Source organism: Miscanthus floridulus, chromosome 11, assembly GCF_019320115.1.
Source record: "Miscanthus floridulus cultivar M001 chromosome 11, ASM1932011v1, whole genome shotgun sequence".
In the NCBI taxonomy this organism is placed as follows: Eukaryota; Viridiplantae; Streptophyta; class Magnoliopsida; order Poales; family Poaceae; genus Miscanthus; species Miscanthus floridulus.
Genome location: NC_089590.1, coordinates 53908913 through 53980285, shown reverse-complemented (window position 1 = coordinate 53980285; position 71373 = coordinate 53908913). Strand labels below are relative to the sequence as shown.

Below are 71373 nucleotides of genomic sequence, written 5' to 3'. Positions count from 1 at the left end.
CTTAATAGGTAGCGTAAATGGAATAGTGATTTTTATCAGCTTCACACCAGAATCCAATTACATTTTAAGTATTTGATAGAGATCCAAAGAATCTGTTCCGAAGAAGCTAGGAGCAGAGCTATGCTAAACTAGTCCTAAGTTGTTTCTCTCTATGTTTCTGGAATGAATTGAAGCCGATGAAAGCAGAAAAATTGGCTTAAGCAACGTAGCATTGGTCAGAGCCAAGATAAGTTTTTTCAAACTACACGCAATCATAAACATGTAAGGGGGTCTTTAGCAGCATCTAAGGACATGTTTGGGACATCTTTAGTAGGTTTAGACAAAAAAAAAAGAACAATAACTCCAGATCCACTTTTTCCAGTCAAACACTTCTAAATCTACACAGATTTACCATGGAGTATATCCACGAAATCCATAGATCTATCCCTAGATCCCTGTATTTCATAGTGCATCTTAAGTGGTGCTATGTGAAGGACCGGAAACGGCGACCAGAGGGGGGTGAATGGGAGCCTCAAATTTCTTTCGAAATCTTCGACCACTGTCCCAATATCAATCCCCAAAAAGCATACACGATCGACTTGATGACCACGACCTTAGAGAAGGGTGGATGCTCCCTCAGAACACAGCGGGTCACCACAGAGCAAACGGAACACAGATCGGAGCCCAAACGAGCAAACTCCCAAAAGAAAACAGCACTGCCCCTGCAAATATCGGACACGTCCAGTATTTTCGGACACGTCCGGTATTTTCAGCAGCAAGCTAACCAAGGGAGAAAAATCCAAAACCCCGTCAAACGGTGTCCAAAAAACATGAAATTTTTAACCATAGCTCTTAGACACCAAGGGAAGGTCTCCACCAAATTTCAGCTCAAAACTCCATAGTTAGAAATATCGGACACGTCCTAGATCATATCGGACGCGTTCGGTATGAGCGAGCAGTTTCTCGGGAAAAATCAAATAAAGCCATAACTTGATCAAATCAACTCCAAATGACTTAAAACTTTGCACAAGGGTTCACAATGGAGTAGAAAGGCAACCTCTAAAGGATCATGGCCTGAGACAAACTCTAACTCCGTGAATCGAAGGAATTGAAGAATCCCCAAAAAATAGGTCAAGAACTAAAATTGCCTGGATCTGCGATCTCGTGAAGAATAAGTGGATTTCCTTCGGTGGAAAGCTTCCACTCATGTAATTGATCGATCCAAGGCAACAAGAACGAACCAAAACAATCTCAAAACGAAGAATCGAGAGGGGAAACAAGAGGGGACAAAAGAAGCTCGTGAAGAACACCAAAATTACATCAAGAACATAACTAAATCATGAATCCCGGAGGGCATACGGTGGTTACGGCCACCGGTTCCTTCAAAACCAAGTCACAATTTGAGTTGTGGACCTCTCTTATACATGGAAGCAAACTAGAGGAAGAAACCCTAAAGGAGAAAATGAAAACTAGAGGAGGTGAGGGAGATGGGGGCTCCCCCATCCTATTTAACAGGGCTATTATACATTCCCAGTTTTGCCCCTGGATATAAATGAGTTGAACCACTAAGCCCAAGGGCGTTGTTGTCCAACCCGGTGTAATCTTGATCCGACGACCACCGCGCCTTCTCACCGGTAGCTTCGCTTCGACGCGAACTCCCCGATGCCGCCACGTGCCATCCGTCCCTCCTCGGAACCTCCGCCTGGGTTTTGAGGCCCAAACCAGTAAACCGTCCATCCGATGGTTTTGAGACCCAAACCATCAAACCGTCCACGGGTAGCGTACTCCATACGCGTCCCCCGCCATCCGACGCGTGTCACCGCCGTCCTCGATCGGTCGGCCCGCCAAGTCCTCCTGAGCCTCACTCGACTCACGCGTCCGCCATCTTGATCCGGTCAACACCGTCACTCCATGTCTTCTTGCACTTGTCGATGTCCCAAGTGTCAGCCACCATGGCTAGTCACCCGGCCTCTGGGTCCCTTGGTCCAAGCCTCATGTCCGTCCTTCACCGCTCCCGGTCTGTCGGTACGGCACGTCCTCCTTGACCTTTACCTCGCCATCGACCACCGCATCCGAGCTCCACATCTACACAACACAAGCCAAAAGACATGTCGCACACATAGCTTTTGCCATGGTAGGGTTAGTCACCACTCAACCCATTTCGTGGATCACATTGACAATCACTCATCATAAAATAAACACACAAGGGTACTTGTCAACCTTGTGTTCGCAATCTCCCCCTTGATGAGTGCATTGTCAATACCAATACATGAACAGCTTGAGCAAAAGAAAAAGAAGAAGAAGAGAAAAGAAAGAACTCACCCAAATGACCAAAAGCCAAAGAAAAGCCAAGAACCGGGTCATTTGAAAATGAGCAAAAACTTGGTCCCCAAAGACATGGGCAACGGCTCGACGCAACCAAATAAAACAAAACTAGCCCTCAAGAAGAGGCAATGGGCTCAACACCACTAGCAAAGCTGGAAAAGCCGAAAACCTGCTAGACCCTCCAGAAGAGGCAAAGGCTCAACACATCTAGCAAAACACCTTAAATGCAACTCCCCCAGAACAAGTGCAATCTCTCTCAAATGAATGCATATCTCTCAACTTTAGGTGAAATTTGAAGTTTTCTCCCCCTTTTCTGAATATTTCTCCCCTTGTGTCCCCTTGTGACATTGTGAGTGCGGAAACTTCTCCCCCTTATTGACACATGCACTTATCAAGCTAGAGCCCAAGAATTGCAACTCCCCCTCAAAACAAGCTATGAATGTAGAAATGCACGAATGCAGAAGCTTCAAGATTATAGCAAGTAGATTGAAAGAATGCTCTAGTGGATGCTGTCATGTATATATAGCAACACATACAAGTGCTAGCAAATGCTCAAGGTGACCAAATGAGACGAAATATGGCATTTAAGCAAGTTTGATCAAGTTTGAGCAATTTTAAAAGAGGGTTCACCACCAAAGGAGCACATAGCAAAAATAGACAGGAGATCGACCTTGTGCTACACATGTATGCAAAGTGAACTACCCTAAACAAAGTTCACACATCATGTCAAGAGACAAACTGGTGGTTTGATCAAATTTGAGACACCAATTGAAATTTATCAGAGTTATGCAGCGTATTACCAAAGTTTGTTAGACAAGTGTGTGCGGGAGGTTATCTGTGCCATCAAAACCTGACTTAGTGACCATGTCAAGCCTATGCCAAAGGCATTCAGAAGCTTAATACAATGATCTCGGTATCCATTACAGAGCTCAAGTTCACCAATAAGTGCAATTTGGAGCTGCCTCGATACTCTGACATAGGATAGTACAGACCCATCCCGATCTTTTCAAATCACTTAGTTTGATTTTCAAGTTTTAGCATAAATTCAAGTTTCTCAAGCAAGTGTGTAACTCAAGGTATGAGCCGTAGCAACTAAGCATATATATGAAGCAAGAAAAAGAGCTCGACACATTCTACACATGCTAGTGCCACAAGTAGTGGTGAACACATTTCATGTTTCAACAAGTTTTAATCAAGTTCACAGTTTGGAAAACAAGCTTAGCTCATAACATGTATCAATTGATCAAAAGGAGCCTCAGCCAAAAGCACATCATGTATATCCATAACATCCCCAACAAGAGCATAGTGTCAATCTAGCTACTATAAGGATGAAGCTCAGGATGTAATATGATACATGATGATATGATATGCAAGAATGATATAAAAACAAAAACAAAGGCTAAACTACAAAGAAAAATAAAACTAGAATACAACAACCAAAGTTCCCCTTCTCTAAAAAGGGAAACAAACTCCAAGCTCCCCTCGCAAGCGAGCAAACTGGGCTTGGTCAAGTGGTTTCGTGAAGATATCTGCGAGCTGGTTTTGGGTATCAATGTGGTGCAGATCAATATCACCTTTCTCATAGTGGTCACGCAAGAAGTGAAAGCGAACTTCTATGTGCTTTGTCTTTGAGTGAAGGACTGGGTTTTTAGCTACACTTATGGCACTGGTGCTGTCACAAAACAAAGGCACTCACGTAAACTCTAACCCAAAGTCTCTCAGGGTAGCTATCATCTAAAGCAACTGGGAACAACAAGCAGCAGCAGCAACATACTCAGCTTCCGTGGTGGATTGGGCGATACTAGACTGCTTGCGAGAAGACCAAGACACAAGAGAAGATCCAAGAAACTAACAAGTCCCTGAAGTGGACTTCCTCTCAACACAACAACCAGCATAATCCGCATCAGAATACCCACAAAGAGAAAGAGAGGAGGAGGCTAAAAACTAAAGACCAAACTCGGGTGTGAAACGAAGGTACCTGAGGATCCGCTTGATGGCTTGACGATGAGACGTGTGCGGCGCAGACTGAAAGCGCACGCACAAGCAGACTGCGAACTGGATGTTCGGTCTCGTCGCCGTTAGGTACAGCAGGGACTCGATCATGCTTCGGTATTCCTTCTGGTCCACGGCTTCTCCCTCCTTGTCCTCATCTAGGGCCGTCGTGGTTGACATGGGCATCGAAAGAGGCTTGGCCTCAGCCATATCAAATTTCTTGAGCACGTCCTTGGTGTACTTGCCTTGGTGCACGAACGTCCCCTCACGAGTTTGCTTGATTTGCAGCCCGAGGAAGAAAGTCAATTCGCCCATCATGCTTATCTCAAATTCTCTGCTCATAGTATCTAAAAACTTGGCAACAAGAGCATGAGAAGAGCCACCAAAGATTATATCATCCACGTATATCTGAACCAAAAGGATGTCTATGCCTTGCTTGAGGAGGAACAAAGTCTTATCTACGGAACCCATCCTAAAACCCTTATCAAGCAAGAAAGCTTTTAAACGTTCATACCAGGCTCTCGGGGCTTGTTTCAAACCATACAAGGCTTTGTGGAGTTTAAAAACATGGTTGGGGTACTTTGGATTTTCAAAGCCAGGGGGTTGCCTCACATAAACCTCTTCCTCTATGTACCCATTCAAGAAGGCACTCTTTACATCCATCTGATACAGCTTGAACTCTTTCGAAGCTGCAAATGCTAAAAGAATCCTAATGGCTTCTAGACGGGCAACAGGAGCAAAGGTTTCTTCATAGTCTATTCCCTCTTTTTGGCAAAAACCCTGAGCCACTAATCTCGCCTTGTTTCTCACCACCACCCCATCCTCACTCTGCTTGTTCTTGTAAACCCACTTTGTACCTATGGGGTGGCACTCTGGTGGAGGTGGAACTAAAACCCACACTTGGTTCCGCTCAAAGTTCTCTAACTCCTCGTGCATAGCATTAACCCAATATGCATTAGATAGTGCGTGTCCAATATCTTGAGGCTCAAAAGAAGCTATGAAAGCAGAATGAGCGAAATGGGAAATATGATAAGACTTAGAACGCGTTACCCTTTCATCGATGTCGCCGATCATGGTCTGAGGAGGATGGCGTCGCTGGATATGTCGAGGTGCACCCAAAGACGAAGTCGCCTCCCCCTCATCCACAGCTGGGGCCTCCTCAGTCGATTGAGGAAGCGGCTCGCACGAACCCCATGAAGTAGAGGTGGAGGGCTCGGGGCCGTGAGCTGAAGTGGTCGAAGCTGGCTCGATCGGGGCAGTCAGTTGAGATGGCTTGGGATCATCCCAATCGACGTCATCGTCATCCTCAATGAAAATGCTGTCACCCATCTCTTCATCACCTGCACGTTCAAAGACAGAAACAGAAGAGGGCATGGTTTCATCGAAGGTGACTTCACAAGTCTCCACGACACGATTAGTCTCAAGATTAAGCACACGGTACGCATGTGAATGAGAAGCGTAATGGAGAAATATACCGTCCGAAGATCTAGATTCAAACTTGTCAAGATTACCTTGCTTAAGAATGAAGCACCTGCAACCAAAGACTCGAAAATGACTCACCTTGGGTGGACACCCAAACCGCAACTCGTAGGATGTCTTCTTCAAGAAAGCACGAAGAAAAATGCGGTTTGAAACATGGCAAACGGTGTTGATGGCTTTGGCCTAGTAACTCCTAGGAGTCCTATGCTCATCGAGCATCGTCCTGGCCATTTCAACCAAAGTCCGATTTTTGCGCTCAACAACACCATTCTGCTGAGGGACATAGGGTGAAGAAAACTGATGTTCAAGACCCAACGAAGCACAGAAGGTGTTAAACTGTGAGTTTTTGAACTCAGTGCCATTGTCACTGCGGATAGCTCGTATGGCATTCTTTGGTAACTCAGTTTGCAACCTCAAGATCAAGCCACGAGCATGAGAAAATGCTTCGTCCTTGCCCTCCATGAAAAACACCCAAGAATAGCGAGAAAAATCATCCACGATCACAAGAACGTACCACTTCCCTCCCTCTGACCGAACCCGAGCCGGACCAACAGTGTCCATATGGAGTAGCTCACCGGGTCTCGTGGTCATGACCTGAGTCACTAGAGGATGGGAAGCAACCACCATTTTCCCATGGCGACAGGGATGGCATACCAGATCCCTCTTAAACTTAAGTTTGGGCAATCCTTGGATCATGTCAAGAGAACTCAACCTCACTAGGAAATCGAAGCTCAAGTGACCAAGTCTCCTATGCCACTTCCACAAATTAGAAGAAGATTCGGCAACCAAACAGCGAGAAAAACCGAAAGACTGAGAGAAATCAGCTCTGAAAACTCAGCCGAAAGGAACGATTTGACAAACTAGATGTCCCTGAGAATCAAGCACACGAGAAAGTCCAGTCTTAAAGCGCACCTCAAACCCATCTTGAAGGAGTTGCGAAACAGAGAGCAAATTGAAATGTAGGCTTGAAACCAAAGCAATGTCCTTCAAGATAAAAGACTCGTTGACCCGAATGGTCCCACGAGACAGAACCTTACCTTTGCTATTGTCCCCAAATGTGATGTTGAAAGGTCCTTGTTTGGTTTTGGTAATTGAGTGACAACTTAGGTGGACTAATTGTGTTTATGTGAGATACACAGATGATTAGTCCACAGGTACATGTGTATGAGCAACATATGCCATGGAGGTGAAAATGGCTTGGAGATGTTGCAAAGCCCACACATGTGATGATGAAGGAGCTTAAATGCACATGAGACATGACATTGAGTCATGTGATCAAGGTGGAGAAGATCAAGACAAGACTTGGCTTGATGGATCGGTTGCAAGCGTGAAGGGCAAGTCGAAGGCTTTGGAGTGATGGACCGCGTGGCGGTGAAGCTTGAGCAAGACTTGGCGCCGATGGATGATGACAACGGTGAAGAGCAAGTAGAGTCAAGATCGATGAACCAATATGATCATGTGATGATATGAAGTGGATCATATCATTGTTGATCATGTTGGTGCATGTGTTGCATCGACATTGAAGGAGATGAAATGGAATGTGCAAGGCAAAGGTATAACCTAGGGCATTTCATTTCACCGGTCATAGGTGTGTAGAGAAGTTTATGACCAGGTTTAGGATAGATGGCCGTACTATCAAGAGGGGCAAACTTATTTGCATATCGGTCATCTAGTGCCACTCGAGTGATCTAACTTTGCATTGTCGCTAGGATCGAGTGGCGTGGCAAGTTGAGTAGCTAACATCCTTTGGGAAATGATTGTGAAAATGCTAACACACATACACATGGTGGTGTACACTTGGTGGTGTTGGCACATTTACAAAGGCGGTGGTGTTTGCAGGGTTGAGATGGGTTTCAGGAAAATGGAATGTCTATTTTCTATTGCGCCGGATGCAAAATTCTTGGTGGTTGGCACACTTAAGCAAGGGTGAAGAAGTTAGAAGTGAAAACGAGTTGGTCGCGAAGATGCTGGCGTCGGTCAACTGACCGGACACTGGATCTGAATGCACCGGACGCTGGCAAGCTGCGTCCGGTCGCACTGACGTGGAGTGTAGCAGTAGCTGGAGAGTGACCGGACGCTGGCTGCGTCTGATCGTGTTCGACCGGACGCATCCGGTCATGCTCGGGAGCTTACTAGAAACGACCAGACGCTGAGGGTCCAGCGTCCGGTCAGTTGAAGTTGCTGCATCCGGTCAGATCAAGTGACCGTTGGAATCGGGACACGTGGTCGTTTGTGGGCGACCGGATGCTGAGGTCCAGCGTCCGGTCAACACGACCGGAGCGTCCGGTTGGCCCGACCGTTGCCCAGTGAAGGGGTAACGGCTAGTTTAGCCCTTGGGGCTATAAATAGAAGTGGCCTTCGGCCATGGCTGGTGTGGAGCACCTCAAGGGACTTAGTGTCCATGCTTGTGAGTGCTTGGGAGCCCTCCATCACACATATACTTGATAGTGATCATTCGATTGTATGAGTGAGCGATTCTAGTGCGATTGCATCATGAGGTTGCATCGAGTGGCACTAGGTGATCGAGTTGCAAGCCAGTGGAGCTTGTTACTCTTGGAGGTTGCCACCTCCTAGACGGCTTGGTGGTGGTCTCCGTCGAAGCGCGCAAGAAGCTTGTGTGGCGCTCCGGAGAAGTGCTTGTGAGGGGCATTGTGCTCGCCCCGTGGGAGCCATGAAGAGCAACTCTAGTAAAGCGTGTCATTGAGCTACCCTCACTCAAGGGGTGGGTTCTTGCGGCGCCCGACGTGCGGGCTTAGCGGGTGATGCTAATTAGCCGCCGAACCACCAAGTAAGCGGTCGACACAACGGGGACTAGCGTGTTGGCAAACACGTGAACCTCAGGAGAAAAATCATCGTGTCAACCTTGTTCTTCCCGTTGGTTTGCATCCCCATTACACAAGCTTGCAATTACTTTTATACATATTAAGCTTGTGTAGTTGCTCTTGTAATTAGATAGCTTGTGTAGCTTGCTAATTACCTTCTTGCTTGTGTAGCATAGAAGTAGCTCCCTTGTGTGGCTAATTTGGTTTTAGTAACCTTGTTAGTCACATTGTTTAGTTTGTGTAACTAAGTATTTGCGCTCTCTAATTAGGCATTGGTTGCCTTGTTATTGAGCATTGCTAGTGAGCTTAGTTAGCTTTGTGCTTTTGCTTACTAGCATGTGTAGGAGCTCCCTTATTGCTTAAAGTACTAGTGGCATAGGTTTGTGTGACCTTGCTCCTAGAATTGTTTAGGAGAGCTCTAGCTAGCTCGGCACCTTTGTTGCATAATTGTTATCTTTGTAAGGTGCTAGTGGACATATATAGTGGGGTATAGTCTTGGCTAGACCGATAGTTTTAATTCCGCATTTATATCGGTTAGCCGACGTGATTAAGTTTTAGAAAAGACTATTCACCCCCCCTCTAGTCGCCATCTCGACCCTTCAGATGTACTCCTTGTATTGCATGGGGTCAAGGCTGGAGAACCATTTGGAACTTCCGGTCATGTGGCGCGAGCAGCCGAAATCAACAAGCCACGTGTTCTCTAGGGCTCCGCTCTTGTTTTCGTCATCGTCGACGTCGACGTCCTTTTTGAGCTTTGCTCCACCGTCAACCGCCATAGTGCAAAACCCACCACGGTTTGCACCAGTGACAAAGCAGAGACCGTTGAGCTTGTCCTCGCGCTTCTTCTCGGACTCATCGTCGGTCGACGGAGAAGAAGAGTGATCATCGTCGGAGTCATCGTCGAGGTCGCTGAGGGAGGCGAGGAAGGCGCGTTCTTGAGCTTTGGCCTTCCTGTGGTACGCCTTCTTGATCGCCTCCTTATCGAAGCCGCCCTTGGCCTTGTGCTTGCCGGAGATGTAGTCGCGCTTATCCTTGCGCTTGCCAGAGTCATACTTGTTGGTGAAGGGCTTCTTCTTGGGGCATTGCGCGACAAAGTGGTCTGGATCTCCACATCCATAGCATCCCTCCTTTGGGCCACCACTGCGTCGGCGGTTCAAACGGTTGTTGTGAAACCAAGAGAACAGACTGATGACGAGTGCCAACTCATCATCCCCAAGAGACTCCAGCTGCTCCTCTATGACTGACATCAAGCACGACAAAGAGAAGGAAGCTTGTGAAGGGTTAGTCAATGAACTTGAACCACTACCTGAGGCCAAAGCCATGGTTGGTGCAGAAGGATTCTTGAGCTTGGCTTGGGTTTGGTAGTCGATCTCTATGGACTTGAGCTTGCTGAAAAGCTCGTCGATGGTGAGGGTGTCGTAGTTCGCCGACTCGATGATCGCCGACACCTTCACATCCCATATCTTTCGATCAAGGGCATAGAGAAGCTTGAGCGCCCTCTCATGATCACTATAAGGTAGGTTGGCCTTGTTCGCTTTCATTTTGTTGACGATAGTCTGAAAGCGGAAAAACATGGCATCGATGGACTCGCCATCAAGCTGAGAGAAATTCTCGTACTCGCGCTTGTACGTCTCGTAGAGTCTGGTCTTGACCTGTGTGGTCCCCTCGTGATAGCTCTGAAGCCTCACCCAGATCTCTCGAGCTGTAGTACAATCGGAGACACGCTCGAACTCAGAAAGCAAAAGACTCGAGAAAAGCACACTGCGAGCTTTGCTATTTGCGTTGTGCCGATCCTTGTGATCCTGGGTGGTACGGGCCGCAACAGGGAGCACAACGTAAGTAGCATCCTCGCAAATTTCCCAAACGAGCCAATCAATCCTCTGGAGATGCGCAGATATGTGGATCTTCCAATAAGGATAGTTGGACCCATCAAAGTGCGGTGGTTTACCGGAACCACGCTCCATGTCGCCTTCGTGGATCACGGACCGATTAAGGTGGAATGATCCTTAACCGGCTCTGATACCAATTAAAGGGCCAGAAACGGCGACCAGAGGGGGGGGTGAATGGGAGCCTCAAATTTCTTTCGAAATCTTCGACCACTGTTCCAATATCAATCCCCAAAAAGCATACACGATAGACTTGATGACCACGACCCTAGAGAAGGGTGGATGCTCCCTCAGAACACAGCGGGTCACCATAGAGCAAACGGAACACAGATCGGAGCCCAAACGAGCAAACTCCCAAAAGAAAATAGCACTGCCCCTGCAAATATCGGACACGTCCGGTATTATGTCGGACACGTCCGGTATTTTCAGCAGCAAGCTGACCAAGGAAGAAAAATAAAATACCCCGTCAAACGGTGTCCAAAAAATATGAAATTTTTAACCATAGCTCTTAGACACCAAGGGAAGGTCTCCACCAAATTTCAGCTCAAAACTCCAAAGTTAGAAATATCGGACACGTCCTAGATCATATGGGACGCGTCCGGTATGAGCGAGCAGTTTCTCGGGAAAAATTAAATCAAGCCATAACTTGATCAAATCAACTCCAAATGACTTGAAACTTTGCACAAGGGTTCACAATAGAGTAGAAAGACAACCTCTAAAGGATCATGGCCTGAGACAAACTCTAACTCCATGAATCGAAGGAATTGAAGAATCCCCAAAAAATAGGTCAAGAACTAAAATTGCCCGGATCTACGATCTCGTGAGGAATTAGTGGATTTCCTTCGGTGGAAAGCTTCCACTCATGTAATTGATCGATCCAAGGCAACAAGAACGAACCAAAACAATCTCAAAACGAAGAATCGAGAGGGGAAACAAGAGGGGACAAAAGGAGCTCGTGAAGAACACCAAAATCACATCAAGAACACAACTAAATCATGAATCCCGGAGGGCATACGGTGGTTACGACCACCGGTTCCTTTAAAACCAAGTCACAATTTGAGTTGTGGACCTCTCTCATACATGAAAACAAACTAGAGGAAGAAACCCTAAAGGAGAAAATGAAAACTAGAGGAGGTGAGGGAGATGGGGGCTCCCTCATCCTATTTAACAGGGCTATTACACATTCCCAGTTTTGCCCCTGGATACAAATGAGTTGAACCGCTAAGTCCAAGGGCGTTGTTGTCCAACCCGGTGTAATCTTGATCCAACGACCACCGCGCCTTCTCACTGGTAGCTTCGCTTCGACGCGAACTCTCCGATGCCGCCACGTGCCATCCGTCCCTCCTCGGAACCTCCGCCCGGGTTTTGAGGCCTAAACCCGTAAACCGTCCATCTGATGGTTTTGAGACCCAAACCATCAAACCGTCCGCGGGTAGCGTACTCCATATGCGTCCCCCGCCATCCGACGCGTGTCACCGCCGTCCTCGACCTGCCGGCCCGCCAAGTCCTCCTGAGCCTCACTCGACTCACGCGTCCGCCGTCTTGATCCGGTCAACACCGTCACTCCATGCCTTCTTGCACTTGTCGATGTCCCAAGTGTCAGCCACCGCGGGTAGTCACCTGGCCTCTAGGTCCCTCGGTCCAAGCCTCACGTCCATCCTTCACCGCTCCCGGTTTGTCGGTACGGCACGTCCTCCTTGACCTTCACCTCGCCGTCGACCACCGCATCCGAGCTCCACACCTGCACAACATAAGCCAAAAGACATGTCGCACACATAGCTTTCGCCATGGTAGCGTTAGTCACCGCTCAACCCACTTCGTGAATCACATTGACAATCACTCATAACAAAACGAACACACAAGGGTACTTGTTCGCACTCTGGAAACTCTAAGTTTGAAGAAGTTGAGAAAAATTATCCACTACCGTCGGTCGAACCAATTTAAGTTTGATTAAATTTATAATAAATATCATTAGCATTTATGTCTCTAATAAAGTTTACTAGAAAAAAAATATTTTATAATAATTAGTCTAATGATACTTGCATCCTTCTTTTAGACAGAGGTGCGTACATACTTTTAGCCGGCTTAATTGGAATTCAGAGAACCCGGATTCCATAACGAGGTCACCACCCCTGCTCGTGAACCAGCTTTGGAGACAGCCCCCCGGTCATGGCCCGCCCCCCGCCCCTCGGCCGCCTGCCTCGCACGGTCCTTGTCCTCGGCAGTCGGCTCCTCCCGTCCCGTCCTCCGGGCGTGCCGTGCCCCTGCCCGCGCGCGCGTCTCGAGATGGCACGGGCACGGGGACGCGCGTGCCAGTGCCAGGCGCCAGGCGGCAGGCGCGACCTCTCTGATCAGCTTTCGCCCTCACCCTGGTCCCTGAGACAGGCAGTGGCCCGTGTACGTGCGTGGGCGTGACCGGGCCGTCCCGTCGGGACGCGCTGCGACGCGACAGCCCCATGCGCTGGCCGCAGAGATCGAGCGAGGAGAGGGGCTGAGGGGCAGCAGCGCAGAGGAGGGCCTTTGACCAACCCGTGCGCGCACCCGCACGAGGGCCGCATTCATTTCGTGTCGTCGCATCGGTCGGGGCAACGCCACCGCGCGCGTCAGCACGGCAGTCGGCCACCTTGCTTGTGCATGCATCCTCTGCTCGGTAGTCAATTAGCAAGTGTCTGACCCATCGCTCCTCTGCTCGGGAGTCGGGGAGGGACGCAGGGCACCTGTACTCTGCTTATCATTTCAACCAGTGGCAAGACGACAACGCGATCGATCTCTCTCATTCCTCGCGCACCCGGCCGTGCCTGCAGTGTACTAGATGCGTGTGCCTCCATACTCCTATAGTACAAGTATGTTTATCCAGTGATATGATACGATGTGTCCTCGGTTCATGCACTCCGTATGGAGAGCAGCTAATAATAATAATACAAGTACTGCACTATGGGTAATAAAAAAGAATTACTACTAATTAAGTACCTCAACACAAGGATGGCCTCAACTTTTTGAAGTGAACACATGTCTAGCTTCGCCTTCGTCCGTCCGCGCAAGTTCACAGACAGGTAGTGATCGATGTTTTCTTCCCATAACTCGCAGCGTTCGTGACCAACGCGTGTTAAGTTAAAGTTGCAACCGACCTGGCGACGACCACTCCATCACATCACATCGTCACTATCGTAGCTACACAAGGATCACTGTTACAACCTAGCAGGTTCCATGTCTTAGAGCTTAAGATTGTGTTTGGGATTGATTCAACTTTAAACCCTTTTATTAGGTTTTTGTTCCGATCAACAGAAAGCCAACGGCAGGTACTCCGTATGATTGAATTTTAGATGGTTAGATTAGATTTAAACAAAGGCGGTTCTCTTGATTGAGTTTTGGAGACGAGCACTACACCGTGCATATTACTACAATTGAGTCTAAACCTGGATCCGGTAGTGATGGGTGCCGGTTTTGTACTCGACAGCGATAGGTGATAAAAAAATATATGTCTTTTCAAGTTTCAAACTTAAGATCTCGTCGACGTTCTCTCGAGCGTCTATACTAGCTAAGCTACGCAACAATTGTGACTATCAATGCCGCCATGCCGGTTCTTGGGAGCCATGAACGCACAGTGATACACTCGCTATCTTTTGTGCTACCGGATTTTTAAAAAATAAAAAATAGCTAAAAAAAAAGTCAGCTTCGTTCCCTTGACCTGATCGGTAAGGACATTTGATTGCGCCCGAACTTTATTTGTACACAGTGATATGTCGCATTCCCATGAGCGGCCATACCCATACTCTCGTTCGTGCACGGATCGAAGCTCCGGTTGACTTGCACTAGGGGACGTGCGTGCTCGCTCTTGGTACTGTAAATTGCATGCAAGCGCGTACACGCCCCGGCCCCACACTACACGTGAACCCCTAGTTCCTACCCATACACGTTCGCTTGAACTTATCAACCATACTTATCAGTCGTGATACAGTGTTTTTCTCTCACAACGAAACAGCATCAGTCATCTTATCAGCCGCCGAAACGATCTAGCGAACAGGGTGAACACATGCGTGTGGCTGTAACAGCAATGCTCCAGCCGTCGAGCTAGCGTCCGGTGGTACTACGTACGTGCGTGCTAGCTAGTGTGTGTAGCCATGAGTACGCGTACGTATACGATCGAGCATGAGGATTAGCATCGTCGGTGCATGTGCAAGCATGCACGGCGGCTGCGCCGCGCCACGCCACGCGCGGGACCGGTCCATCCATCGATGATAGATGGTGAGCTAGCCGACGAGGGTGGTGCATGGGCTACACACGCACACACGCGCAGTGATGCAGACATGCATGCGCGCACGGATGTGAACAGGGCACAGCAGCGCAGCAGCCCCGCGCTTGTCATCTCGTGGGCTCGTGTGGCTCTAGCAACTAGCTCCTGCCTTGCACCTACACGTTGTTACTCCTGATTTTCCCCTCCACGCATCCATTTCTGCACATCGTGGCAAGGGAACATACGTGCTTCTGTACCTCTTGTTTCGTCTGCACCTAGCTTTCGACCGTACGTTCTGACTTGTGGCAACTATATATAAGCCCTTGTTTAGTTCCACCAAATTCCCAATTTTGACACTATGCAAAAAGAAGATTCCCCGTCACATCAAACTTGCGGTAGATGCATGGAGTACTAAATGTTGACGAAATCAAAAACTAATTGCGCAGTTTGGTTGTACTTTACGAGGCGAACGTTTTGAGTCTAATTAGTCAACGATTGCACAATTATTACCAAATAAAAACGAAACGCTACAGTGCGCTACAGTGTTACCAATTCCGGCGGCGCCAAATCTGCCCGCGAACTAAACGGGGCCTAACTAGTCCTTCGGGCGCGCCCATGCGCGCGGTGCACGGGCCCCACATATTTTTTTTTGAGAAAAGAAAAGAAATAATCAAAGGTGGACTGTTTTTCGATTTGAGAAAAATCAGAGGATGTTTTCGCAAAAAATGATGAGAGTGTCTATGGAGCGCGGGTTGAATTTCGATAAAGTGGAGGCCTTTTTTGCAAACAAACCAGTGCGCATCCGTTCTGGACTGCGCGTCGATTTGGAAATAACATGAGGCGTTTTTTGTAAAAAAATTCTGAGAGGACATCTGGAGCGCGGGTTTATTTCCAAAAACTGAAAGGGGTTTTTCGTAAAACGACCGCGGCTCGCCCGATCTGAACCGTCCGCGCGGCCGATCGAACGGCCATGAAATAACAGCGACGTGGACGTGCTGGCTGAGCGAGCTGGCCACAACGAATCATATCTTTAGATGAGCAGCAGCAAGCAAGCAAAATATGTTTATTTCACACAACCTACGTTGTTCATTCCGATCCATCATCCCTGATAATGCCAAAATAATAACGTGTCAGGCAAACCGACAAATAAATACTCAAAGAGCTAGCTAGGCCGGCCGGAGAGCAGCCACAGTCGTCGTCGATGATCTTGGGTCCAGTTTAGTTTAAAAAAAATTTGCAAAATTTTTCACATTCTCCGTCACATCGAATCTTTAGACGCATGCATTAAGCATTAAATATAAATAAAAAATAAAACTAATTACACAGTTTAGACGAAATCCACGAGACGAATCTTTTAAACCTAATTAGACTATGATTGGACACTATTTGTCAAATAACAACGAAAATGCTACGGTGCCCGTTTTGCCAAAAATTTTAAAATGGCCTTGCTTGTCCGGTTGTTCCGCTAGCTCTGTTGGTGAACTGCACGGCCGGCCGGGTTCCCCATTCGGGGGAGCTAGGAAGGCCGTACCGTACGCGGGTGTACGTACTCGATCGTACCGGCCGATTCTTGGCCATATTGTCCAATCAGGTCGTCAGGGACCAATCATGCATATATATAACATATATGTCCGTATACGTCCTCGCGCTTGCATAATTCGATGAAAGGGACGATGCATGCATGTGCACGTACTCCATCTATCTTGCGTACGTGCACGCACGACGGCACGAGGGTTAAGAACGATCATATATCATATACCACTATTGCGCGCTAGGTATCCACCTACATGGCTATATATTTGCTAACCACCTTGTCTCTATTCGTTGTAAATCAACTCCTACAGGCCACATATGTTGGTCTTAGCAAGGACCACGTCAGTACGAGACTAGCTAGCTAGCGTGAAGACGGTCTTGGGTAAAGATGGCAATGCCACGATACCCGATACCCGGCGGGTATTTGATCCATTAGGGGATGAGGATGGGATTATATCTTTACCCGCGGGCATCTAAATGGATAATAATCCATCCCCGACGGGTATAGCGGGTACGGGAACGTTCCCTATTTACCCGTCCCCGTTACCCGTTGGAGAACCCGACTATTTGAGCTGTCGTGCGAGTATTTGAGTTGTATGCAGTACCCGTCGGGTATCTGTTACTCGACCGATGCCCGACGGGTACGGGGATGGGCAAGAATCTATACACGGGGACAGGGACGAGATGAAATCTCCGTAGCGGGGAAGAGAATGTTCCGGCGATACCCGACGGGTACATCCCCGTTGTCATCCTTAGTCTTGGGGTTGTCCAGCAGCACGGGTATTTCAGTCTTTTGCCTCGTCCGTCCCTTTTAGCCTGCGTTTGGTTGAGCTTCTAAAAAGTGTTTCTGTCGTCAAAAAAAGTAGAAAGTCAACCAAACAAGTAAAAACCGAAGCTGTTTTTTCACAAGCAATTACTTGGGTGCCGTCAGGTATTGATGGGGGTATAACCCCAGGTACCCACGGCAAGGGACATGGGCTGCACGGTTAGGGACGGTCCAACCCACAAGATTCAAGACTTGCGGCGCACGACACTGCTCGACGTACACCGCAAGGCATCTAGAAGATCTGATCGGATACTAAAGATATTGTAATCTAATACTTGTCATGTAACCGATTAGGATACTTTCCTTGTAACCCTACCCCTCTAAAGTATATAAGAAGGGGCAGGGGTCCCCTAGACGGTTAATCCGATCACACGCAATATCATATCGATAGCCAATACAAACCAACAGACCACATGAGTACGATATTACGTCGTGCAGACGGCCCGAACTATCGAACTCTTGTGTCTCTGTTGCCTTCTTGTTCTTGATTACACGCACCTCGGCCGATCAATTTACCTGCGTGTGATACCCCTCGGAGGACTGCCGATGATATTCTGTCGACAGCTGGCGCGCCGAGTAGGGGTGTGCGTGCTGTTTCCATGACGAACAAGATGGACCTCAAGATCATCGCCATCCGTGGCAATTTGGCTTCAGGAGGCGACGTCCTTCACCTACGATGGAGTCGTCATCTCGAGGCTATTCGCGGCGGCTCAATGTCGCTATGCAATTCGTCATGGCACTTCCCCCGCTTTGGCCTCACGATTATGCGTCCCGTAGCAACGCGACAGTTCGGCACCGGGATCCTGTGCATCGTCATCACTGACTTCAACGACCAATCAAGAAGACCGGGCGTTGGTTCGATGTATAGAACCATGCACACAATCGGAGATTTCGATCTAGATGCATCTCTCGACAAGTCAAAATTATGGGCAGGCAAACTCCGGCATACGACCTTGAGCACGTCCTCACGCATTGAAGTTGTTGATGGCGGCGCACGGTTGCGACTTCGTGCGGTGTTGTTTCCCAGCCCGTAACGAATCTTGACTTCCTCAGATCACAAGATGGCTTGAATCGGTATCCGAGTCAGCAAGCAAGGCTACTTCCGAATCCTCTTAACCAACAAGCAAATAAGGAAGGAGGAGCTCGCGTACATCTTCAGAACCATGCAAATCAAAGCACCACATGCCAACAAACATCCATGACGTTGTTCTCCAGAGCCATACGGGCTAATTATAGAAAGCATGCATGTTTTCAAGCATATACATCTACAGAGCCACGACGCACACACGCACAACATACGTGTGCATGCATCGTGCCCAATCACCGCATCCAAGCCGAGCGCAGCGAGTCTTGAAGACGACTACTATTTTCATCTTGTGACAACAAGCTCTCCGATGCCGACATGATCGCCGAGATGAGCTTCCAAACATTGAACGAGCTGTCCGACCGCATAAAACAACTACGTCCGTTCAACTACGACTTCGCGTATCCGTCCAAGCTATCAAACAAATCATCCGAGCCATCAAGTGAGCCGCTAAGCGAGTTGCCTGCGTCGCCGACCAGTAACATAAGTACGACGTCGCTTGAACTACTTACACCGATCACCTGACGCGTCACAATGATGATCGCCGTAAAGAACGGTGCTGTGACAGCCACGACCGCCGCCATGATGACAGTTCGGAAAACTCGAGGGCCAGCCAATTTCGTCAACGCCGACCAGATAACGCCATACGCCACCGACCAGATGTTCTGTCTAAAGCTAAGTCATGCTTTATTATTTTTCTAAATATTTCGTATATTGCCATGATGTATCTCCGTGCTGTTTTCTCCAAGTTTATTCTCTAAACGATTTTTGTCCATGTATACCATCTTAAAGATGACATACGTTTTTACCTAAGGCAACTTCCCGAACAGTCATGTTAACGCTCGGATATCCCTAGATACGGCCCTGTCTCTGGCTCCTTCCTACACATGCACGAGCGTCCGCCCTCTGCTTTATAGGCGGTCGGTAGCGGCTCCTTAGCAACGCTTTGTTCTTTCTACACGCACACGGGCCTCGCGCTCCGCGTTGTGGTTAACAGGCTAGCTAGGGCTGGAGATTCAGCTACACACTAACTGGTCGGACGGTTTATATTAAATATAAAAAAACCTTTAAAATAACACTAAGTGTTCACACTAACTGATCGCCGAGCTGCATACACTATTTCATCACCATTTCTGATTCTTCTCCGGAGTTCATATTTTTTTACATCATGTACTACCCATTCTACACATTTGTTTCGCAGGGGCACGGTTCGGTCAACGAGCTTACGCTCAGGGACTGGACAAGATGATCATCGTCTGGGTGGTGGGACCACCTATTGGGCGGACTTCATCGCCAACCAACTGGTTAGACTGCTCGGCACTCACTCTTGCTCGGCGTTCACTTCGCTGCCGACCAGTTGGTTGGACTACTCATCGCATTGGCTTCATCGTCAGCTACGCTGGGGACTCCTCGGTGTTTGGATTCTTCAACTCAACGCTCACTTCGCCGCCGACCAGTTGGTTGGGCTGCTCGGTGCTTGTTTCTTCGTCAACCAACTGGTCGGATTGTTCGTCGCTTCATAGTTAGCTACGTTGGGGGCTTACCAGCTAAGCTAGGGACTCCCTTGGTGGTCAGATCTTGCTACGTCTCATCGATGTGCTATCAAGCTGCTCCATACTGTTCGGATCAGGGTGCTGATCTTGAGCAGCACGTCTGGGGTCTTGATACACGCATGTCAGATAACGTCGGCAAGCTTTCATTAAAAATTCTTTGACCCTGCTACAAGATGTCTTCAAAATTTTTCGGCGGGCTCGGGGACTACGTGTGTACGCGCCATCTCGTGATGATTGTATTTATTTCTACACTGGTTTCTAGCGACATTGGGGACTGGGCCAACACCTGAATACTACTACTTTGGACCCTGGCACCACGTGACTACTTCACCTACTACCAGGCTCGGGGACCAAATGGCTACACTTCACCTGGCGGTGAATGTAGTGCTTATTTCTTGATTTACCCTCTTTATTGACGGAGTCTAAGTGGCTACACTTCTCCTAAGGGGATTTTTTTTAATTTTATCTTAAGCCCCTTATATCCTTCTGGCAAGCCTTACTTGGCTCAGTCCGAGGTCTCCTAACCAGTTAAACTGGTCGGTATTGACTTTCACCGTCCAGGTCACCAGTTAAACTGGTCAGCTTTGATTTTCACCACCCAGGTCACCAGTTAAACTGGTCGGCTTCGATTTCCACTGCTCGGATCACCAGTTAAACTAGTCGGCTTCACGTCAAACTGGTCGGACTTGTTCAAGACGATGTTGCTCAAAGGATACAATGCGCTCAGGGACTAGCTGTGGAGGGTATAACCCTAGTTACCCACGGCAAGGGACATGGGCCGCACGGTTAGGGATGGTCCAGCCCACAAGATTCAAGACTTGCGGCGCACGGCACTGCTCGGCGTACACTGCAAGGCATCTAGAAGATCTGATCGGATATTACAGATATTGTAATCTAATACTTGCCATGTAACTGACTAGAATACTTTTCTTGTACCCTACCTCTCCAGAGTATATAAGGAGGGCAGGGGTTCCCTAGACGGCAGATCTGATCACACGCAATATCATACGATAGCCAATACAAACTAACAGACCACAGGTGTAGAGTATTAGACAGCCCAAACCTGTCTAACTCTTGTGTCTCTGTTATCTTCCTGTTCTTGATTACGCGCTCCTCTACCGATCAATCTATCTTCGTGAGATATCCCTCGGAGGACTATCGACGATATTCTGTGGATATGATCCAGTTGCATATACATATATACAAAGTGCTGCATATCTAGATATGATCCACACACATGCTGGTCGTTGTGGGTAGCCAGGTTCAAGACAAGCAACCAGCCAACCACCCATGCGCCGACACGTAAAAGAGTTAGCATAGACCGAGCTGGCGGACATGTCACCAACCGTGCTGTCCGTCAGATTTGCAACAACACACGGCGACCAGTAAATTATGCAACGCGCGTGTCTCTCGATCTGTTGCATGACATAATTAACTTCGTCTATAGGGTGCCATATCGCTGTTCATTAAGCTTTTTTATATATCTCCCTATCTTTCTCAAAGGATAACTTTTCTCTGATCGCTCAGCAGGCTTCAAAAGGTCAAGGACCGCCAAAAACAATGTACATGGATCGGGTATGATGGATTGATGGGCCGTTCAAGTTGCCATCTTATAATCCGCTAGCTAGCCACTTGCTAATGGAATAGTGCAGTGTGTACGTGCAACTGTGCATGTTACGTTGTCCGTCCTCTGGAACCTCCCAAAAGACGTGCCGATTTGACATATACAGAGAGAGCCAAATCATGCTCATGCATGTCCTGTGGCCATCATCCATCGCCTATTAGCAGCAACAACCGCCGGATGGAGCAATGGTCCATTTTTTGCTACCATGACTATCACAAGTAATCCCAATCATATGTGTATGGTGGTGGTGGTGGTGGTGGTCATTCTTGCTTTTATATAGTTTATTGTTGCATGATGCAAACTACTAATTCAGTCCACACAGCTGATGGCCATGTAGTTCTATTTGCTCGATCGATCCAGTAATCCTTGGTGCACGTGCGAGCTGGTGGCCCTGCCGTAGCCCCGTCTGCCTAGCAAAAGCGAGCATATGCACATGTTCCGGTCACTATAAGAAAAATAGTTTGTAGCAATGGTTTTTTTTAAGGTAGTATAACAGTAAGCCGTCCCTACAAATATGTCAATTTGTAGGGGCGGCTATTACCAGCCGCCCCACTGTGTTTGGCCCATGATCTTGACCGTTGATTTTGTGATCGGACGGTCATCAATACTCGCATCCCTTAGTAGAAACCCTAGCTGGATCCCGCCCTCTCCCGACTGGACGCCGCCCCTCTCTCCGTCCTTACTCCTCTCTAGTGCCACGGCCTAGGCCAACTGAGGCGACGGTGTGGCCATGGCCGGCTGAGGCGGCGACGCATGGAACAAGTGTCCTAGGGAGGCGTGGCGGCGGGGACTCGAGCAGAGCCACTGTCGATGCTGGAGAAGGGCCGTCTCACCTCGATTCGACCAAGGGCGGCGCGGGGGAGGGCCGCCCGACCTCGCTCCAGCCAGCCTGTCCTCAATCCGTCCTCGATCCGTCCAAGGTCGATGCGTAGGATGCCACCTGGCCTCGATCTGGCCGAGGGCGGCGCAGAGGATGGCGCGGAGGAGAGCCATCTGGGCTCGATCCGTCCAACGTTGACGCGGAGGAGGGTCGCCTTGCCTCGATCTAGCCAAGGGCGGCGCGGAGGAGAGCCGTCTTCTTCGAGTGCATCTGCAGCGACTTGACAAGGTTGGCCCGTCCAGATCGCGGCGGCGGCTTGGGCGGGGCATCCAGATCGTGTGCATCTGTGCTCCATTCGGGTACCCCTACTCCTCCCCATTCGTCCTTTGGATGGTTTGCTCTATGTCCCGCAATCACGTGCTTGATCTGTCTCATCAAACTACGCTGCAGGTGTGTGCCGCCCATGGCGTGTAGTGCTGCCGGGGGCTTGCGGATTAAGGTTTGCATCAAAATCTTGCTAATTAGTCGGCAATTCGGAAGCAATATTTTCAGTGTAATACTTGTCTGCTACTGGAAGTTAATTTTCTCTAGATTCTCAATACACTAGTCTGCATGTGGGGTGGGAGTTGGACCACAATTTTAATGGCATCACATAATTTGTTCCCATTCATTTTTGTTATGTGTTGTACTGGAGTAGTGGAGACACCACTTTGGAGAACATTCTTAGTTATGTGGCTTTTGCTTTTAGCACTTAGAATATGTAGTGTTGTGCAATTCACGTATGGAGATATTAAGAACTCAGAATTCAATAACTGCAAATTATTCAAGATGGCAAATTAATAGCTGCAAATAATTCCTTCAGTGATTGCAGACAGTCAAGAGTGACAAGGTGATTTTCCTGAAGCTGACGCCTCAGTCCAGGCCCTTTAAAGGCTCCAGCAACATCGCCTCCTATGTGATAGAATCTGTTGTTGCTGCTTTGAAAACTAACATTGCAGCAGGGCAGTGTTTATTTCTTTCACAAGGCTAATCATTAGATCAATATATATATTTTTAGATTGGACCTGTTAATCACTTGTAGCTTGCACGAACTGGATCTCTAATTGATTTGATTTCATTCCTTCAGGAAACTAGCCGCTGCTGTAAATACTAAAGATCACACTGGTTTTGTCGGACACTGTCCTGTCACCAGGTTTGCAAGCTAACACCTCACTACTAGTTACTACTTACCATCCTAGATCAAATTACCATATATATATATCAGGTTAATGAAGTAGTATGTCTTGCAATTTTGTCAGGAAATTCGCTGCAACATTGGCAAACCAACCTACTATTTCCCATCTGGTAAAAGTCATTACAGATATTCAGATTTTTGCTAGTTTGATAGTGTCTGTTGTTTGTTTTCGTAAAGTTTTCCATTATGGCATTATACAACTTAGAACTGATGTATGAGCCAGACTACGAATGCAATTCACTATATCCTTGTTGTCAGTTAGATAATTTTTTGATATATATGTTGCAACTTACGGTAAATATGGCCATTCAAATATGTGACCCGTGAAGTGTGAAAGGGCACCCATGGATAAACTTGTATATTGAAATTTCTAGTCCTTGCTACCTATCTTGAACGAGGCTTTCTTGTCCTGGACATGATATATATCCTCTCTTTGTGTTTGGATGAATGAGGCTTTCTTGTCCTGGACATGATATATATCCTCTCTCTGTGTTTGGATGAGTGTCTGTGTGCAGCACACAAACAACCTTGACAATCCTATTGGACTATCTAAAAATTAGGAGCTCTAGAAACTTACTATTTGTCTTGCCTTTAAATTCTTACTATGTGTGAGGAATCACTGTAGAAAAGTCAAGCTTATATACTACTGTAATTGTTAAGTTCACCATTGGATGCATCCTTAGTAGTGTATTCTTCCTTTTTTTACTGATTTTTAATTTAGTTGTTTTTTAAAGTGTATTTTTTCTTCATTGTAATAATACATTATTTGTAAACTATGCAAAAACATGTTTATATGCTTCAAAATTGAGATCTGCTTTCACTAAAGGACTCATGAGAACATCTAACAACTCCCAAAACCTACTACACAATTCAAGCAGATTTCGAGCTGCACAATTGCAGTGAAAAACATCACATTTCTTCTTTGTTATTGTATTTTTCCCAAAAAAAAAAACAAAACCAGAAATATGTAAAGAAACATGTTTCTTCATCTGCATCATAGTGAGAAATGCCATTAGTAGAGTTTCCTTCTCTCTCTCTATGGTTCATTAGTGTTTACTCAAAACAATTGTGCCTCATTTATAATTGCAATTGCACCTTCAGTGTGGTTGCTCAGTATCTAATATATTTACTATTGCATTTTGCAGAACTCTTTCCGGTTTGAAAGAGGGACTTGAAATCCTCAGTACCAACACCTTCGTGAGACTGAAAAGCTAGCTCTAGACCGTTGATAACAATATATATGGAATTTGACATTGGTCTTACCTTGTGGGATGGTTTGGACTTGTGGAACGAATTAGACTTGTGAATTATGTCTATTTAATGATGTATTGTACATATTCTTGTGAATTGGACTTGTAATGGTAGTTTATATAATGCTCTTGTGCGTGTGGTCAGATTTGAATTATATATATGTTTTGGTCAGTTTTGAATTATATGTATATATATATATATGTTCTGGTCGAATTTGAATTGTAAAATTGATTTTTTGTGTGAAAAATGTATTGTAGGGGCGGTTCTAAACTGAACCGTCCCTACAAACAGGTATTATAGGGGTGTCTGGTACTACAACTATCTTTACAAATCGATTTGTAGATGTGGCTTGTCTCTATAAATTGATTTGTAGGGATGGCTGATAACACCAGCTGTCTCTACAAATCGATTTGTAAGGATGGTCTGAGAACCGTCTCTACAAATACATGATTTGTAGAGACGGTATGGTAGAGGCGGTTGACCGAGCTGCCTCTACGAAGCCTCACTAGCCGCCCTAAAAACCACTCTACGAAGCCTCACTAGCCGCCCTAGAAACCATTCCTGTACTGGTGAGTGTTGCTGCTTGAGGAAGAGGCCAGCGCCAGCCGCCAGGGGTGACGTGGCAGTGCCGCATTCGACGACGAGCTTGTGTTTAACAAATCAGTGGTCGTTAACGATTTGATTATTACTGGGCTTTGTTTTCATTGCTATATGGTCTGTCATCGCCGTGTTTTGTTTTTGGGTCCATGTGGGAAACATATCCCTTTGAATCTTTGTTACGTTGTACCCATGATTGAGGTATTTAATTGCTAGCAAAAGGATACGCTTGTAAGCTGAGCTAATTTTAGCTGGTATAGCTCCTCTCATTATTACTCCATATGCGTAGAGAACGTATATGGCTAGTAAGCATAGTATAGGTTGTTTTTTTAGATTAAATATATGTTGGGGTTTGTTGTTACTACTAATTATTACTCCCTCCGTTATAAATTATAAGTTGTTTTAGCTTTTCTAAGTACATAGCTTTTGTTATGCACCTAGTTTGTTGTTAATAACGCTATTGTAGCTTCTACACTTTCTCTAGAGAGCAGGTTGGCGCGGCATGTGGCGATGAGGCTAGCGTGGTGCAAGGGGACGGCAGCATCGCTCATGGAGGGGAGGGAAGGAGGCAAGGCGAAGGTGGCGCGGTACAACGACGAGTGGTCGGCCGTGGCGCCGTGACGGATCAGTTGGGCATGCAGTGGGAGAAGAAGTGTGCGGGCAGGAGGAGCGTCCACCTGGTGGAGAAGAACATGTGTGCAGTGAAGATAATAAGTAGAGAAAAGGAAAAAGAATTAGGGAAGAAAAGAAGAAGAGACAAAATAGAAGGGTATTATAGACATTCTACCTTTTTCAACAACCAAGAGAAACTGGTCAGTTGGGCATGCAGTGGGAGAAGAAGCGTGCGGGCAGGAGGGGCGTCCACCTGGTGGAGAAGAACATGTGTGCGGTGAAGATAATAAGTAGAGAAAAGGAAAAAGAATTAGGGAAGAAAAGGAAGAAGAGACAAAATAGAAGGGTATTACAGACATTCTACCTTTTTCAACAACCAAGAGAAACTATTTTATCAACCATTTTTCTCAACGACCTTGTAGTGACAATAAAGCTAGGGCCAGAAATTAAAAGTTGTTTCATCAGAGAAGTTAAACGGGTCTGTAGTCAGTTTCAACGGAGTGGATGAAGCACAGTGTGACACGTGGAACACCTGCTTCACAGTCAGCAAGAACGACGACCCTCCTCCACTAGCAGCTGGGTAGCCTAGGCCTTGCAATGGTCCTGGTCCCAGTTAGAAAAGTTAGCATATTCGCTTGGTCACTTCGCAGTTCGTCCTTCAATCACAACACAAGTGCCGGCGTGCGGCAGTGTCCGTCGTCGTTGCCTCCACGATGAGCTCATGAGACCATGATTTCGTGCCTCTTTTTCCCTCAGGTACTACTAGTACTAGATCATCAGCCTGTTTGGTTGGCTGGTTCATATCGTTGCTGGTTCATAAAGAAGAACTGCTGGCTGGTTTGTGTGACAGAAAAATACTGTTCCGATTAAAAATTTACGATCGTTTACGACAAGCCACAGCATATCGCCGCTAATCACACGGCCGGGCCGGCGGCAATGATGCCCATGTGAACTTTGTTGCTACGTTGTGACGCGCGTTACTGCTTTGAGCATTTGGGTTGGTTGTCGTTCAACCCAAACTTTTGCTGCACTCAGGTCAAACTCTACTTTTATATAGCCTAGCCGCACAAGGGATTAGTGGTGGCCTTCCGGTCCCGTACGAGTCCAAAAGAAAGCGGGCCGGGGATGCACTGAATCGGGGCCGGGGCAAATGCAAATCTGTTGGCCGATCCAAGAAACAGCGAGCCCGGCCGGATCGGAGCTAGGCCGGTGAGTGACCACGCACGCACGCATAGACGGCGCTCGCGCGCGGCGCCGCAAAACGCCATGATCTCTCGCCTCTCGGCACCCCGGCCGTGCGCACTACTTAATTACTTTCGGTCGCGACTCATGCCTGTGAGCATTGACTAATCACGACGAACACATGCATGATGATCACGTCGTACGGCGGCATCACGGGGGAGCCAGCCGGCCGGCCGGCTTTTAATTCACCGACCGATCGGTAGATTAGCTTCGTAATGATGGATACTCAGGTTTGTTAAGACGGCCTAGCTAGCCCTGCCCTGCCATCGATCACTCGGTGGATATCGATATCGCGCTTTATTTCCATTCCATGGCGGTTGACGAGCAGTACGTAGTGGCTAGCTTTTGACCGGAGCTAATCTAAGCTACTAGCTGGAGCGGAGGAGCGGCTGCCCGCGCGCGCTTTGCGGTGGTCGAACCCACCGGCCGCGCCGCACGCAGCCACGCACGCACCAACCTTCCTCGAGCCACGCCCACGCCCACGCACGTCGCCGGCGGCCACGGCTTTACGCGGCCTAGCTAGCGCGGCAGCACGCATGCAGGCCACTGTGAAGCAATGCTGCCATGCCCCATGCATATACATGCGCGCACGCGTTGCTTTTGATCGACGATGGTCCACACGTATACCGTCGCAGCGGCGCGGGGGCGTGCGCGCGCGGCACGTCGTCACTGGTGCTGTGCTGTCTGCGCGCGCGCGGCGCGATTTGATCGAGACCGTCAACTATAAGCACCTATCATAGATTCACGATACGTATTCATGTGTATGTATATCTAATGTATGCGAGCAAGTACAATAATAATCTTGTAGCTAAGAAGAACTTGATTGTCCTATGCAAGCAACAAAGTTGGGCACAGGAGATAGCGGTCCACATAGCAAGTAGAAGATGAGAAATATGAAAGAGAATGTGGTACAAGAGTAAGAAGCAATGGCGAAGATATACTGTTGCTTGTGGGTGCGGGTGTACCCTAAAAAAATGAATAGCAAAATCAAAATTTTCATCATAGTTGCAACTCAAATCTTCGCACATACAAGGCAAACGTACCATCTCTAATTTGCTATAGCTCCATCACTGGTAATAAGTAGTATCGCATGGTAATAAAAATAATTTTGGCCCCGTTCGCTTTGCTGAAAAAAACACTGTTCCAGCTGATTTGTTGTGAGAGAAAAACACTGTTTTAACTAAAAAAACAAGCCAAAAAAGACGGATTACAAGAGAAGCGAACATGGCCTTTAATAGATAAATAGAAGACAACTATTGCATAGCTGGACTCTTACCATTTAACTGTAGCCAAGCATTTAGCTCTGTTATGGGGCATACTCTGAAAGAGTTATACTACTTTTTATATCCAACTATTACTTCTATATTTATGTACCATTTACATATGTTAGATGTATGTGCATAGACGCGTACTGTATTCTAATAAAGCTGTGGTAGATGTTCTCCATGAGACCTGTCGCTACTGGCGGTTGAATGGTTTGGACTTGGCTGAAATGAGGCGGGCGGGGGCATCGGTGAGGTGGAGTTATGCAAAGAAGTCCAAGACCATGATACGCTGTCACAGCCAGCCCAGTACTCTGGCGGCCCAGCCCACTTAACAGCCGAGCAGGCGAACGATCACGCACGCCGCCGCGCTCCGCTGGTCGCTGGTCAGCAGCAGTCAGCACGCCGCCCCGTCGGGAGTCGGGACTATTCTCTGGTGAGCTGGTGGTCATCCATCCTGTTCCTCGCTCGTCCTCGTCCTGCTCCCCTTTCCTTGGCCGGCTGGCGCGCGGAGTGGAGATCGACGGACTTTGAATTCCCTCTTTCCTTCTTTCCTGGCTTGCTTGGTTTGGACGCTCCATTCTTTCGAGTTCGTCGCGGATTTGATTCCTGTGTGGAGGGGGTAATATCGTGTAGCTCAATTGTCCCCTTGCTCCGCCGCGCGAAGCTCCCCACCATCCTGCCTGCGCAATCCATTTTGTTCGTACTGTCGTGTAGCCATTGGGCTCCTCGGAGGTGGAGATCTGGGCTGCCGTTTCCAGGTAAGCACCCTGATTTCCTTACTCTTTCTCTGCTACAAGTCCTGGGTAACTAATCTTCCTGATTTCACTGGGATTTCGCAGGACCCTGGGGCGCGTCCGCTGCGATGGGTCGAAGCACCTGGGCGGTTCGGTTGGCTTCCCTTCTCGCGTTTGGTTTGGTGCTCGGCTCCGTCGAGGCCAGCCTCGGGGATGTTGATCCGCGCTACAGGTGAGCTGCATCTCTGTGTGTACTAATGAGTTATGCACCAATTATTTTCTGTTGCCTAAGGCATGGAGCAAAATCTTGCTTCTTGTAGGACTAGACTAGGATTTCCGAGTTCATAGTCCCACTGCTGTTAGCTAGGAGTAGGTACTGTAAATCTTGGACATGACATAGCATCGATGGTCTGTTTATGCCATGTAAAGATAAAGATGCGCTACTCCCATGCTAGGTAGTTTGCTACATAGGAATATATCAAACTGAAATAGGGCTCCTCCAAAATAGATCAGATGCACATAGCTGAATCTGCAGTAAATGGTCATTTGATTAAGCAACACTTGCTTTCTATGCCAAGTGGAACGTATATCAGTGTCTTACTGTCTTGTGAGAAGAGATGTGAAGCAATAAGGGATGATCTTTACTAGAACAGCTTGATTGCGTGGTATTGTAAATTTGTAACAACAATTTGCTCGTAGGATCCTCCTAGCAAACATTACATCATCAACTTGGGAAGAAGAAGCTTGTTCTTAATTATTTCTTATTTGGACTTGATTGCATATTATGAATTAGACTTGCTTATGTACCTAGAAAAGCCAAAGCAACTTACAATTTGGGACGGAGGGAGTACTATTATGTGAGAATGCAATAAGATTTGAATTTATTGAATCGGACCCTATGAGTTATATATCGTGTTGGTGACTTCACTAGGCTGTGTATGGGCCTGTTTAGTTGGAGGCCTGAGCATTGAGCCTGAGAAAAAGCGCTGCCTGAAGGAAGCCTGAACCTTCGATGAGTTTTGCTAGGCCAGGCTGTACCATTTTTTGGTTGGTACTTGAGCCTGAGATTGAATTAAGTGTTACTGTACCTATGTGATGGTACAAAACTAAAATATTGCTAGCTCAAATTTTTGTTAGCTTAGATGTATAGGACTGGTACATACGATTTCCAAATATAAATACACCGTAATTTTAGAACATTTCACCCTTCATAGAGCATCATGTGTATGTATCCACTTTCCTGTGTTGAACTAGGGGGGAAGGCATATACAAGGTGAAGTGAGATATGAAATAGCTGTTAACAATGCCCTGAATGTGAGTAATGGGTGTGAGAACAACCAAACATGGTAAACAACCACCAGGGAATCAGGGATGCTACAGGCCAAACACATTGTCCTCAGAGTTCAATCCAAACAGACCCAACATGCGTGATGATGCTTGATACCTCATCAGCATGACTTCAAAATTCTAACTGCGTCAGCCTTTTAAGGACACTACTGTCCACTCCATTCTAGTGTTTTTTTAATTCCAGCATAGCACTTTCCAGAGCACTGCTGTAACAGAGTTGGAAGTGAATAATAACATGCTTTGTGGCAGTTTTTTTGTTATATGGACTCGCTCAGTCCCTTTTGTAAGGAATATGTGAGTTCCGGAAAAAGTCTACTATATAAGGCGCATGTGGCATCCCAAGAGTCATTAAGCGCAGGAATTAACGTTGTTGAAGCCAAGAGTTATTTGCATGGCGCCATACACCCAGTCCTGTAGACAAAGAAATCTTCAAACTTCTGGAGGCTAACTACTTATTAAGCGCGGCGTGGCTAATTCGGCGCGGCAGCTGTCATGAGTAAACCATCCTATGCACGAGCGCAATGTTCCTCATGAGCGTCTTGGTATCTGTATTTTAGGTTTCACGCCTTGGAAATCGGACATGAGGGAGTATCTAGTATTTCATAGCTAAATTGTAATTTTTATACCTGTTCATTTCTCATGCTTTGGGCATATGTTCTGCTCAAGGTCCAAAAGACAACTTATGCATTCTGTTCCTAGTTTTTTCGGATGAATTTCACTAGATTCGTGTTCGAGAAAATATTTTAACTAGATTTGTTATGTAAATTTGTAAGGAACAGATCTGTTCTATCTGAAGCTAATCCCAATGCCCAATGGTATCATTATGTTCTCTTTTCTTAATTTATAATGTTGATGGCATATATTATTTGATTTCATAAAAAGAAGTAGATCTATTTCTAAAAAGTAGGTAAACAACAGATAAAAGCAACGTACTGCAAAAGCATTGAGTCAGGGTGGTAGAGGCTAGTTGCCTGAAGGGAGTATTTGTGGCACGCTTGGTTTCCTGCTCTGTTGAGACACAGGGTTTCCTTTTTTTGTAATGCTAGTGTTATGGGTGTTGGGCCCAGGACGGCCCAGCCTGGGCCGGAGTGAACAGTACCCGCGGTACTGTAGCTCGGCCTATAGTGCCCTTGCTAAGGTAGGAATAAGGATTAAAGAGATTAGATTAGATCAATTAGAGGGATTTGATCAGTTAGAGATAGGATTGGATATGATTTGTTTTGATTTGGTTGGGCCTTCCTTAGGTGGCCAGGAGTCCTCTCTCTATCTAACGAGAGGTGATGTACTAAGAAGAGGGGCAATGAAGAAAGAACAAACAATCCAATTCCCCCAAATACTTAGTCTCCCTCCACGCTGACTTTGCTTGGCCATCTTCCTGGCAATGGTTATCCCCCAACCCCAAATGATCTAAGGATCATAACATATGTTGTTGGGGTAGGCATATTGTAAGATATGCCTAAAGGTATTATAATCCCTTTTCCTGTTGTGGTTATATTCCATGTTTGCAGTATTTATTTCCTGTAGGCTCCTTTCATTTTGCATATGCTACTACCAATATCACTCATGGAATTTGAAAGTGATTTTAGTAACATTTCACATTATTTAATTTCATGAAACACTAGCTGAATACATTTATATTTTCTTGGCTTCCCATTTACCATAAGTAAGATATGCACTGAAAAGCCACATTATTTGTCCATCCTCTTCGATTTCATGCTGAGCCCTTTGCTTTATGAATTACTTCAACTTACTACTATTAAGAGTTTATGAAAATCTTTATTCTTCTGATCAACCTTCAGAACTTGCGTGAGGGAGTGTCAAACTACAGGGATTATTGGGGAGAACGTCATCAGCCATTGTCAGTCCAAAGAGAACGATACTTCTGTTGGAGGCTCTTGGTATAACCAGGAGCAAATTTACATCCAGTGGAAACAACTGAACTGTAGGACAGACTGTTGCTACTTTTGCATGATGCAAAGAGAAGGGGAACGACAGTCACTTGGTCTGAGCCCCGTTAAATATCATGGAAAGTGGCCATTCTTACGTGTTTCTGTGTTCCAGGTATGCCTAGTTCTGACGAGATCCCGAGTGTGAAACAACTATTTCTATCATTAGTTCTCGGCGACGTCTCAACTAAATCTGACATGGTCTATCAGGAACCCCTTTCAGCTGCACTATCTGCTGTCAACCTACTGACGCACTTCACTGGCTGGCTTTCATTTTTCCTTCTAGTGAGTTACAAATTGCCTCTTAGAGCCCAGACCAAGAGAACTTACTACGAATATACTAGCTTGTGGCATATCTATGCAATCTTATCAATGAATGCATGGTTCTGGAGCACTATTTTCCATACTCGGTATGAAATTGCTCAGAGCCTTCAATATATTCTGCAATTTGGAGATATTTCTGTGATCTGTGATATCTAATTCATCATTCTTATTCTGTAGAGACATTGACTTGACTGAGAAATTGGACTATTCTTCACCTGTGGCCCTGCTTGGCTACTCGTTAATCCTTTCATTGCTAAGGGCTTTCAATGTCAAGGATGAGGCTACCAGGGTGATGTTTGCAGCCCCTATTTTGGCATTCGTTACGACGCACATCTTGTATCTTAACTTCTATGAGCTTGACTATGGTAAAGTATCTTTTCACCTGTTGCTAAACATTTGCCATCACTATACAAAGAATAATCTGACTTGTATATCAATTGCTTTGCTTTTAACAGATTTAGTAGTCTGCTGTAATCTCGTTTTACCATGTCTTTGTCTAGCTGTTTATCTGTTACCCAAAGCCATCAGAGAGTGTTCTCATACGATCTAGCAATGGTTTTCTTCCGTTTTGGTTCACAGAAACCGGCTGCCTCTGTGCAAACATATTTAGATATGCTACTCATATGTTTATCTGACGAATTTTTTATCAGGTTGGAACATGAAAGTTTGTGTGGTGATGGCTGTGGTTCAACTTCTGACGTGGGCAGTTTGGGCTGGTGTAAGCCGGCATCCATCACGGCTGAAGCTCTGGACAGTTGTTTTTGGAGGAGCACTGGCCATGCTTCTTGAACTCTACGACTTCCCTCCATACATGGGTTATGCCGACGCCCATTCACTGTGGCATGCAAGCACCATTCCACTCACCTATCTCTGGTGGAGCTTCATCAAGGACGATGCCAAATTCCGCACGTCAATGCTCATCAAGAAGGCAAAGTAATTAAGCAAAGGGGCTGCATTGTTAAGTTAGGTCTCAGAGGATCAGATTCCATGGTCTACACGAGGAACATTTTGTGTTGTGTGGTGGTGGTGGTGGTGGGGGGGTGTGGGTGGGGGGGGGGGGGGGGGGGGGGGGGGGGGGAGAGACCTCGGTACATTTGGTCCCTTGATGCTCCTGTCCCCAAAAGACATTCATCTTCATCCATTCACGGTTTTGGTCCACAAACTCAGCATATTCTTTAGGGCGCATGTTGTGCCATTACGATCTGTCCTTTTACTGACCTGAACGTGCGTGTATCCTGTGATTAAATCGGCATCTTGTCATTTTAGTACTGGTGGGAGATTTTGTCATCGCCGAATCAGTTTTGTGAAATCAGACAGAACAAACATCATCGATGTGTTTCCTATGATGTGTGGACCTTTGTAAATTCCAGAAGCCCCTGAAACGGAAGGCAGTAGTTGCCAGTTGGCATGAAGGGGGCCTGAATGCCTGCTATGCCAGTTGGCATCAAGGCAGTAGTAGGGCCTTGTTTAGATGCTATCCAAATTCCAATTTTTTTCACTCTCTCTCCATCACATCAATTTTTAGCCGCTTGCATGGAGTATTAAATGTAGGTAAAAAAAATAACTAATTACACAGTTTAGTTGGAAATCACGAGATGAATCTTTTGAGCCTAGTTGGTTCACGATTGGACAATATTTGCCAAATAAGACGAAAGTGGTACTATTTATCGGGTTCACTTTTTTTTTTTGCAAAGTGAACCAGGCTAGCTATCGCCCAGAAGCAAACTATTTGCAGCATGGGAATTTGGAAGGTGGGCTACTGGCTAGTGATTTATGTTTACCCGAAACATCTACGGGATTTGGGCCGTTTCTTGTGCGGTATCACGCAAATTGCTCTGAAATGTCTGTTGATCCGCTACTGTTCACGCTGGTACCATCAAGAAACGTGGTGGTGGTGCTTTTGATCCGCTACTGTTGCAGCGGTGCGCGTGCGGCACGTCACCGTGCTGTGTTCACGTGTGCTACCTCGCCAGGCAGTAGCACGGTAGCTGCTCGCGTGGCCTGGTACTCCTAGTTGGCACGCAACACGTGGGCGTCCGTGACCCCAGGCGCCTCGTCGAGTCGTCGTCATGCAGTTTGTGCAAAATCTTCTGCAAAAATTGAGCTTCGACGTGCATGCATTTGCATACGATCCCGATCGTGGGTTCGCCATGGGCCATGATGGCCAACGCCGCGTGACGTGATGCTTCGCACTCAGACCACTGGTCGGACTTGCATGGAAAATGGAATCATGGGTTTAGCACGTGTAAATGTGCAGATATAATTGCGAACACAAGGTTGACAAGTACCCTTGTGTGTTCGTTTTATGATGAGTGATTGTCAATGTGATCCACGAAGTAGGTTGAGTGGTGACTAATCCTACCATGGCGAAAGCTATGTGTGCGACATGTCTTTTGGCTTGTGTTGTGCAGGTGTAGAGCTCGGATGCGGTGGTCGACGGCGAGGTGAAGGTCAAGGAGGACGTGCCGTGCCGACAGACCGGGAGCGGTGAAGGACGGACGTGAGGCTTGGACCGAGGGACCCAGAGACCGGGTGACTAGCCGCGGTGGCTGACACTTGGGACATCGACAGGTGCAAGAAGACATGGAGTGACGGTGTTGACCGGGTCAAGACGGCGGACGCGCGAGTCGAGTGAGGCTCAGGAGGACTTGGCGGGCCGGCTGGTCGAGGATGGCGGTGACACGCATCGGATGGCGGGGGACGCGTATGGAGTACGCTACCCGCGGACGGTTTACGGGTTTGAGCCTCAAAACCCGGGCGGAGGTTCCGAGGAGGGACGGACGGCACGTGGCGGCATCGGGGAGTTCGCGTCGAGGCGAAGCTACCGGTGAGTAGGTGCGGTGGCCGTCGGATCAAGATTACACCGGGTTGGACAACAACGCCCTTGGGCTTAGCGGTTCAACTCATTTGTATCCAGGGGCAAAACTGGGAATGGGTAATAGCCCTGTTAAATAGGATGAGGGAGCCCCCATCTCCCTTGCCTCTCTTTCATTTTTCTTTTTCTCCTTTTAGACTTAGGGTTTCTTGTTCTTGAGAGAGGTCCCCCAAACTGAAAAATTCGTGGGTGTATTCTGTGATATCTGGTGTGGGAATGGAGGCCCGAATCCTCCAGTTGTCCTCCGGGATTCAGTGATTTTGTGTGTGATTTTTGTTGCTCTTGTTTTCACTGTGTTCATCTTTTTTCGTTCTTTCCCGTGATCTGAAATTTCCATGGATTGACCAAACTTTGGGCGATGATTTCTTAGGGATAGCCCATCTACTGCCTTCGGATTACCTGGATTCGTTTTCGTGGCAGTTGGATTTGGCTTGGGTCATAAATCGAGAAGTTTTGTGTCCGCCTGTTGTTCTGTTCTTGCAGCGTGACTTCTCTGTTCTTCGTTGTTCTTCACGTGGGGATGTGTTTCAGCTGCAGCGCTACCAGAGCCGGTGCGGAAGCGCCAAGCTTGCTTGTTTGAGCAGCGCCTGCTCTGACCGTTTGATTCATTGCTGCCTGTCTCTCCCCTCAGTTAATTCTTTCAGTTCGTGTTGTGGTATCCAGCAGCCGTACGCAGAGCACCAGAGGAAGCGATGACCACTCATGGGTACTGCATCTCTTGAGCAGATCGGCGTACACTGCCTGTGCGTCGAGCAGATTACCGGTGGTGGCCTCCCCTTCCATGCTTGTAGTATCTCTTGTCTGATCTCTTGCAAGTAACGCCATCATGGACAGAAGCAAGAGATTCGCGTGATCGTGATTTGCTTTTTCCAATTTATGAGTAGTCACTTTCGATCTACAGGAACCAAGACTTTCTTTGATTATTAAATCATTGTCATGGTTGTAGTGGACTACTGGCATTCATTTGGCTGGTGGAGTACTACTTGCGAGCTGCATTGTTCTCGTTCCATCAGTGCAGCACTTGTTTAGATCTCGTTCTTGCAGGATTGGTAATCGCTCCAGTATACAGGCAGTGAGTTTTTGTAGGAGCCGTTCCTAGCCGTGTGGTTTTGCTGCAGTACTGTTATCCAGTTGCAAAAATAGAGTGTGCCGGTCTAGATTTTTGTTTATCTAAAATTTGCGTGTTTGAGCTTCGATTTGACTTTCGATTGTTGCGATTGGCTTTGTGGTGTCCCGCTGTGTTCTTAGAGAATATCCACCCACTCATTTGGGTCATGGATATCATGGTGTTTTATTTGCACGTTTGGCGGTGAACTTGGGACAGTGGCCGAAATATTTCACGAGAAATTTTACGGCTCCCATTCACCCCCCCCCTCTGGTCGCCATTTCCGGTCCTTCAATTGGTATCAGAGCCGGTTAAGGATCATTCCACCTTAATCGGTCCGTGATCCACGAAGGCGACATGGAGCGTGGTTCTGGCAAACCACCGCACTTTGATGGGTCAAACTATCCTTATTGGAAGATCCGCATGTCTGCGCATCTCCAGGGGATTGATTGGCTCGTCTGGGAAATTTGCGAGGATGCTACTTACGTTGTGCTCCCTACCGCGGCCCGTACCACCCAGGATCACAAGGATCGGCACAACGCAAATAGCAAAGCTCGCAGTGTGCTTTTCTCGAGTCTTTCGCTTTCTGAGTTCGAGCGTGTCTCCGATTGTACTACAGCTCGAGAGATCTGGGTGAGGCTTCAGAGCTATCACGAGGGGACCGCACAGGTCAAGACCAGACTCTACGAGACGTACAAGCGCGAGTACGAGAACTTCTCTCAGCTTGATGGCGAGTCCATCGATGCCATGTTTTCCCGCTTTCAGACTATTGTCAACAAAATGAAAGCGAACAAGGCCAACCTACCTTATAGTGATCATGAGAGGGCGCTCAAGCTTCTCTATGCCCTTGATCGAAAGGTATGGGATGTGAAGGTGTCGGCGATCATCGAGTCCGCCAACTACGACACCCTCACCGTTGACGAGCTTTTCAGCAAGCTCAAGTCCACAGAGATCGACTACCAAACCCAAGCCAAGCTCAAGAATCCCTCTGCACCAACCATGGCTTTGGTCTCAGGTAGTGGTTCAAGTTCATTGACTAACCCTTCACAAGCTTCTTTCTCTTTGTCGTGCTTGATGTCAGTCACAGAGGAGCAGCTAGAGTCTCTTGGGGATGATGAGTTGGCACTCGTCATCAGTCGGTTCTCTCGGTTTCACAACAACCGTTTGAATCGCCGACGCAGTAGTGGCCCGAAGGAGGGATGCTATGGATGTGGAATCCGGACCACTTCGTCGCGCACTGCCCCAAGAAGAAGCCCTTCACCAACAAGTACGACTCCGGCAAGCGCAAGGATAAGCGCGACTACACCTCCGGCAAGCACAAGGCCAAAGGCGGCTTCGACAAGGAGGCGATCAAGAAGGCGTGCCGCAGGAAGGCCAAAGCTCAAGAACGCGCCTTCCTCGCCTCCCTCAGCGACCTCGACGACGACTCCGACGATGATCACTCTTCTTCTCCCTCGACCGACGATGAGTCCGAGAAGAAGCGCGAGGACAAGCTCAACGGTCTCTGCTTTGTTGCCGGTGCAAACCGTGGTGGGTTTTGCACTATGGCGGTTGACGGTGGAGCAAAGCTCAAAAAGGACGTCGACGTCGACGACGACGAAAATGAGGTACCGCCCACACTTGACTCACTTATGCTTGAGCTTGATACTATGAATGATACATTGATGAGTCAAGATAAGTTGCTTAAGCGTGCTGCTCGCGAGAGAAAAGAGTTTAAGGACCAGCTAGAGGTTGCTTTGAAGGAGTTGGAGCTTGCCAAGAGTGGTGTAGTGGTGTCAGAGGAGGAGGAGTGCGATGAGTGCGCTATACACATGTCTAACCTCTCTGACTTGCAATCCAAGTATGTTGTTTTGCTTGATGAATGTGATGAGTTGAAGTCTCGTTCTGGGTTGCTCGGTGCGTGCAAGTCTTGCTCAGGCTTGCAATCTGAGTTGGCAGAGAAGGTTGCCAAACTTGCTGAGTTTGAGAAGGCCAACTTAGATAGCACCACCACTACATGTGTTCGATGTGAAGCTTTGGTGTTGGAGCTTGAGTCCTGCAGGCACGACAAGATGGGAACCGAGGAAGAAAACACACAACTTCGGTCCATCTTGAGCTGGGTGTCGTGCAGTGAGCCCCAGTTGGGCATGATGGTGAGCCAGTTCAAGCGGGGAACTGACTCATCGGGAGTAGGCTTTGCTATAGGTGGGAAGGGTGAGCATGTCTATGGCAAGGTTGGTGAACATAGTGGTTTGAACCCAAGTGAGAAACCCACCAACACTCCCAAATTGATCAAGATTCCTCCACCAGAGCCTACCAAGCCTATGATCAAAGATGGTGTGTTTGAAGAACCACCAAAAGCTCCACCATCCAAGCAAGTTTGGGTTCCCAAACCGAACCACTTTCGGAACTCACTCGATACTCTACCCAACATCTCTAGTGCACCCCTTCCTAAAGCCAAAAAGCCTCAGAGAGTGAACCACACCCACAAAAGAGTGAGTCAACCACCACCCAAGAGAGAGGTGAGGTACCACTGTGACTATTGCCATAGAGATGGTCATTTGGCTGAGTTTTGCTTTAGGAGGAAGAGAGATGAGCGACGCGAGTACGAGTTGAACAACCGGAACATGTACCGTCCTCCACATGGCGTACATGTACCACCTGTTCAGAGGCACAGTGTTAGGCCTAGAGGTGCAATGCCTCAAGGTGCTAGGCCTCAGGTGGCGAGACCGCGAGGTGGTCGTGCCCGGCGTGGCCCAAGTCATGATCAATATGACTCTGGACCTCGCGATCGTGGTTTTCAGTCCCGCACTCCTAGCAGACCACGTTTCCCCCCACGTGGTGATCGCTTCTCTCAAATGGGACATGGCATGTATGGTGTTTTTCCTAACACTTTTCCAGGGCAAATGACTCAACACTGGTATTCTCCTCATTTCACTAACCCCAGTGTTGTGCCATTTGCTCACCCCCTGTCTTTCTATTGATGCAGAGCGGAGGCCTGGAGAACACGTGGCTTGTTGATTCCGGCTGTTCGCGTCACATGACCGGAAGTTCCAAATGGTTCTCCAGCCTCGACCCCATGCAATACAAGGAGTACATCACATTTGGGGACAATAGCAAAGGTAAGGTGCTGTCTCGTGGGACCATTCGGGTCAATGAGTCTTTTATCTTGAAGGACGTTGCTTTGGTTTCAAGCCTGCATTTCAATTTGCTCTCTGTTTCGCAACTCCTTCAAGATGGGTTTGAGGTGCGCTTTAAGACTGGACTTTCTCGTGTGCTTGATTCTCAGGGACATCTAGTTTGTCAGATCGTTCCTTTTGGCCGAGTTTTTAGAGCTGATTTCTCTCAGTGTTTTGGTTCTTCCCGTTGTTTGGTTGCCGGATCTTCTTCTGATTTGTGGAAGTGGCATAGGAGACTTGGTCACTTGAGCTTCGATCTCCTAGTGAGGTTGAGTTCTCTTGACATGATCCGAGGATTGCCCAAACTTAAGTTTGAGAAGGATCTGGTATGCCATCCCTGTCGCCATGGGAAGATGGTGGCCGCTTCCCATCCTCCAGTGACTCAGGTCATGACCACGAGACCCGGTGAGCTACTCCATATGGACACTGTTGGTCCGGCTCGGGTTCGGTCAGAGGGAGGGAAGTGGTATGTTCTTGTGATCGTGGATGATTTTTCTCGCTATTCTTGGGTGTTTTTCATGGAGGGCAAGGACGAAGCGTTTTCTCATGCTCGTGACTTGATCTTGAGGTTGCAAACTGAGTTACCAAAGAATGACATACGAGCTATCCGCAGTGACAATGGCACTGAGTTCAAAAACTCACAGTTTGACACCTTCTGTGCTTCTTTGGGTCTTGAACATCAGTTTTCTTCGCCCTATGTCCCTCAGCAGAATGGTGTTGTTGAGCGCAAAAATCGGACTTTGGTTGAAATGGCCAGGACGATGCTCGATGAGCATAGGACTCCTAGGCGTTACTGGGCCGAAGCCATCAACACCGCCTGCCATGTTTCAAACCGCATTTTTCTTCGTGCTTTCTTGAAGAAGACATCCTACGAGTTGCGGTTTGGGCGTCCACCCAAGGTGAGTCATTTTCGAGTCTTTGGTTGCAGGTGTTTCATTCTTAAGCAAGGTAATCTTGACAAGTTTGAATCTAGATCTTCGGACGGTATATTTCTCGGTTACGCTTCTCATTCACATGCGTACCGTGTGCTTAATCTTGAGACTAACCGTGTCGTGGAGACTTGTGAAGTCACCTTCGACGAAACCATGCCCTCTTCTGTTTCCGTCTTTGAGCGTGCAGGTGATGAAGAGATGGGTGACAGCATTTTCATTGAGGACGACGACGACGCCGATTGGGATGATCCCAAGCCATCTCAACCAGCTGCACCGATTGAGCCAGCTTCAACTACCTCGGCTCACGGCCCCGAGCCCTCCACCTCTACTTCATGGGGTCCGTGCGAGCCGCTTCCTCAATCGACTGAGGAGGCCCCAGTTGTGGATGAGGGGGAGGCGACTTCGTCTTTGGGTGCACCTCGACACATCCAGCGACGCCATCCTCCTCAGACCATGATTGGCGACATCGATGAAAGGGTAACGCGTTCCAAGTCTTATCATATTTCCCATTTCGCTCATTCTGCTTTTGTAGCGTCTTTTGAGCCTCGAGATATTGGACACGCACTATCTAATGCCGATTGGGTTAATGCTATGCACGAGGAGTTAGAGAACTTTGAGCGGAATCAAGTGTGGGTTTTAGTTCCACCTCCACCAGAGTGTCACCCCATAGGTACAAAGTGGGTTTACAAGAACAAGCAGAGTGAGGATGGGGTGGTGGTGAGAAACAAGGCGAGATTAGTGGCTCAGGGTTTTTGCCAAAAAGAGGGAATAGACTATGAAGAAACCTTTGCTCCTGTTGCCCGTCTAGAAGCCATTAGGATTCTTTTAGCATTTGCAGCTTCGAAAGGGTTCAAGCTGTATCAGATGGATGTAAAGAGTGCCTTCTTGAATGGGTACATAGAGGAAGAGGTTTATGTGAGGCAACCCCCTGGCTTTGAAAATCCAAAGTACCCCAACCATGTTTTTAAACTCCACAAAGCCTTGTATGGTTTGAAACAAGCCCCGAGAGCCTGGTATGAGCGTTTGAAAGCTTTCTTGCTTGATAAGGGTTTTAGGATGGGTTCCGTAGATAAGACTTTGTTCCTCCTCAAGCAAGGCATAGACATCCTTTTGGTTCAGATATACGTGGATGATATAATCTTTGGTGGCTCTTCTCATGCTCTTGTTGCCAAGTTTTCAGATACTATGAGCAGGGAATTTGAGATGAGCATGATGGGCGAATTGACTTTCTTCCTCGGGCTGCAAATCAAGCAAACTCGTGAGGGGACGTTCGTGCACCAAGGCAAGTACACCAAGGATGTGCTCAAGAAATTTGATATGGGTGAGGCCAAGCCTCTTTCGACGCCCATGTCAACCACGACGGCCCTAGATGAGGACAAGGAGGGAGAAGCCGTGGACCAGAAGGAATATCGAAGCATGATCGGGTCCCTGCTGTACCTAACGGCGACAAGACCAGACATCCAGTTCGCAGTCTGCTTGTGCGCGCGCTTTCAGTCTTCTCCGCGCACGTCTCATCGTCAAGCCATCAAGCGGATCCTCAGGTACCTTCGTTTCACACCCGAGTTTGGTCTTTGGTTTTCAGCCTCCTCCTCTCTTTCTCTTTGTGGGTATTCTGATGCGGATTATGCTGGTTGTCGTGTTGAGAGGAAGTCCACTTCGGGGACTTGTCAGTTTCTTGGATCTTCTCTTGTGTCTTGGTCTTCTCGCAAGCAGTCTAGCGTCGCCCAATCCACCACAGAAGCTGAGTATGTTGCTGCTGCTGCTTGTTGTTCCCAGTTGCTTTGGATGATAGCTACTTTGAGAGACTTTGGGTTAGAGTTTAGGCGAGTGCCTTTGTTTTGTGACAGCACCAGTGCCATAAGTGTAGCCAAAAACCCAGTCCTTCACTCAAAGACAAAGCACATAGAAGTTCGCTTTCACTTCTTGCGTGACCACTATGAGAAAGGTGATATCGATCTGCACCACATTGATACCCAAAACCAGCTCGCAGATATCTTCACCAAACCACTTGACCAAGCCCAGTTTGCTCGCTTGCGAGGGGAGCTTGGAGTTTGTTTCCCTTTTTAGAGGAGGGAAACTTTGGTTGTTGTATTCTAGTTTTGCTTTTCTTTATAGTTTAGCCTTTGTTTTTGTTTTTATATCATACTTGCATATCATATCATCATGTATCATATTGCATTCTGAGCTTCATCATTATAGTAGCTAGATTGACACTATGCTCTTGTTGGGGATGTTATGGATATACATGATGTGCTTTTAGCTTAGGCTCCTCTTGATCAATTGATGCATGTTATGAGCTAAGCTTGTTTTCCAAACTGTGAACTTGATTAAAACTTGTTGAAACATGAAATGTGTTCACCACTACTTGTGGCACTAGCATGTGTAGAATGTGTTGAGATCTTTTTCTTGCTTCATGTATATGCTTAGTTGCTATGGCTCATACCTTGAGTTACACACTTGCTTGAGAAACTTGAATTTGTGCTAAAACTTGAAAATCAAACTCAGTGATTTGAAAAGATCGGGATGGGTCTGTACTATCCTATGTCAGAGTATCGAGACAGCTCCAAATTGCACTTATTGGTGAACTTGAGCTCTGTAATGGATACCGAGATCATTGTCTTAAGCTTCTGATTGCCTTTGGCATAGGCTTCACATGGTCGCTAAGTCAGGTTTTGATGGCACAGATAACCTCCCGCACACACTTGTCTGACAAACTTTGGTAATAAGCTGCATAACTCTGATAAATTTCAATTGGTGTCTAAAATTTGATCAAACCACAAGTTTGTCTCATGACATGATGTGTGAACTTTGTTTGGGGTAGTTCACTTTGCATACATGTGTAGCACAAGGTCGATCTCCTATCTATTTTTGCTATGTGTTCCTTTGGTGGTGAACCCTCTTTTAAAATTGCTCAAACTTGATCAAAATTGCTTAAATGCCATATTTCGTCTCATTTGGTCACTTTGAGCATTTGCTAGCACTTGTATGTGTTGCTATATATACATGACAGCATCAACTAGAGCCTCTTTTCAATCTACTTACTATAATCTTGAAGCTTCTGCATTCGTGCATTTTTGCATTCATAGCATGATTTGAGGGGGAGATGCAATCTTTGGCTCTAGCTTGATAAGTGCATGTGTCAACAAGGGGGAGAAGTTTTCCACACTCACAATGACACAAGGGGAAGAAACTTCTAATTTCAAACTTCCAATTTCACCTAAAGTTGAGAGATATGCATTCATTTGAGAGAGATTGCACTTGTTCAGGGAGTTGCATTTGAGGTGTTTTGCTAGATGTGTTGAGCCTTTGCCTCTTTTGGAGGGTCTAGCAGTTTTTCGGTTTTTTTTGAGCTTTGCTAGTGGTGTTGAGCCCGTTGCCTCTTCTTGAGGGCTAGCTTTGTTTTACTTGGTTGCGTCGAGCCGTTGCCCATGTCTTTGGGGACCAAGTTTTGCTCATTTTCAAATGACCCGGTTCTTGGCTTTTCTTTGGCTTTTGGTTATTTGGGTGAGTTCTTTCTTTTCTCTTCTTCTTCTTTTTCTTTTTGCTCAAGCTGTTCGTGTATTGGTGTTGACAATGCACTCATCAAGGGGGAGATTGCGAACACAAGGTTGACAAGTACCCTTGTGTGTTCGTTTTGTGATGAGTGATTGTCAATGTGATCCACGAAGTAGGTTGAGTGGTGACTAATCCTACCATGGCGAAAGCTATGTGTGCGACATGTCTTTTGGCTTGTGTTGTGTAGGTGTGGAGCTCGGATGCGGTGGTCGACGGCGAGGTGAAGGTCAAGGAGGACGTGCCGTGCCGACAGACCGGGAGCGGTGAAGGACGGACGTGAGGCTTGGACCGAGGGACCCAAAGGCCGGGTGACTAGCCGCGGTGGCTGACACTTGGGACATCGACAGGTGCAAGAAGACATGGAGTGACAGTGTTGACCGGGTCAAGACGGTGGACGCGCGAGTCGAGTGAGGCTCAGGAGGACTTGGCGGGCCGGCTGGTCGAGGATGGCGGTGACACGCATCGGATGGCGGGGGACGCGTATGGAGTACGCTACCCGCGGACGGTTTACGGGTTTGAGCCTCAAAACCCGGGCGGAGGTTCCGAGGAGGGACGGACGGCACGTGGCGGCATTGGGGAGTTCGCGTCGAGGCGAAGCTACCGGTGAGTAGGTGCGGTGGCCGTCGGATCAAGATTACACCGGGTTGGACAACAACGCCCTTGGGCTTAGCGGTTCAACTCATTTGTATCCAGGGGCAAAACTGGGAATGGGTAATAGCCCTGTTAAATAGGATGAGGGAGCCCCCATCTCCCTTGCCTCTCTTTCATTTTTCTTTTTCTCCTTTTAGACTTAGGGTTTCTTGTTCTTGAGAGAGGTCCCCCAAACTGAAAAATTCGTGGGTGTATTCTGTGATATCTGGTGTGGGAATGGAGGCCCGAATCCTCCAGTTGTCCTCTGGGATTCAGTGATTTTGTGTGTGATTTTTGTTGCTCTTGTTTTCACTGTGTTCATCTTTTTTCGTTCTTTCCCGTGATCTGAAATTTCCATGGATTGACCAAACTTTGGGCGATGATTTCTTAGGGATAGCCCATCTACTGCCTTCGGATTACCTAGATTCGTTTTCGTGGCAGTTGGATTTGGCTTGGGTCATAAATCGAGAAGTTTTGTGTCCGCCTGTTGTTCTGTTCTTGCAGCGTGACTTCTCTGTTCTTCGTTGTTCTTCACGTGGGGATGTGTTTCAGCTGCAGCGCTACCAGAGCCGGTGCGGAAGCGCCAAGCTTGCTTGTTTGAGCAGCGCCTGCTCTGACCGTTTGATTCATTGCTGCCTGTCTCTCCCCTCAGTTAATTCTTTCAGTTCGTGTTGTGGTATCCAGCAGCCGTACGCAGAGCACCAGAGGAAGCGATGACCACTCATGGGTACTGCATCTCTTGAGCAGATCGGCGTACACTGCCTGTGCGTCGAGCAGATTACCGGTGGTGGCCTCCCCTTCCATGCTTGTAGTATCTCTTGTCTGATCTCTTGCAAGTAACGCCATCATGGACAGAAGCAAGAGATTCGCGTGATCGTGATTTGCTTTTTCCAATTTATGAGTAGTCACTTTCGATCTACAGGAACCAAGACTTTCTTTGATTATTAAATCATTGTCATGGTTGTAGTGGACTACTGGCATTCATTTGGCTGGTGGAGTACTACTTGCGAGCTGCATTGTTCTCGTTCCATCAGTGCAGCACTTGTTTAGATCTCGTTCTTGCAGGATTGGTAATCGCTCCAGTATACAGGCAGTGAGTTTTTGTAGGAGCCGTTCCTAGCCGTGTGGTTTTGCTGCAGTACTGTTATCCAGTTGCAAAAATAGAGTGTGCCGGTCTAGATTTTTGTTTATCTAAAATTTGCGTGTTTGAGCTTCGATTTGACTTTCGATTGTTGCGATTGGCTTTGTGGTGTTCCGCTGTGTTCTTAGAGAATATCCACCCACTCATTTGGGTCATGGATATCATGGTGTTTTATTTGCACGTTTGGCGGTGAACTTGGGACAGTGGCCGAAATATTTCACGAGAAATTTTACGGCTCCCATTCAACCCCCCTCTGGTCGCCATTTCCGGTCCTTCAATAATAATCTTCTCCAAACTATATCAGTGCCGATTGAGGTCCACAATCACAAAAAACGGTGGATCAAAAATCAATCTACTACTACTTTCCCTCACTTTTGTCTCTTCTAGTCTTATATTGTCCAGCGCCTCTCTCGACCAGATTCATTAATGTTCTCGGTGTCCTTGCTGATTCTAGAGAATCTCATGGTGCTGAGGTCTTCACGAGGTTTTTAGATGAATAATGGTGTTAAATATGTGTGGCCATCATGCTGGTTGGTCGTGATGTGAGATTTTCTCCGATATGTGCTAGACCGTGTGCGGCTTCGAACGTACTAGCTCTTGCTAGTGCGTGACCTTAATTAGCGTCAATGAAAACCTTAAAGTACATACTCGTTTCGTGCCTTCAACACCACTTCAATCCAGGAGTAGGGTGATAATTTTAAATGGTTTTAATATTTCAGAGAATAAAATATCTCGTTATAAAGTCCGGTGAAATAAAATCAGATTAGAACGATTTCAGAAAAGTAAGATAGAGTCTTTTTTCCCCCCTGAAAGGATAGGAGGTTTCAAAAAAAAAAAAAAAAAGACGGATAGGAAATCCACTCGGAAGCAAATTGTGCAAAGAAGCCCAAGCGCATAATTCATTCTCACAGACAACACCGTTTCCCCAGCGGCCCAGCCCATATACCCGAGAAGGTGAGCACGCACACGCCTGCGGCCCCGCCGGTCCGCCGAAGCGAAGCACGCCGCCTCGTCTGTGTCTCCGCCTCTCCGGTGGCCATCCATCCTCCCTTCCCTCGTCGTTCTCTCCTCTCCTAGGCCGGCCGCCACAGAGTGGACATTGAATTGGCTCCTTCCTTTGCTGGTAAGGAAAACCATGGCCTGGCTTGCCTGGACCCTCCATTCCTAGTTGGTCATGGATTTGTTGTTGTTTCGAGGGGGATAATAGTTCCAGTACATTTTCCACAAAATCTGGAGGGTCCGACTGAAAGTCCGAAACCCCTTTCCCCACGCGAAGCTCGCCGTCGGTCACGCGCTGTCCGTGTCGTTCGTACTATCGTGTTGCACGACAGCACGAGTTCGCTGATGCTGCGATGGGAATTTGGCTGTTGCTGATTTCTCCAACTCGTTTGGCAGATCACCTTCCTTAATGTCATTGTTTGTTGTTGAATCCGCCGTTCGCAGGGTACTACCATGAAGAGGTTGGTGTCGACCGCCCTCGCCACGAGAGGGCTCCTGAGATCTCGCGGACTGCCGAGCACAACTGCTGTAAGGCTCTCAAATCGAGTCCCTGATGGTCTCCATACACATGCGTCTTTCTTAGCTTCGAGTGCTAACGCATCGTGGTTGTTCAGCAGAGCCATGATGATAGTAGTTCTCCTCTTTATCCTCTTCCAAAGCACTAGACTACAAGCGCATCTGGTGTCTGCAATTTAGGTCCATGCTAGTATGCGACCTTGTGTGTGCATTGTTTTAATGGCAAACATTGAGTTTGAAATGTGTCGCTGAGTAATTTACATGCGTAGTTTTCAGGCTTCCAATGAATTAGTTTTGTTCTGGGATTGTGTAATCGAATACTGTAGTATATGTGTACTTTCCAGACTTCCAGTGTTCCTGTACCATAGCATCAAAGTTAACGGTCGCCTTCATATTTTTGGAGTTCAGAGTTTGGACACTATAATGAACCGTTGTAACTATAGAAATGAGTGAGTTTCTTTATTGTTACCACTTATGTTGCCTGTATATACTTCCTAATGATTTCCATGAAGTAATGTGTTATGCCATTTGCAAATGTACTATTGGGAAATGAGGGCAACTGTCTATTCCCAGTATAGATTACATATTATTTTCTCATTGCAAATTCGCAATTGAGAGTTTGTTCCTTTGTTACTACCATCATTCTCTGTTTGCTACTTTGAGTTTTGTTCGCATGTTATTGTTTAAGAAACTTTTACACATGTTTGAATTTTTATAGCTGTGTTTTATGTGTGCCAATTTGTTTTTTAGAACCAATATGTGATTAAGAACACCCACGAATTATATAGTTTTACTCAATATGTGATATGAACCATGAGTTTGGGAAACAACACATTACTGTACAATGATTTATTACCTGTTCGGTTAGTGTTTATATTTTGCCCCTCAGTAGTTTGTGTTTCTGTTTTAATTTTAGTATCCTTGTCTGCATGTTAACCGGAAGAGCAGGTTATGTCCCGACCAGCTTTCCAGCAGTTTATGAACTATTCGTCACCACATGGTGGTGATCCTAATGCAAACACGAACTCAACTGCAGCACGAGTAGCTGCTGATCCTGATACACATCAAGATTTCGAGCCAAACAGCAGAAGTTCAGACATGTCTTTGCATGACATCGTTGCTCAGGTATTTACACGCAGAGATGAGATTCAAGAATATTTGTGTTAAACATCGAAGCACCTAACTTGTTATAAAACTAGGCATAACCTGAGGCTTATTGATGTATCTTTTGAGCTGCCATTTCTTCATCGTAATAGCACTTTCTTTGGGCAGGATATCAAGGAGAACCCAGTCTTGATCTACATGAAGGGTTTTCCTGAGTCTCCAATGTGTGGCTTCAGCGCACTGGCAGTTAAGGTCCTCCAGCAATATGGTAGGTTGGCTCTAATTAGTAGATTACAGACTGATTTGTTTCAAATGCAGGTGATAACCAATATCACTTTCTAAACTTTAAGCTCTATGTTATCGATTTCAGGTGTCCCTATCTGTGGCAGAGACATTCTTGGAGATCTCAAGCTCAAAGAGAGTGTTAAAGCCCACACGTAAGTGTCTTTGTATACCTCCTGGATGATGTATTTTTAGATAATAAGCAGCAATATGCTTGTGTCTCAGAATGGGCAATGAACCATGTTAAGGCAGATTATTGAAATTTTGCATGATGTCATAAGGCAATGGTAATGATCTTCAAGTTTGCCTTCAAGAGAGAAGAACCAGCTTTAACCAAACAAGAAAGAAAGAAAAACAATAGAGAAAAGAATGAAAATGAGTTGTGATTATCTGGTTGACATTTCGTTTTGAGCCTCTTAGATATGATTTGGAACATCTTCATGCCAAGCAGTGTCAATAGTAACAGTTCGTGTCTTGTATTAGTACATCATTATGCCCCGTTACTTGTTATATTCATCATCCATATGTTCGTTTTCATTTAATTGACTTGCTGTGCACTGATATGCTTGAAACTAAGAAATGGATTGCTAGACACTGTTCAGTTGGTTCATATGCTCGAATCAGAAAATTGTGCACACTGAGTGTAGAAATGCAGGACTGGGCTCGCGTGTTCCAGCCCTGGTTTGGGGCACTGAAATACATGGAAGCATACTTAAAAAATTGTAAAAAATTTAGAGCCAAAAGGATGTAGCTTGTCCATCCCAGGTGCTAGTCTAATCCTGGCTCTGCCCCTGGTTCACCCTATCAATCTCACTGTTAATTTTATTTTGCTGGTGCAGTAACTGGCCTACATTTCCACAAATATTTATCAAAGGAGAGTTTGTTGGGGGATCTGACATCATATTAAGCATGCACCAGGCAAGTTTCACGTTTTGATTTATTTCATTAGCATATTAGTGTATTGTCTTTATTAGTGGCGTCATAATTTTCTTCAGAAGGGTGAACTTAAGGATCTTCTTGGGGATATTGCACAAAGAGATGAACAAAAAGCAGATGCTCATGATCCATGAAGCAATCCACAGTAGGCTTTAGGTGACATTGTGAACTGTCCTAAGCATTGGACATAGATGATCGGATGTGTTCCTAGAATCCCAGGCTATAGGTTGTTTGATCTGGCATTCTGGCAGAGGCAAAATCATGATTGGATGCCCGTAAGCTGGGTTCTCTGTCAAATGAATAAGTGCCACTTTTAGCAATGCCGTTCTTTGGTGCCTTGTATACGTACTATGGAACTTGAGTTCCAGGATTCATAGGTTGCGTTGCATTCCTTTTTTTTAATCGAACTGAATTTGTATTTTGTAATAACAGATAAGGCTGTAAAATGGTTATATGCGCTACTGGTATTCAAATGGGTGGTGTCCAATCTTTCTCTTCTTGCTAGAACTGAGAGAGGAGTGAGAAAAATTAATGTTTGTCAAAAAGATCCTGCATCCAACCTTTCAAGGGAGGGAGGGAGGGAGGGAGGGGGAGAGAGAGAGTATAGCAACGCCCTGTTCGCTGGTTGGTGGTGGTATTGGTTTGGGCTGATTGGTGCTAGTTTTCCGTGAGAGAAAAATACTGTTGACTGATTGAATAAGTCAAGCTGAAACCAACAAGCGAACAGGCATGTTGATTCTGCCACTGAATCTGTGATGACACTCAACACTTGTGTTGCCATAGGCATTTTTAATGGTCAGACCTGAGAATATACAACTTTGCTGCGCCTTATAAAACATGCATCGAAGTTAGCAGGCAATTGTCTAATTGGCTACTATGCTTCATTTGACTTTTCTGAAGAGACGACAATACAAATTTTTATGCACTAGAAAGGAATATAACTTTAGGAATAAAGTCACACTAGTAAGGAAACGGTTTTTGATCCACTTCGAAATTTGGCTTTAGTCCTGGTATTTTTCGCGTCCGGGACTAGAGAGACATTTAGTTCCGGTTTGTAGATCTAACCGGGACTAAAGGTCCCTGCCCAACGGCTACTGCGGCAGGCTTTTGCTGCAGGGGACCTTTAGTCCCGGTTGGAACTACCAACCGGGACTAAAGGTTAACTTTTACTCCCGGTTGGTCCCTTCAACCGGGAGTAAAAGTCTACTCCCGGCTGGAGGCTCCATCCAGGACTAGAAATGGACCTTTAGTCCCGGTTGGTGTCTCTAACCGGGATTAAAGGTCCCCTCCTATATACCCCTTCTTCCTCCCCGAGCCTGAGCCATTCGACCTCAGTGTTCTTGCTTCATCGCCGGCATCTCTTCTTCCTCACCACAGTAATCATAAGATTTCTTCGACTCCTCCATCGATTCTTCGGTTCTAAAGGTTACCAACTTTATACTCTCATATTTCATCAGTAGCATATCTCATTTTGTGGACTAGATATATGTGGTTTTTTATGGTGGATTTTTTTTATTTGTAAGCCATTTAAGCTCAAAATCACTTTAAAGTTTGTATATTTGGATGAATGAAGGTTAAAGTAGTTATTCAAAACTAGTATTCAACTTTCATTTGTAGCATGCATAGCACACTTCATGGTTTAGAGATATAGAGAATTTTAGAGTTTTTTAATTTTATTTGCTTATAAAATGAGAAATTTATATTATATTAAAAATGAGTATAGAGAGTAGATGGCAACTGCTTCCGGGTCCTCGGCCTCTCATTGGGTTCCAAAGCGACTGAGGCCGGACCTCCCTCTCATTGCATGCGACAAGTGTGAGAAGAAGATTGTGATGGAGTACCGGGTGAGGAAGGAGTGTCCCAACAAGGGCCGTATCTTCTACAAGTGTCCGGATCGCAATGTGAGTTATTTTGTCGCATTTGATGATTATGGTTAATTTATACTTATTTTCATGATGATTGCGATTAAAGTTCTAATTTTTTGTTTTAATTTTAGTGGGATAGCACTGGATGTTCAGGCTAGTACTGGGAGGAAGAGTATGTTGAACACGTGTAAAACTCTCTTGCATAGACGGCTACGGCGGCTGATGAGGCAGTGATCCTACAGAAGAAGCCTATAGATGTTGAACAAACGCATGATCTGTCTGTTTTAGTTGGGATTGGTCGCGAAATCCTTATGCTGCTGAAGTGCATTTTAGCTTTAGTTTTTTAGTGGTAGTTGGGATTGTCTACATTGTAGCGAGGCTTTCATAAATTAATACCTTGTGTGGTGACATGCATGTCGTATAATTAACTAATTATGTTCTAGGTTTTAATATGGTATGTATGTCATGTAATGCAGATGAGCCGATATTGGATGTATAATGCTGATCGCCGCTCCCAAGAGTTCATTAAGGGCGTGCATTCTTTCTTACGTGTGGCCGAGGCAAACAAATGCGATGGTTTCATGTGCTGCCCATGTGCCATATGTAAGAATTTGAAGGAATATGCTAGCTCAAGGAGTCTTCATTCACACTTGTTGAAGTCGGGTTTCATGCCAAACTATATTTGTTGGACGAAGCACGGAGAAACCGGGGTTGTAATGGAAGAAGGTGAAGAAGAACAATGGGACGATGATGACATTATTGTTGAATATGGTGCCTTCAATGATACTGCAATAGGAGAAGCTGAAGAAGAGGTAGGGGTAGAAGATGAGCTCGCTGATGATCTTGGTCAGGCCATTCATGACGCACAAAGAGAATACGAAAGTAAAAAGGAGAAGATCAAGTTCGAGCGCATGCTAGATGATCACAAGAAATTGCTATACTCAACTTATGATGCGGGGCTGAAAAAGTTGGGTACCACACTGGAATTGCTGCAATGAAAGACAAAGAATGGTGTATCTGACAAGGGATTTGGGGAGTTACTGAAAATCCAAAAGAAGATGCTTCCGAAGGATAACGAATTGCCCGCCACTACGTACGAAGCAAAACAGGTAGTCTGTCCTTTGGGATTAGAAATCCAGAAGATACATGCATGTCCTAATGACTGCATCCTCTACTGTGGCGAGGAGTATGAGAAGTTAGATGCATGCCCGGTATGTCATGCATCGCGGTATAAAATCAGGCGAGATGACCCTAATGATGTTGAGGGCGAACATCCCATGAAGAAAATCCCTACCAAGATTATGTGGTATGCTCCTATAATACCACACTTGAAACGTCTGTTCAGAAACAAAGACCATGCAAAGTTATTACGATGGCACAAAGAAGACCGTAAGGTAGACAATATGTTGAGACACCCTGCTGATGGGTCCCAGTGGAGAGCAATCGATAGAGAATTCCCGCAGTTTGTAAATGACGCAAGAAACTTAAGGTTTGCTTTAAGTATAGATGGTATGAATCCTTTCGGGGAGCAAAGCAGTAGTCATAGCACTTGGCCTATTACTCTATGTATCTACAACCTTCCTCCCTGGTTATGCATGAAGCATAAGTTTATTATGATGTCAGTGCTCATCCAAGGCCCAAGGCAACCTGGCAACGACATCGATGTGTACCTGAGGCCACTAGTTGAAGAACTTCTACTTTTGTGGAACAGACCAGGTGTATGTGTGTGGGATGAGCATAAACATGAGCACTTTGACCTGCGAGCATTGTTGTTCGTAACAATCAATGATTGGCCTGCTCTAAGTAATCTTTCAGGACAATCAAACAAGGGATATAATGCATGCACGCACTGTTTCGATGACATTAAAGGTATATTCTTGAAAAAATGTCGAAAGATCGTGTACCTTGGCCATCGTCGATTTCTTCCTGCGAATCACCCCCTAAGAAAGAAAGGCAAGCATTTTAATGGTAAGGCAGACCACCAGACCAAGCTGGGCAACCGAACTGGTGAGGATGTACTCAATATGGTCAAGGATGTGAAAGTAGTATTTGGAAAGGCACATGGCAGTGAACCTGTTCTGAATGACGCTGACGGTCACGCACCCATGTGGAAGAAGAAGTCCATATTTTGAGAGCTACCCTATTGACAAGTCCTAGAGGTCCATAGCGCGATCGACGTGATGCACCTGACGAAGAATCTTTGTGTGAACCTCCTAGGCTTCATGGGTGTGTATGGGAAGCCTAAGGACACACTTAAAGCACGACAGGACCTGCGGTGTTTGAAAGAATGAGACAACCTGCATCCAGAGAAGACAGATGATGGACGTCATTACTTAAGTCCTACCAGCTACACTCTTAGCAAAGAAGAGAAGGAAAACATGTTTGAATGCCTAGCAAGCATCAAGGTACCATCTGGATTCTCCTCGAATATAAAGGGTATAATAAATGTGCCAGAGAAGAAATTTCTAAACTTAAAGTCCCATGACTGTCATGTGCTCATGACGCAATTGCTTCCAGTTGCATTAAGAGGAATTCTACCTCTAAATGTACGTCTAGCCACTGTAAAGCTATGTGCATTCTCAATGCAATTTCTCAGAAGGCAATCGATCTAATGGATCTAGCTAGACTACAGAATGATGTGGTTCAATATCTTGTCAGCTTTGAGTTGGTGTTCCCTCCTTCCTTCTTTAATATCATGACACACCTCCTAGTTCACCTGGTCAAGGAGATTAGCATTCTCGGTCCTATGTTTCTGCACAACATGTTCCCCTTTGAGAGGTTCATGGGAGTCCTAAAGAAATATGTTCACAACCGTGCTTGGCCAAAAGGAAGCATCGTCAAGGGCTATGGAACAGAGGAGGTCATTGAGTTTTGTGTTGACTTTATTCTCGACCTTAACCCGATTGGTGTTCCTGAATCACGACACGAGGGGAGACTAAGTGGAAAGGGGACACTAGGGAAGAAAATATATATTGGTACGTAGGACAATTATTTTAATAAAGCACACTACACAGTTCTGCAAAACTCCTCCTTGGTGGATCCGAATATCGAGATACATAAAGAGTTGCTCCGATCTGAGTTTTCAGAGAAGTCTGAAGCTTGGATTACGCGTCAGCACATGAAAACTTTCAGCGACTGGTTGCGAAAAGAATGTCAGAGTGATGAGAGTATTGATGAGCAATTGTATTTGTTGGCTAGGCAGTCATCGTGGCATATCCTCACATACAAAGCGTACGAGATAAATGGAAATACATTTTACACAGTAGCCTAAGATAAAAGGAGCACCAACCAAAATAGTGGTGTCTGCATAGATGCCACCGACCCTAATAGAAATAAGCAAACATATTATGGCCGCATAGAGGAGATATGGGAACTAAACTATGCACCTACTTTTAAGGTACCTTTGTTCAAGTGCCAATGGGTAAAGGCGACTAGAGGCGGGGTAGCAGTCGACAACTAGTATGGAATGACAACCGTGGACCTCAACAATATTGGGTACAAAGATGAACCATTCGTCCTTGTCAAGGATGTGAATCGGGTGTTCTATGTCAAGGACATGTCTACAAAACCAAAGAGAGGGAAAAACAACAATGACCCAATCAATGAGCCAAAGCGCCACATAGTTCTTTCAGGGAAAAGAAACATCGTCGGAATTGAAGATAAGTCAGACATATCAGAAGATTATAAAAAGGATGACCGAATTCCACCCTTCATAGTGAACAAAGACCCAAGCATCTAGCTAAATGATGAGGACACTCCATGGTTACGACACGATCATAACCAAGGGATATACGTTAAGAAGAAGTTCACTACTGTGCCCGCTTGATATATATAGTGATGTTTAATAGTGTGTGTTAGAGGTATTATGTAATAATTATGAATTCAGAGATGTTTATTAGGTGTTTCCTTTTTTCTATGTTTAGATTAAATTTGTGTTTGATGGTGGGATTTCCATGTCGCACAAAACAAAAAGCAAAAGCAATGCATCTGATGTGAAAAAATTAGTGAAAAAATTGTTTTTGTCCCGGCTTGATATGGTGATGTATTAGACCCATTATGTAATAATTGTGACTTCAGATTTTTTTGTCGTGTTTTCATATTTTCTACGGTTTAAATGAATTTTCAACGTCAATAAGATGTGAAAACTAATTTCCTGTCGAAAAGCAATAGTTTTAATGATTTTAATTAAGTAGTACATTTTTGCATGGTGAAAATTATGATTATTATTTACACTATGTTAAATATTTATACGGTAAAATAAAAGAGTTTAGGTTACATATTTTTCTTATGTACAATAATGCAAAACCAGGTCTAGGAATTTTTTTGTAATTTTTTGCTAATATTTTATTTACTAGGCAATTAACAACTCTCTGCATATTTATATAAAAGAAATATATAAAAAAGAAAAAACTTCTAGAAACCGGCGGGAAGCCAAACTGCAGCCCACCTTTACTTCCAGGTTGATCAACCACCCGGGACTAAAGATGGGCTGTGTTTTAGTGGCCCGCCAAAATTCCCTTTACTCCCGGGTCGTGGCTGCACCTGGGACTAAAGGTCAGACTTTTAGTTCCAGTTCTAACCATTATCTAGAACTAAAGGACCTTTAGCCCCGGGCTGTGGCTTCACCTAACCATCACCCGGAACTAAAGGACCTTTAGTCCCGGGCTGTGGCTTCACCCGGGACTAAAGGTCCCCCTATATAGTGCCTCCTCTCTTTCCCCCTCCATCATCTCTTGTTCTTCGCCGAGAGCCACTGCGCCGCCACTGCTCCTCATCGCCTCCAGCACCACCTCCACACACGCGCACCTCTCTCATCGTCTCCTCCGGTGGCCTGGCTCACGCCTCTCTCGTCCGAGCGTGACGTGTAGATCCAAATCCGCCAGTGTCGTCCTCGCCCTCACCCAAATCTGATCTGGAACCACCTCCATCGTCGTCGTCGTCCACGCGCCTACCTCCGGCACTGCCTCGTCACGCGCGTGCTTCGTCCCCAGCCCGTACGAGCGTGCCTCCTCTCTCTGGCTAGCCACTCGTCCCTCGTCCTCGCCGAAGTGACTCGTCCTTGTCATCATTGCCTCATCACTCGCGCGTCGTCCTTGGCTCCACGCGCACGCGTGCATCGCCGCGCGCTCATCATCTCCCTCACTGGAGCGCGTCTTCTGCGTCTCATCATCTCTGATCGACGATCCAGCACTGCCTCGTCTCCATGCCATCCTCACTAGATCTATGCTATAGTATAGCATGTATGATTACTTTAACTGAAGGTTTTGTAGCTAACGCAAATGTCCTTCTAAATTTTGGTTCCTAGAGCATTGCTGGGTATGGCAGAGCGATGTTGACAAGACATTGACTAGTCTCCGGGCTTAGGTTTAGGTTTAGGTGCTTAATTTGTCTGATTACATGTGGGTATTTGGACTAGTTCTAGGGGGGCAAATTCATCCGATTACATGTCTATGAAACTGCTTTCACTGCTGGCGTCGCTTCTTTGGCATTCCATTGTCGCCTTTAGCAAAATGTGAATTTGACGCCATTGTGTTTGTTGAGCTTGATCCAAATTATTGTTTGTCAATATCTCATGGTGTGATGTTGTAGTCTGATCATGGTAAATAGTGGAACTCGTGTATATAGTGTTCTAATTTGTTTTGAGAATTACCTAGCAATCGTGTGTTACAAATGACATGGCATCCTTGTCGCGTGGCTTGACAAGAATAGTTCTTAGTTGTAGAAACTAGAATTTCCGACAAACTAGATACAAACTGGATTTCTTAGCGAAAATTGGATTTTCCGACGAACCAGATATCCTAGCTAAGATTGAATATTTCTAACTAGTTACCGTTTCAATGAGCTTGTAATGAATAAACTTCCATTATCAGTTACTCAACAACATGCCACCGTCGTTCACGCGTGCCGTATGTCAGCATCCTCTCCTTCTTCGTCCTCACCAGAGTTGATGAGTATATAGTGTATATATGTGTGTGATATAATGATGATCATGTTGTACATGTATGTGAGTGATGATCAGTAAATTATGTGTGTAAGTGAGTGAGTCAGAGCGAGTGAGTGTGTGTGATGTGCATATTTTTTTGGCATAGAAAAAATAGAAAAATAGATAGAGCACATGACTCAGAGTGAGTTATGGTTTGGAGACTTGAATTTTGAGTGTAGTTATTTAATTAATTTTAAGCACATGACTCGATCCATTTTATAGATATATGGTTTTTATTTTTTATAGATATATCTAGTGGTGTAAAAGCTAGATGGCTGCCCCGAGAGACAACATGGATGAAGAAATGATGGATATTATCAACACCGAGTCAATACCTGGCTCTTGAAAATAACCAAGAAAATATTATGCAAGAAAATACTGGCGAGGTATATATATTTATATATATATATATATATATTTGAATATTATATATATATTTGAATATCTATCATCTATTATGTGTACACATGATATATATTTATTGTTTTTTTATACGTAGCCCTCTGGATCGACGACCACAACGGTGAAAAGCAAAAATATTTGAGGCCCGAAAAAGCCATTGGAGGGGCGCTACATAATATCGGAATTCAATATCAAGACAGGCGAACCACTTGGTCCACATGCAAGGAAATTCGTGCAACACTGTGGGTGCCTTGTAAGGGACAGACTTCCGATCAGTGCCCGTGAATGGAAGCAAAAGATCAACGAGCCTCATGTTAGTTTTGTCTCTGATCTTGATAAGAATTTAATTTGGGATGATATCCTTCAACATTTCACATTACAAGCGGATGATTATGATGATATCAACGATGATGAATTGAAGGAGCTAGTTCGAAAGTGGGCTATGAAGAAGATGGCCACACAATTCCAGACTTGGAAGAAATCCCTATACACGAAATACGTCAAGAAAAACCCAACGCCCAATTTTAATACTAGGGGCCCGCTTGCGAAGTTGAGGCCCTACTGGAATGATTTTGTACAATACAAGATATCGGAAGAGGGTGAGGAACGGGTGAGAAGGAACCAAGAGAATGCCCGACAGAAGGTATACCACCATGGCATGGGATCAGGTGGCTACGCGACTGCCATTCCCAAGTGAAAAAAAATGGAAGCAGACATTCTTGCCAAGGGTATCACACCAGAATCACTCAATTGGCCCAAATACGCGAAGAATTAGTTTTTCGCTCATGGGGGAAGACTGGACCTAGAGACCGAAAAGCTGGTTCATGGCCCAAAACTCGAAAGAGCAACACAAAGATTTTCTTATGCTCTACAAGCTAAAGCTATTGGTGCGTTCAGGCCCAATAGAGAGAAGGATGAACTGACGTATGCCTCTGGGACCGCTGAACATAGTGGCCGAACGAGAGGTTTAGGATGGAACATTTCTTGGGAGCATGGTTTCCCTAATGACAGAGACACCTACAAAAGCCGATAGAGAAGGAAGGATGAGGAAGCAGCGCGGATCAGCAGGTTGGAGGAATATGTTCGTGAGTCACGGGAGGCGTTGCTTTAAGCACAGGAGCGCGAAAAAGACATGCAAGCTAGAATGCAGGATAAAATCATAAAGCAAGTGCAAATAGCAATGAGTACCCAAAGGCAGACATCAGATCCAGGAATCAACATTAATATTAGCCTCCCCTGATTAGTTGAAAAGCAGCAGCGCTTCCATGGAGTTGCCAAATCAAGATGACGTAATGCTACGTTTTCCCGTGGATGACATCACTGCACCATTTATATCATGTGAGCTACATATTCTAAAAGGGAATGCCACAATCATGGTGGCTCTCGGTGTTTTTTCTCCTCCAGATCCTACCAAGACACTAAGAATCCATGGGGTAATAATACCATCTGGATATGTTAGCATCTCAGTGAATAGAGTTAACAAAGGTTTTAGTAATCTGGCTCTTGACATTCCAGGAGATGATAGAGAGAAGACTCTAGAAGAAGCAGAGAAGACATTCATACTATGGCGCAAGCGCTACATCATTATTTCCGGGGTCTCTAGTCCACCACCGCTTTCTCAACTGCCAGACAATAGGTGCGGACAAAAGTGAACGAAACAATTTTTTCACTAATTTTCTATTGACATGCATGATTAATAATAATAAATTTTTTATACCTAATTATTCTTTTTTGTACTCACATAGTAGGGCCTCCGCCAACTTAAGTCCAATTATTCAATCTCCAGATTATCATAGTGCTCCGGGCAATCAGGTGGCAACGCCGCCACCTCCAAGGAGGTCTTCAACGCCTCTAAGGAGGTCTCCAACGGCTGCCCAGCCTCCCTTGATGACCAAGAAGCAGCCAGTTCCTAAGAGGTCCGCCCCGCAAACGAATTCATTGGCCCACCAGCCAGCAAAGAAGAAAGCCTCCTCTAATCCATATATTCCCCAAAAACTGTCTTACGAGAAAAGTGAAAAGGAATTAAATGCTGTAGTACAAAAAGATGTGAATAGTTTCTTCAAAAAAGTAAGAAAGCAACGAGAAGCGAGGGAGAACTCGAAGAAATCGTACTTCTACCTACCTCCAGATCTTTTAAGAAAGAAGGTGGACCAGAAAAAGCAGGAATCTCAAAAGACCCTGCCAAAATCGGACTACGACCACTCTCTCACCAAGTTATTTGAGGCGGCGCAGAAAAAGACTAGAGCAGGGAAAGGTGTTGCACAACTCGGACAACAATCGCAACAATCAGTCCCCCCTCTTGTCATTTGTAATGAATATGGTTCAAACTTAGACTTACTGGACGTCGATTTTGAGGACCTGACTCGATTTTACGAGGATACCGGTTTAGACCTTGTCCAAGTGCTCGCTGAAGGACCATCTACTCCGAAAGTGGATCATTGAAAGAAATTTGAACATGAAAAGAGTCTATACAACCCTGAGGCCTTAGGTGAACTGGGTGCGCAAATGTACCTGCTAAACAAGTGGTACATGGCGGCGTGTGAACGGGGAGAGAACTTTGTTTCTGTCAGAGTTAGAAACCAACATTACTTCCGTGGCGATAACGTTATATATATCGAGTTTTTAGAATTACACCAACTATGCCACCTGGACTCTCTCGACAAAAGTCTCTTTAGCTGCTATTGTCTGTAAGTGTGATTATTTTCTACTATTAAAGTGTATATATATAAAGCTACATGTATACATATAAATTATATATCCTCACTATATTTTTATATATGCAGATATGAGATGACAGAACTCAGAAAGAGAAAGGATAATGATGTTGGTTTCGTTGATCCAAATATCGTATTCAAACACCCTAATCCTCCGCCTCAATGGAAAGCTGAACTCGAGAAAAATCTCATGAGGTTCTTAGTGAACCAACAAAACAAGGACATATTCTTCCCCTACAACTTCAAGTGAGTGTTAAATAATTAATGTCGATCATATGGACATTTGTTTAATTATTTGCTTACTAGCTAAGCTATCTCCCATATATATATATATGTTGACTCTAGTTAATGTCGATCATATTTATGTATAAAAACATATGCAGCAATCACTGGATATTGATGGTCATCAATATGGCCAATAGTCGGTTGAGCATTTTAGACTCGTTAAGAAAAGAGCAAATAGAGTACCAAGACATGATAGATATTATCCGAGGGTAATTTGGTCTCTCTAGCAACTATATATACCCTGATCTCTTAACTGCAATAATTATTAAAGGTCAAATTAATTTTTTATTTTATTGGGCGCAGTGTTTGAAAAAGTTTCATTGAGGAACACCATATGAAACATTGCAAAGCGCCATTGGATGTAATCGCACACAAAGTAAGTACTAGCTACACACACACACACACACACACATATATATATATATATATATATATATATATATATATATATATATATATATATATATATAATTCAATTAACACCATGCATGCTTTCAATTCACTGGATCTTTTTTCTCGTAAAAGTGGGTTCTGAGGCAAGAACAGGGAAACAACTACTGCGGATACTATGTTTGCGAGTTTATCATGGCATACGCAAAAAGAACTCCTGAAGAGATCCTCAAAGTATGTTATATAAATATATTCATATATTCATAATTTCTTTTATTGCTCATATATATAAGTAATCACGTGACCAACACACACATATATATATATATTAATACTTTTCCTTTAACTTTTATTGAAGACTCTATGGTTGAAGGAAAAAGTCATATGACGTGACTAACTGAAAGCAATTCAAGAGACCATAGTAGTATTTCTTAATGATCAGGTCTTAAACCCCGTCGGCGAGTTCTACAATGACGTGAACGAAACATGAAAGCCAAACCAGATGGAGTGAATTTGTTATCCTAAAGATATGATAGAATATACAATGCATGCTTTATTTGTAATATTATATATATACACACACATATTATATGTACATAAAATAACGTACAATATATGTATATGCATGTAATATATACGTTAGTTTCATACTTTAGTTTGTACAAAATGTTCGAACATGATAAGCGTGTAGAATACGTATATTATTAGCAGCGTAGAATGCGTATTCGAAAACCTATTCGAAAACCAAAACGAATCATCAATTGAAAATAGAAAAAAAAAACCTTTAATCCCGGTTTGGGTCGGTTCACGTGGCCAGACCGGGAGGCCTCTTTAGCTCCGGTTGGTATTACCAACCGGGACTAAAGGCTAAAAGTGGAGCTCTTTAATCCCGCATTCGTGCTCCCGGTTGGAAAACCGAGACTGAAGTTGTTTCCCAACCGGGAGTACAGCTCGTTTTACTAGCGTCAGTAAGGGCCTTTGGTCTGGTGATAGGGTGTTTCTTGCGCACTGGAGGCTAGATCCTCTATGAGTACCCCTCTCATTTAAAAAAAAGCAAGCGTAATATTTTGTATACTGAGAAGCCAAGGGCCTGTTCGCTGGTCGGTGCTGGTGCTGGTTTGGGCTGGCTGGTGTTGATTTTTTGTGAGAGAAAAATACTGTTGGCTAGCTGATTTGGGTTGGCTGAAACCAACAAACGAACAAGCTGCAAGCTGTAAAAATTGAGTTTTGTTTTGACCGGGACACTCCAGAATTTGCAAGCGTAATATTTTTGTAAACGATGGAGTAGCCGTGCTGATCTAAAGTAGCGAGTGCAATACTCCCTCCGTCCCAAACATCCTACATATGGAGTGATATAAAATAGAGTAAAATACATCGGTGTCATCTAGATCCATTAACTTTAAAATTGTATTTTTGTCTATTAATTTTCGTTGAGGTGTCATCTAAGTTCATTAACTTTGTAACTGCATTTGTGGGTCCATAAATTTTTAAAATTATTCACTGTAGATCCATACCATTTATTTAACCTTAAATTCAACCCATGCATATATGTACGTGGGCTTCGGCCTCCGGTCCTTGAGTCGGTGGAGCCATGCGGCCCATGCCTGCGCTCCCGCAGCATCACCTACAGGTCGTCGGCGCGCACGTGCTCGTTCGCCGACGACACGTCCACCTCCGTGAACCAGATCGGCAGGCCGAGCACGGCGAGCCGGTCGAGCACGGAGCGGATCACCGGCCCCACCGGGTTGCTGACGTGGCCCTGCAGGCCGACGCCGCCCACGGGCGCGCCCTTTTCCTGCAGCCAGATGATCTGCTGGATGTACGCCTCGGGCGTGGCGCGGATGTCGCACATGCTCTCGACGTTGTAGTCGTTGACGAAGAGCAGCGCGTCCGGGTCGAGCTGGCTGGCCGTCTTGAACATGGCGGCGCGGATGTCCTTGCCCAGCTTGTCCTGGTAGAAGGACCCGTGCAGCATCTCGTTGTTGACGTCGTAGTGCTTGAACTTGCCCTTGTACCGGGTGAGCAGCCCGTTGATGCTGCACGGCGTCTTCACCCACTGCTGCACGGCGTTGTCCACCTCCCAGAAGATGCAGTGCCCGCGCACGCACATGCCGTGGTCGGAGCAGAGGCGGAGGAGGTCGTCGGCGTCGGCGTAGTTCATCTGCCCGCGCTGCGGCTCCGTCCAGTACCACTTGAGCTCGTTGCCGAACACCGCCCAGTTGAAGTTCTTGGTGAGGAAGTCGACGAAGTCCTCGTTGTCCATGTTGGTGCGCATGATGCAGGCGCCCAGCGGGAAGCTGTTGGATACCTGGCGCACGCGCACCTCCACGCCGTCGGCGTCCTTGACGGCGGCCCCGTCGGCGCCCGTCACCTTGAGCACCACGTCCCGCTTGCGCACCTTGTCGGTGAGCCGCTTCAGGTGCTTGACGCGGGCCTTCCGGTCCACGGGGAACACCTGGAGCCCCGCGACCATGAGGTCGACGCCGGCGTCGGGGCCCTGGACGTACACCATGACGCGCGACGCCGGCTTCGCCTCCACGCGGAACGCGCCGCCGACCTCATACCAGCGCTCGTCGCGCGCCAGGACCTGGCCGCCGTTGATCCACTGGCTGTCGACGGCGAAGGCGATGTTGATGGTCTGCGGCGCGCCGGCGCCGCTGGCCTGCTGGGCGCCGACGCGGACCCAGGCGGAGACCTGGTACGTGGCGTAGAGCGTGAGCTTGTCGGTGATGACCTGCGCGGGGCCCATCCACGTCTGCGTGCGGTTGGTGACGTGGATGTGCTTGCCGTTGAGCGGCTCGTCGTCCAGCGCCAGGGACTCCTGCGCCATGGGCGGGAGCACCCGCGGACCGCCGTCGTGGACGGACAGCGTGCAGGGGCCCAGCGGGAACCACCCGTTGAGGCCGTCGTCCAGGTTGCAGTTCTGGATGATGTTGGAGCCGTACTCAAGATTCTGCATCACAGCAGCAACCAAAGTAGATTGCGTTGCGTCATCCAACTGAACTGGTGCTGGCCTGACCGTGTTCCTGGCTCGTGCCGTCGTGCTCGTGCACGCCTCTCTCGGATGGAGCCCGCACACGCCGCTGCGGTGCCGGTGAGCCACTGAGCCTTGCGGCGTGGGCGGGCGGGCACAGCACAGGGCAGCCACAGCCAGTTACTGCCCCACAGCCTGGCTGGTCTCCACCGACGCAAAGACCGGAGATCGAAGCCGACGTGCATGCATGCATACGTTGGATTTAAGGTTAAATAAATGGCATGGACCTGCAGTGAACCATTTTAAAAGTTCAAGGACAAAAAATTGCAGTTATAAAGTTGATGGACCTAGATGACACCCAGCGAAAGTTAATGGACCCAAAAATACAGTTTCAAAGTTGATGGACCTAGATGACACCCCAATGAAAATTAATGGACCTCCGGTGTATTTTACTCTATAAAATAATATCATTATTTTATATCTGTCTCAATAGATTAAGAAAATGTGAGCCCCGTGCGGCGTGCGTCACGGCAAGTTAGAGTCATCCTCGCTCTCTATCTTCTAGAAAAAAATCCAAAATAGAGAATGTTTATATTTCGAGATCCATTTATAAAAAAAAGCTATTGAAAAATATATTTTTACCAAAATATCTATTCCTATTAGTTAGAAATGATATAAAGAGTATCTTGGAGTTACTCTTAGAAACTTAATACCTCGGTGGGTAGATTCTACCACAATCGGCATGTTCGTTGGTTGGTTTCTGGGTTGATTTGGACTGGTTGGTGCTAGTTTATTGTGAGAGAAAAACACTGTTGACTAACTGATTTGGACTGGTTGAAACCAACAAGCGAACATGCCGAATATATTCAACCAGACTACACTTTTTTTTTTACTAGCTGAACTACAACTGGTTGGACTAATGACGGAATTCCACTAATGGCTGATCCGCGAGGCCCAGCCCGATTCGCGAACTATTGCGTGATTCCAAGATGGGCCTCGGTTTGCAGCCCATATATGAGATATATTTTCTTGTTGGGCCGGCACGTCGGGCCATACGGAGAACAGGAGCCATATCCAATCCACAGATATCTTTGCTGACGGCCGTTGCAACAGGCATGAGCGTCCGTATCCCCGGGGCCTCCAAGCCCGCCAGCGCCATGGCCACCGCCGCGCTGTCCCTCCGACCACTCCCCCACAGAACTCCTCCCGCCGCACCCTCAGTATCGCCTCCCAACTCCGCCTCGGCATCCCTGAAGCGGCTCTGCAAGGAAGGCGACCTGCGTCAAGCCTTGCGCCTGCTCACGGCCCGGGCGCCGCCTGCTCGGGAGCACTACGGCTGGGTGCTGGACCTCGTGGCCGCCAGGAGAGCGGCCGCGGAGGGCAGGCAGCTCCATGCGCATGCCCTGGTCACCGGTTCGCTAGACGAAGACGATGATGGCTTCCTTGCGACCAAGCTTGTGTTCATGTACGGTCGGTGCGGGCGAGTGGACGACGCGCGCCGCCTGTTCAACGGAATGCCCGCGCGGACCGTCTTCTCCTGGAACGCGCTTGTCGGGGCGTACCTCTCGTCCGGGAGCGCCGGCGAGGCCATGCGGGTCTACGGTGCCATGCGGGCGTCAGCGGCCCCGGGGTCGGCGCCCGACGGCTGCACGCTCGCGTCCGTCCTCAAGGCGTGCGGGGCGGAAGGGGACGGGCGCTGCGGGGGCGAGGTGCACGGGCTGGCGGTGAAGGTCGGACTTGATAGGAGCACCCTCGTGGCCAATGCGCTTATCGGGATGTATGCCAAGTGCGGCTTGCTGGATTCAGCGCTGCGGGTGTTCGAGTGGCTGCAAGACGCAAGGGACGTCGCGTCCTGGAACTCGGTTATATCAGGATGCGTGCAGAACGGGAGGGCGTTGGAAGCTCTGGCGCTGTTCCGAGGGATGCAGAGTGCCGGGTTCGGTATGAATTCTTACACAGCTGTCGCGGTGCACCAAGTTTGTGCAGAGCTAGCTCTGCTAAGTTTGGGAAGGGAGTTACATGCAGCACTCCTCAAATGCGGCAGTGAGTTGAACATCCAGTTCAACGCTTTGCTTGTCATGTATGCCAAATGTGGCAGGGTGGATAGTGCTCTCAGAGTATTCGGTCAGATTGCTGAGAAAGACTACATATCATGGAATTCGATGCTGTCCTGCTACGTCCAAAACGGTTTCTGTGCGGAGGCCATTGAATTTTTTGGTGAAATGCTTCAACATGGTTTTCAGCCTGATCATGCCTGTGTTGTGAGCTTGTCCTCTGCATTGGGACATTTGAGTAGGCTAAACAATGGTCGAGAGGTTCATGCGTATGCTATAAAGCAGAGGCTTCATACTGATTTACAGGTTGGGAATACATTGATGGACATGTACATAAAGTGTGACTCCATAGAGTGTTCAGCTAAGGTATTTGAAAGCATGAGTATTAGAGATCACATATCATGGACAACAATCCTTGCTTGTTTTGCTCAGAGTTCACGACATTCTGAAGCACTGGAAATGTTTCTAGAATTGCAGAAAGAAGGGATTATGGTGGATTCTATGATGATTGGAAGTATTTTAGAAACATGCAGCGGTTTGAAAAGCACCTCTCTGCTAAAGCAAGTGCATGCTTATGCTATTAGAAATGGGTTGCTTGATTTGATACTGAAGAATAGACTGATAGATATATACGGGGAGTGTGGAGAGTTTGACCATTCACTAAATTTATTTCAGAGGGTAGAGAAAAAGGACATTGTTAGTTGGACTAGTATGATAAACTGTTGCACAAATAGCGGGCGATTAGATGAAGCTGTTTCCTTGTTTACGGAGATGCAAAAGGCAAATATTCAACCTGATTCTGTAGCACTAGTAAGTATTCTGGTGGCTATTGCTGGTTTGTCGTCGTTGACAAAAGGAAAACAGGTTCATGGCTTTCTTATCAGAAGGAATTTTCCTATAGAAGGTCCTGTGGTTAGTTCCCTTGTGGACATGTATTCAGGTTGTGGAAGCATGAACTATGCTATCAGAGTATTCGAACGGGCTAAATGTAAAGATGTGGTTCTTTGGACAGCAATGATTAATGCTACTGGTATGCATGGACATGGCAAGCAAGCCATTGATCTTTTCAAGAGAATGCTGCTGACTGGTCTGACTCCTGATCATGTATCTTTTCTTGCTCTGTTGTATGCTTGTAGTCATTCGAAGCTTGTTGAGGAGGGTAAACACTATCTGGATATAATGACGAGCAAGTACAGGTTAAAACCATGGCAGGAGCACTATGCCTGTGTGGTTGATATTCTTGGACGCTCAGGACAGACAGAGGAGGCTTACGAGTTCATCAAGTCTATGCCTATGGACCTAAAATCAGTTGTGTGGTGTGCACTGCTTGGCGCATGTCGAGTCCACAAGAACTATGACCTTGCTGTGGTTGCAGCCAATAAGCTTCTTGAGCTGGAACCTGACAACCCAGGCAACTACATTCTTGTATCAAATGTTTTTGCTGAGATGGGCAAGTGGGACAATGTCAAGGAAGTTAGAACCAGGATGGCAGAACGGGGGTTAAGAAAAAATCCAGCTTGCAGTTGGATTGAGATAGGGAACAATATCCACACTTTCACCTCAGGAGATTATTGTCATAGAGATTCGGAGGCAATCCATCTCAAGCTTTCCGAGATAACAGAAAAGCTGCAGAAAGAAGGTGGGTACGTGGAGGACACAAGATTTGTTCTTCATGATGTGAGCGAGGCGGAGAAGATAGATATGCTGCATAAGCACAGCGAGAGGCTCGCAATAGCATTTGGCTTGATCAGCACTCGTCCAGGCATGCCTATAAGGATAGCCAAGAACCTCAGGGTCTGCGGTGACTGCCACGAGTTCACCAAGCTGGTTTCCAAGCTGTTTGAAAGGGAGATTGTGGTCCGAGATGCCAACAGATTCCATCATTTCAGTGGAGGCTCTTGTTCTTGTGAAGACTTCTGGTGAATGTGATTTAGACCATAGATCTAACTACATCAGCATCTTGTTGACTTAAAGAGGATGAAGCAGAGGCGAAATTGATGATACTGCTAAGGCACGGCTAAGACTAGAAATCACCTGTCCTGCCAAGAGGCCCCCATGGACTGTCATTCTGTGGATGGAGCAACCGAGAAGAAGCATTCTGTTATTATTCAGTTTCAGTAGGGCCATTGCCATTTGGATTGGGGTAATGCAATGCAAATGATCTTCTTTTAGTCAGTATACAACCTAACTTTCTAAAGTATACAGCAACCGAGAAGAAACATTCTGTTATTAACTTTTTTTTTGTCATCCCTACAAGTATTTGGTCATCTCAATAAATTTGAAGAGCTGAATGCACCCACCAAGCACCTTACTGTGACTGGCTGATTTGTCAAAATTAGAGGGCGCAACACGGTGCGACCATGCGAGGCAGCGACCGACTGGCCACTTGACCTGTTCTGTGACGCAGAGCACGGTGCACACTGTGTTGCTCTGAACCATTCAACTGTGACTGTGACTGACGCAGTTCGTTATAGGCGACGACTGGAGACTGCACTGGGAGTCCAAGGAAAGTCGCAGGTTCGCCTTGTTGGCTTGTCTGATGTGTGGTGCTGACTGCTGACGACGGACGAGCGTGCTTACATCACTGAAAGGAACATGTGGTAGCGACGTGCATGGGGGCTAGATCGCAGCAAGATAAGCAACCAATCATTCGAGCTCCTAAAACCACCTGTAGAATTATTCATTTATTCTGATTGGCAAAAAAAAAAAAAAAACGTAGGAAACCAATTATGTGTCTTTTTCTAACAGTGGCTTATAATTTGTTCCTCAGCCGAGCGCCGCCGCCGCCAACCAGCCACCGGCACCCGCACCTCCCAGCCGGCTGGTTGCGGCTACGGCCAGCAAGGACGTGGGCGAGCCGCCGAGCGTGCACAAGTGGTAAGCTACGGCAGCTAGAGAGTAGAGTGGTGGGAAAAATCGTGCGAACAAAATCATGATTGGGGCCATGTTTAGTTGGAGGCCGGATTCGGCGCCGCCGGATTCAGCAGCACTGTAGCTACACTAGTGTTTTGTTTTTATTTGGTAATAATTGTTCAATCGTTGACTAATTAGGCTTAAAACGTTCGTCTCGCAAAGTACAACCAAACTGTGCAATTAGTTTTTGATTTCGTCAACATTTAGTACTCCATGCATGTACCGCAAGTTTAATGTGACGGGGAATTTTTTTTTTTTATAGTGCCTGATAGGATTCCTGATCCTACCGGCAACGTTGCGTAGCTTGTACGGGTGTGAGGGAGGAGGAGCAGGCCTGGAGCCTCGCTGCCGGCGGCTGGGCGCCGTCGCGAGGTAGCTGGCGTGGGAGATGACAGGGAGGGCGGCTAGGGCAAATCCCGGCTCCCTGGGGGAAGCCGGAAACAATTAAGATTGTTTCTGCTTAATTCTCAATAATCCCAATTACAATAATTTATACTCTAAAATATCCTTTCACGGAATAACCCTCAAGCTAATAGATAAATATTTATTCCCTGTAAACAATAACTAAACGGGCCTATTCAGCCCTATTGGCCCGGTTACGCCTCTTATACTGTATACCGGTCATAACATCTCTTCCCTCCTCGGCAAACAGCTCGTCCTCGAGCTGGACCTCAGGATATTGCTCCTTGAATTCTTCCAGCGGCTCCCATGTCGCATCATCCACTGGAAGCCCCTGCCACTGGACAAGAACGCGCCATGCGCCGCGACTGAGTTGAGCGCGCAGCACGCGCTCAGGCGCCTGAAGAAGGCGGCCATCCTGCACCGGCGGAAGAGGAACTGGAGCAGCTGGGGGAGCTCCCGTGTAGGCCTTGAGCTGACTGACATGGAAGACGTCATGAAGGCGAGCGCCGGCAGGAAGTTGTAGACGGTATGCCACCGGCCCGACGCGCTCGAGCACCATGAACGGCCCAGCGTAGCGTGGGCGGAGCTTGCCCTTGGAGTGCGCGGCGAGGACCTGCATAGGACGGTGGAGGAGACGCAGCAGCACCCAGGCGCCCACCGCGAAGGACACGTCGCGGTGATGCTCGTCATAGTACCGCTTGGCGTACTGCTGTGCCTGAAGGAGACGCTCCCGGACCTCCTCCAGGAACGCGTCGCGATCGCGAAGCATCGTCTCAGCCGCCGGAGTCTGAGCCGCCCCATGCTGGAGCGGAAGGAGGGGCGGTGGGGGGCGGCCGTAGACCACTTCGAACGGCGTTGCCCGGAGCGCCGTCTGGAAGGACGTGTTGTAGCAGTACTCCGCCCAAGAAAGCCAGTCGACCCAGGAGCGAGGACGATCCCCGGTGACACAGCGTAGGTACATCACGATGATCCGGTTGACCACCTCGGACTGCCCATCCGTCTGTGGATGGAAAGCCGTACTCAAACGCTGCTTCACGCCTGAAAGCTTGAAGAGATCACGCCACAAATTGCTGGTGAAGACGGGGGTCGCGGTCGCTGACGATGGAGGTGGGGAAGCCGTGGAGGCGCACGATGCCATCGAAGAAGGCACGCGCCACCGACGCGGCCGTGTAGGGGTGGCTGAGGGCGATGAAGTGCGCGTACTTGGAGAACCGATCAACCACCGTTAGGATGACCGATTTGCCATGCACCTTGGGAAGGCCATCGACGAAGTCCATAGAGATGTCCGCCCACACCTGCGATGGAACAGCCAAGGGCTGGAGCAACCCCGCTGGGTGCGTTGTCGGCGTCTTGTTCCGCTGGCACGTGTCGCAAGAGCGGACGTAGTCCTGCACCAGAACGCGGTCACCTGGGAAGTAGAAGTCTTGGCGGAGGCGAACGAGGGTCTTC

General features: G+C 46.7%; 3 protein-coding genes, 1 long non-coding RNA gene and 1 pseudogene across 5 annotated transcripts; 4 read left to right on the top strand and 1 right to left on the bottom strand.

Moving 5' to 3' along the window:
* The first annotated feature begins 21928 nt into the window (after positions 1-21928).
* LOC136493121 (uncharacterized) lies at positions 21929-24783 on the top strand. Its single transcript, XR_010768307.1, has 5 exons — positions 21929-22516; positions 22608-22656; positions 23020-23349; positions 23456-23501; positions 24537-24783. It is a non-coding gene; the product is annotated as an uncharacterized lncRNA (long non-coding RNA).
* Positions 24784-28732: 3949 nt separating this feature from the next.
* LOC136493120 (uncharacterized) lies at positions 28733-33722 on the top strand. Its single transcript, XM_066489161.1, has 6 exons — positions 28733-29116; positions 29198-29324; positions 32239-32500; positions 32596-32795; positions 32887-33074; positions 33360-33722. The coding sequence occupies exons 2-6, from the start codon at positions 29221-29223 to the stop codon at positions 33644-33646; spliced, it is 1041 nt and encodes a 346-aa protein (XP_066345258.1). The 5' UTR covers positions 28733-29116; positions 29198-29220; the 3' UTR covers positions 33647-33722.
* A 12485-nt stretch (positions 33723-46207) lies between these two features.
* LOC136493605 (monothiol glutaredoxin-S1, mitochondrial-like) lies at positions 46208-50423 on the top strand. Of its 2 annotated transcripts, XM_066489701.1 has the most exons (7): positions 46208-47228; positions 47549-47632; positions 48569-48745; positions 48893-48992; positions 49095-49161; positions 49846-49924; positions 50002-50423. In XM_066489701.1, exons 2-7 carry the CDS (start codon positions 47558-47560, stop codon positions 50074-50076), a joined length of 573 nt encoding a protein of 190 aa, XP_066345798.1. In that variant the 5' UTR covers positions 46208-47228; positions 47549-47557; the 3' UTR covers positions 50077-50423. The 2 variants fall into 2 exon arrangements, with proteins under 2 accessions (XP_066345798.1, XP_066345799.1); XM_066489702.1 differs by lacking the exon at positions 46208-47228 and having other exon boundaries at positions 47581-47632; positions 48657-48745.
* Positions 50424-63019: 12596 nt separating this feature from the next.
* On the bottom strand, positions 63020-64540 carry LOC136491965 (endo-1,4-beta-xylanase 1-like; annotated as a pseudogene).
* A 1004-nt stretch (positions 64541-65544) lies between these two features.
* Positions 65545-68902, top strand: LOC136494694 (pentatricopeptide repeat-containing protein At3g63370, chloroplastic-like). Its single transcript, XM_066490864.1, has one exon. The coding sequence runs from the start codon at positions 65545-65547 to the stop codon at positions 68530-68532; it is 2988 nt and encodes a 995-aa protein (XP_066346961.1). The 3' UTR covers positions 68533-68902.
* Positions 68903-71373: the final 2471 nt, after the last annotated feature.

Coding starts and splice junctions, on each gene's coding strand:
- LOC136493605 (XM_066489701.1), top strand. CDS start 47,558: ATGAAGAGGTTGGTGTCGACCGCCCTCGCCACGAGAGGGCTCCTGAGA. Junction 48,746..48,892: donor TGCATGACATCGTTGCTCAG/GTATTTACACGC, acceptor TTCTTTGGGCAG/GATATCAAGGAGAACCCAGT. Junction 49,925..50,001: donor TCATATTAAGCATGCACCAG/GCAAGTTTCACG, acceptor AATTTTCTTCAG/AAGGGTGAACTTAAGGATCT.
- LOC136494694 (XM_066490864.1), top strand. CDS start 65,545: ATGGGCCTCGGTTTGCAGCCCATATATGAGATATATTTTCTTGTTGGG.
- LOC136493120 (XM_066489161.1), top strand. CDS start 29,221: ATGGGTCGAAGCACCTGGGCGGTTCGGTTGGCTTCCCTTCTCGCGTTT. Junction 29,325..32,238: donor GATGTTGATCCGCGCTACAG/GTGAGCTGCATC, acceptor ATCAACCTTCAG/AACTTGCGTGAGGGAGTGTC. Junction 33,075..33,359: donor CTTCTATGAGCTTGACTATG/GTAAAGTATCTT, acceptor ATTTTTTATCAG/GTTGGAACATGAAAGTTTGT.